We start from the raw sequence: 72,089 nt of genomic DNA on the forward strand, positions 1-72,089 counted from the left end.
GTTTTCCTTTCTCACTAAACAGATCAGTGAGATAGCCTTGCTTCAGTAGATATTCAACTTCTCCCTGAAAGAGCCTGCAATATGTCATTCTATGACCGTGATCGTGCACCAAAATTCCTTATTCCTTTTGATAGGATCTGACCTCATTTATTTCAGCCATCATACCTTATCTCCCATTCCTCTCAGAAAAAACACCAATTCGGATATACTAACGTTGAAGTTGTAATATCCTATTTTTGTATGAGAGCTTGAATCATCGCTTCTTGTGTCTCGTTTCCTTTTGAATCGAGAAGAGGAACTCATCTCCTTTTATCTTGATGTTGAATCAAACCATGCATTTTCTTATTTAGATTGGGAATCTCGTCCCGCGAGTCCCATGTAGTGCTTGTACCTGTTGTTCCTAGACATTTTTTTCCATTTCTGAACGTTTAGATCCTGACCTTTCTTCTACCTTGGTTGAGTAACCATGTCTTCTTTTATTCGCAGCTTTGTGCTGTATCGATTGTATACATCATTTCAAGTAGTTGCAGGAAACTCCCGCAAACTCTCTTTCAACCTCTTCGTGGCTTCTAAACTTTTCTCGTTCCAATTACTTGCGAACACCATAGCCGCCCAGTTATCAGGTACCCGTGGAAGCATCATTTTCTTACATTGGAATCTATCTACGAATTCCCTGATCAACTTTGTACTTCCCTGTTTAACTTTAAAGATATCTTCCATCCTTTTTTTCTACTTTTTGGGCCCCTAAATGTGACTTTATAAGTGAATCTGCAAGCTCAACAAAAGAGTTAATAGAGTTTTCAGGTAAGAGTGAGTACCATGTTAACGCCCGTTTCGTGAGAGTTTCGCCAAACTTTTTGACCAAGACTGATTCAATTTCTTGCTTGGTTAAATCATTGCCTTTGATCCCTGTGGTGAATGCAGTAACGTGATCTCGTGGGTTGGATGTCCCATCATATTTAGGGATATCAGACATTTTAAACTTTTTTGGAATTGGTAAAGGTATTGCACTTGGCTTCTAGGGTTATTGCCAATATTTGTCAATATCCACACCCTTGATTATTAGAGGTACGTCAGGTATTTGTTCTATACGCTCGTTTTGCTCCTTGGGTTGTTTCTGCAAAGTTAGTACTAAACTTTATAAATTAGAATTATTTGGTGTACCCGATCCTCCATCTCTGGATATTTTTGGCATTTCTCCACTTCTAGAATTGCCAAGCCTTGACCATGGATTTTCTAAGGTGGTATTCACCGATGGAGGAGTTTGTACAATGTTGTGCAACCCACTCATAAAAGCCCGTAGTGCTTCATTCACGTGTTGTGTAATCAACTGCTTCAAAGTATCTTGCTCGTTAGTTTGTTCACCTGCATGTTGCCCATCAGTGCGAGTAGCAGACCTTTCAGGTAAACTTTCTTATGAATATTGTGGAGTAGTTGTGGGTGTGTGATGTGGTAGAGATCCACATTGTTGATTCACCTGATCAATTTCATTAGCAGTAGACATGTTTTGTTGCTAAAACATGAAATTTGAAAAGTGAATAAATTATCAAATTCCCGGTAACGAAACCAATTTGCTTAATCCAAAAATAGTTTTTATGGTTAAAGCTAATATTAAGGAAAATCGTGTCACTGATAACCAAATTACTTCACTTTCTTAGTAATATAAAAATAAAGTAAACAATTAAAATAATAGGAAAAGGAAAGAAAACTTATTGTTGATTGCTAATATCCCCGAGAATTATGGATTGAAATCTTGAATAAAATAAAATAAAAAACTGATTGTATATCTATACTATATTAAAAGCACGAAGGCCTTTAGCAAAATGTCGTTCGCCTTTTTTACCATTTTAAAATAGAGTTCACACTGGACAAAATAGTCTTTTAATATATAACCTAATATTTAGGAATATTAATTAAATTATTTCTCTAATATTTAGGAATAGTCATAATTATTTTCCTAATATTTAGAATTACAAAATCAATTAAAGTTTATTGATTAAAATTTTCCATATTCGAACTATGTACAAACTTATATAATTAAAATTTTGAAATCGAGTAAGAGTTTAGTTATATAATTTATTTCCTTCTAGAATTTATTACTTCAACATCAAATATTTAACCAATAATTGTAATTCAATAGTAAAGCACGCTTTTGACTTAGATGTTTTCTTACCAAATAGTAGAACTTTTCACTCTTATTCGCAAGTGTCATATCAATTTGAAATTTAAAGACTAAAACAAATTTAAAATAAATTTCATTTAAAGAGTTTATTTGATGACACGTAAAAGAAAGAAGGACATTACTTTGAAACGGGAGGGAACACATTTTTGTCCAAAATAGCATGAAGATTCATGTTTCTTTTTCTTAACATAATATTTTCTCTCTTATATTTTGATTAAATTAAGTAACATCATATCTTATTTACTATGGAAGATGTGTTATTTTCAATTTCTTAATAGCTATACAAAGTTAAATCAGGATATTATCAGTTGGAAAGCATTTATAGTGAAATTTAGTTTATTTTAAACTATTTTGTTATTTACATATCTATCTATATCTATACCTATAATTATATCTATACTTATATATACCTATACTATATTAAAAACACAAAGCCCCTTAGTGAAATATCGTTTTCTTTTTTTATTCTTCGTAAGTGCATTTTAAGTTGGACAAAATTGTAAATACAAATAAAATTTATTTTTACACAATTCAAAATTGCGTATGGCAAAAAAGGAGAGAACAAGTGAGAAACTCATTTTTCAATTAATATATCCCAAACAAACATGATTGTCATTGGTTTAAAAGGGAAAAAAGAACCGAAAATTTAATATTTAATTTTCCTATTAAAGCCAAGCCAAATTATCATAGGTTCAAACAGAAAAAGAAGAAGAGATAATAAGCAGGAAACTATTATTTAATATCATTCATCAACCGAATTCGTTTTTGGGTGAAATTCTTAAATTAGAATTTTAAAACTAAAATTATCAATCTCTTAAATTGTATGTTTGAATATTGAAACCGGGAAGGAAGAATGATAATTTTTGAATTTGGAGTGATGAAATTATAAAACTAAAATATGTTTATAATTGAATATATTAACATAATCAACATTTATCATTTTTAGAAGCATATACTTTTATTTTATAAATTAAATATAATATTTTAATATTTTTTTTATTGAGATAGTGTACACGCGCAACGCGCGTATCATAAGACTAGTATTTAGAAATATTCAGATGATCCTACAAAATGAGGTATGAGTCCTTATATAAGGATACACAGTTGTAACGGTTTTCTTACTTAATTCTGGCTCGTTAATGGCATTAATTGCCTTGATTGTCTGTTACCGTATTTACTTGTAACGGATATGGCAATAATAAAGGATCGCACGTAATCAAAGCTAATGTTGATTTCCCTTCCATATTTACAACTGATTCATGAATTTTTCCCGTTTATGGTTTGCATACATCTCGTGCCTATTTTCTCTTTTCTAGTTGTTAGATCCGGTACCTTCTATGATAAATACCGTGGGTATTTTATCCGCGTCTTTCTTTATTGAGCCAATTATAAATGTCACCTGTCACCTCGTTGCTGGCTCACATGCGTGCCTTTTTTCCACCAATACATGGATATAGCTTATTGCTCCCTCTTACCCATGGCACCATTTCCCCAACTTCAAATGCCAAGCGCCAATAGACAATTTCGTCTTGAATAGACCCATTGAGTGTCATAGGTATAACTGCAAGCAAAACCATTGTCAGCTATTGAAAATGGTTGCTCTAATCAAGTAGTTCCATGCTTAAAAAGCACCGGGGAGTCGTTGGAAGATGCAAGAAAACTGTTTGATGAAATGCCTGAGAGAACTTTACCTTTGTACACTGCTTTAATAGGTTCTTGCTCTAAGTCTGACCAGTGGATAGACAAGGGCTTAATGCCAGATAATTATGTGGTCCCTATATTACTCAAGGCTTGCGCGGGGATGATATTATTTAAATCCGGGCAAATGGTTCATGCATTTGTAGTGAGAAAGGGTATAATTAAAGATGCTTTTGTCAGCGCTTATTCATATGTATGCAAATTGTGGAGAATTGGAGTCATCGGAGGGTTTATTTAACTCAATGGAAGAAAAAGATGTGGTTTCTTGGACTGCTTTATCATCTGCTTATATGAATGCAGGGCTCGTGGAGGAAGCAGAACGTCGATGGAGGATAATAGGGTAAAGCCCGATTTGATATGTTGGAATGCACTTGTGTCTGGGATATGCTAAGAATGGAAAGGTTGATCTAACTATAAGGTGCTTAAATGAGATGCAAAAGAATGGAATGAAACCTAAAGTTACTTCTTGGAATGGTGTAATTTCGGGATGTGTGCAGAATGGTTATTTTGAAAATGGCCTGAATGTGTTTAATGAGATGTTGCGGTCTTATGACCAACCTAATGTTGTGACAATTGTTAGTATTTTACCAGCATGTGTAGACTTGGGTGATCTGAAGATTGGGCAAGCAATTCATGCTTATGCGATTAAAAATGAATTTTGTGGTAATATTCACTTATTAATATGTATTCAAAATGTGGAAGAATTGATCTTGCAGAGTGTGTGTTTGTGAAGATAAAGGAGAAAACCACTGCTGTGTTGAACGAGGTGTTCGCTGCTTATGTTGATGAACATAAAATGGATGCTGCACATAGTACTCTTAAGTCAATGCAAGATTATGGCTTAAAACCTGATGAAGTTTTATTGAATACTCTTCTAGCCGGACACGCGAAATGGGGAAAAGAAAGAGGCTTATGAGTTACTATATATCTGAAATGGTCATTTGGGGTCTAAAGCCGAATCTTGCGTCTTTTAATGTACTCTGTATCTGGTTTCCAACAATCTGGGCTTAGTTATGAAGCTTTAAAAATATTCCAAATCATTCAATCATCTTCCAGCAAATATATAGCTGAGAAAGTGCCAGTTCCTTCAGTAAAGCCAAATCCTGTTAACATGCAGCTGGTGCTGATCTTACCTTACTGACGCAAGGAAAAGAAATCCATGGTATTGAGGACAATATCTTTATATCTAGTGCTTTAATTGACATGTATGCAAAATGCCATGATATAGCTTCTGCAATATGGAGGATAGAAACACAGTTATATGGATTTCTTTGATAGATGGCTTCACTAAAAATGGGCAGCCAAAAGAGGCCCTCATCCAAACTCAATGACATATCTCATACTTCTACCAGCATGTGGTGATAGGGGGGCTCTACATTGGTGAGAGGAGTATGTATAATATATATATATATATTATCAATTACTTCTCAATCCAAACTAGTTAAAGTCCACTATATGTATCCTCTATATCTATTCCAATCTATTCAGGCACATGTCCAAACATGAATTATTGATTATGCCTAACTACGAGTTCTCTAAAACAACAAGCTCTTTAATCTTTATGCCTATACAGAAATATCTTCAAACCGATATCTTTCTGTGCAATCTCTGAAAACATGATTCGCTTAGCCAAATGGTTTTTTCATATTAATACAAAAGAGAGTTCACAAGCCTTTTGACCAACAGCAAACAAGCACATTTTCTGTCAACAACCGGATTGAATTTCTTAAGATTAAAAGGAAGTATTCCCCTCTTTCTCAATTGTGTGATAGAAACAAAAAAGAAAAAGAATTAGGCGTAAATGATCGTATACTACCACTGAGGATAGCCTAGACTGAAGAGGATTCAAATCCTCTATATGAATGGAGGTGGTCTTCGCTCTTTAAAAGAATTGAATGTATCCCTGTGAAATTGAACTTAGTTATCATCAACTCCGGTAGTTGCTGCTGCGGATTTCTGTGCGACTGAAGAGGGTATCCTTTTGCCCGGTCCTGCTGAAACCTTAACCATTGCAGGCCTTAGCAGGCGGTCTCCAAGTAAAAACCCACGGCGGAATTCTTCTATTATTATTCCATCATTAAACTCCTGAGATTCCTCACGAGCAACAGCCTCATGTAGCTGTATCAAGAAAAGAAACCCATACTCCAAAGGTTAGTATTAACCAAGACATAACCAAATATATAACAACCCCCCCCCCCCCCCAACAAAAAAAAAACCCGCCCGAAAACAATATAAAACTAAATAAACAATGTCAAGTCAATGAATGTGCCAAAAGAAATGGAGTATAAGGGAGAGGAGGCATTGCATGAGGTAGATGTCACAGTCAAGGTTATTCTCAGAACAGAAGACACAGTCGACTTTGCAGCCAAATCTGCAGTTGAACATATTGTATGTATACATTGCTTTCGGTATCATCATCAAGCCATGTTGAATTAGCTCTTCATTGACCACTAGGCGTCTAGGCCACACCCTTAGGTGAAAGGATACTCTATTAAATTCATAAGTTGTAGCTTCAAAACTATATCAATCAATACATTTCAATTCCAAATTAGTGAGGTAGCCTACATAAATCTTCTACATCCATTACTCTAAACATGCACATTTCATTCCAATACTAAATCATTTGCTTTTTAAAGCATATTAGGGGTAAATCTCACCTTCATCTTACATGGTTAACTAGTTTAGTCCCAATTAGTGGTACCACTTTTTTTTAGAATGAAATTAGTTGGTACCACTTATATGGATTCTTTGTTTCTGTAGTGTTTTGATTTTTAGTTAAAAAACATTAACACAACTTCATAATATGATTTTACCATGTACTCTTTAGGTATCTTTAATCATCATATTGCCACACCTATGGCCTAGTACATCCGGAGGTCTACGTAAGGATTGGTGCATCTGGAGATGTACATACAACATGGCAATCTTCATAAACTATGATTCAATTAGTTCAGCGTCTCAATAAAAATTAGAACAGCTACTACTACCCCTAAATCCAGACAAGTTATGGTCCGCTATATGAATCCTTACTAACCATGTTTCACAATAAAAATTAGAAAAAGTATCTAAATAGTTCAAGTTTCTTAAGCAAATGTAAAACATGTACTAACATTTTAAATTAGTAGAGAAATCTTAATGTTGCCTTTTGAATTGAAACTTAATTTATTGATTAGGTCGAAACGGAATAAGATATAGAAAGAGTGCCACTATAAGGACTTATGGATTTTAATTTCAAGGATGTAAGGGCAGCCATAAATTATACATCCATTTTCCAATTAATATTTATTTAGTCAATGCTTTAAAAGATTCTTTCATAGTTCTGATGGAGCCAGTTATTCTAGCAAGACTGAGTTTTGAACAATTGAATCCCGGAGGAAAGAAGAAATATAGGTAGTAATGACTCATAGGTGTCAATAGGGTGACACATTTTGCCCACATGAGTGACATAGGTTTCCAAATTTAGGACATTTAAAGAAACTGGGCAGTGTATTTGACATGTGGTGATGGGCATGTCATACTAGAGTACCATGGATCCACAGCCATATTTTTGTTGGTATGCCTCCCTAGAATGTAATGTTAGCAGAAGTAAAGAGACTGGCTGCTCCCCCATAAAAGGGGAGAAATAATGACTTCATAGAGAGGGAGAGAAGGGATAACAGAGAGTCAGTAATTTCTTACCGCAGGATCAAATGGTTTGCCAACAGTTGGAACAACAGCGACACGCAAGCTCTTCATTATCTCCACGAATTGTTTGTATATTCCCTGGTAACTTGCATCAATTTTCTTTTCCATCTCAGTTTCTAGTTTGATCTGTCGCTTAGCTCTCTCAAAGTTATCAACCATGGGCAAGAGGCTCTCAATTATTTCCCCTTGAGCATTTGTCCTGATTGTTAGTCTCTCTTTCTCAGATCTTTTCCTAAAATTATCAAAATCTGCTTGCAAGCGGATATATTTTTCCTTCCCAGAATTGATCTCTGCTGATAGAGCTGAGACTTTTTGGGCCAAGTCATCTCTCTCCTTTTCCACCGAGGATATGGCTGCCTCAATTTCATATATAGCCTTTACATCTCCTACTAGGATGGCCTCCTTGTAAACTTGCATGAGGGACTTCAATCTAAATGAATATTCCTCATCTACTTCATCTTTTGACACTTCCAATTCACTGAGGCTATCCTCGTCATCACTCGTCTACAACAAAATTATTTTGTGTCATCATCAGTTTCACAATATTCTGAAAAGTAAAATCCTTTGATGAAGGAATATTAGAATTGTTGAGTTAGATTAGGTAACCAAGCGGATATCAACCATATAAAAGAACATAATCAACAAACATGAATATAGCTGTAATGAATGCAGCTCTTCAAAAAGATATCTAGGTAATCAATTTAAAACTCTAAATTTCAAAGTATAGTTTGTGAAAGTGAGAGTCGAAGTTTTTTCAAATATTCTTTTATACAAACACTTCAAAAGTGACAGGAAGTGCTCCTCTGTATGTCGTTGGTTATATGAACATACGAAAAATGAAAGGAATTAAACTATAACCCACAGTTATCCACCAATAACACAGTTAAATCCACAAGCAACAAATCTGAGGGTCAGCTAGTTGTTCACGGGAGACAAGTAAAACCCTGCTCATGAAGTGAACAGCTACAAAGGAGCTACTTGCGTACCACTTTTTCTGTCAAAGTAGCATTAGTCCTCCTACAATATTCATCCCCTACTCAATAACCAGGCCAACATCAACAACAACAGCATACCCAATGTATTCCGACAAGTGGGGTCTGGGGAGGGTATTATGTACGCAAGCCTTACCCTTACCTTGTAAAGGTAGAGAGGTTACTTCCGGTATACCCTCGGCCCAAGGAAAGCATTAAAAAAGAACCAATGTATATCAATAACCGATCATTACAGATGTAGTTCGCTCAGTAATGCCGTCAACTGAAACCCTCACCCTTTATATAACTGCCAATTGTCAACAGTATTTATCTCACAAAGCAACCAACATAAAACAATTAGGCACAATTTTTAGGTCATGTGATAGGAATATTTACATTATTTGCACCCCATAGTTAAGGAAATCAGCACCGTCTAGCATACACTGGAAGGAAAACACCAACCAACATTTAAATCAACAGAAACCAACACTTCAAATAAATTGGAACCGAAGACTAGGTCAAGTCATCAATTGCCACTTGTGCTTACTACTGAAGACAGATAACTTGGCTCTAGGACTAATTATCCTATTATCAAAAGCATTTAAGGGATAACAGTAAGTATGTTTTTATCAACAAAAAAAGAAGAAGAAAGTCTTAATCTTTCCCAGCGAATGCAACTATGCACAAAAGGGAGGTGAGGAAAAGTTGCTAATTTCCTATACTTGGCAAATTGATTCTCATTAAGACTACAAGCAGTTAATAAAAGATGAGATAAATTTTCTATAGCAACCCAATTATTAAACAACAAAAGCAAAGATAACTAAGAGGAAGTGAGTACTTGAGGAGCAGAGTCTTGGAACGAGAGAGAGGTTTTGAACAAGGAACGTCTGCTACGGTTGATAATTACAGAGTCCCATTTAGAGAGAGCAAATTTAGTGCTTTCAGAATGTTTGTTGAGGGGAAATTGGTGATGAGCGCATTGAAAACATTGAGCAAAAGGCTGAATTAAGGTTGTTGGGGCTTTAGAAACCGTAGAAGATGAAAAGCCAAGTGTGTAGAAAGTGTGAGAAAGAGGAGCCGAAGCTGCCATTTCAAACAGATAGAGATTCAGGTTTCTTTCGTTATAAAAAATACTTGGCTAAAACCCAAAGGGATTGGATCTTCTCCTCACACTGTGTTTGCTGTTTGGAAATTAGGGAAAATAGAGCAATTATTTGAATTGAAGTTGGAGTTGGAAAGTAACTTTTTTAAGGTGTGGTTAAAAATAAAAAGGTTTGTACTCCCTCCGTCCACTTTTGACTTTTTACGCCCCTTAAAAAATAATAAATAAAGTACTTAATTTACCATGACACTCATATTAATTGATGAATATTTTATTGGATTTGAGAAAATGATTTGAAATGGGTAATAAATACTATGGGTATAACAGGAATTTTTTTTGTCTTCTCTTGGTATGCGTAAAGTGACAAGTAAAAATAAAAATCTATTTTAGTATACATGCTAAGTAAAAGTGAACGGAGAGAGTAAAAGTTTAATACTCCATCCCGAACATAATAAGTAACTTTTTGATCTTTGGCACACCCTTAATAAAATACTAAATCCTAAAAAATAAATAAGTATTTTGACTAAGTTGCCCTTAATCAAAATTTGTATATTGTTAACTTAACAATAAGGGTGTTCGTAAAAATCCAAAAAAAAAAATCGAACCAAACCGATCAAAAAAACCGATACTTTTTAGGTTTGGGTTGGTTTTGGTTTTGTGTTTTAAAGACTTATCAAATATTATTTGGTTTTGGTTTTAATCAAAGAATAACAAAAAAACTGAACCAAACTGACTATAGAAGTAGATATTTAAATTTATTATTACATCTATGTATTTTTATATAAAGTTTTTAAAATTTTATGATACATATTAGTTGTTTGTATTTTTAGTCTAGTTCTTTGCTATTATAATAATCTAATTTTTTGCTTTTACATCTAGTTTGATTGGTAGTTTTCTTTCGCTAAGTACAAGAATTTATTTCATGTTAAAAATAATCGATTTTTAATTGATACTTAAATTAATCATTACTATTTAATTCAATTATCATCAATATATCTTGGTAAATGATAGATTTCTCAAAGAGCAATCGATTTGATAGTGTTACGTTGAAAATGTAGTCGCCGGAATATGTGTTTGATAATGTGTGTCTCATATTTAAGAAAAAACTTGATAAATAACCAAAAAACCGACAAAAATCGAATCGATAAAAAATCAACTTAATATTGGAAGAACCGACTTATTTCGCTTGGTTTTCTTATAAGGAAAAGCCAAACCATGAACACCCCTACTTAACACATTGAGATATGTAAATAAGGTCAAATTTAAAAAATTAAAGTTAATTCTTTTTTGATTATGTGAAAAGGACACTTATTTTGAACTAAAATAAAATAGCCAACAGGTTAGTTATTATGGATAGGAGGGAGTACTACGAGTAGTATATTTATCACATTAATTTCACTTGCAAAAAATATATAGTTACAAAAACTGAATAGTTCACTGAAAGTTAAAATGCACTTTCAAACACTCTTTCAGTATTTTACTTGAAATTTTAATATACGATGTTCATTATTTGCTAATATACATGACTAAACTAATATTCTTTGCAAATGCACATAGATGGCTTTTAAAATTTGTGGCAAAATATATTATTGTACTTTTGTGGATATAAATTATCTCATTAAAAATAAAATGAGCCATTCAAACTTAAGTTATTTTTAAATATAAAACATGTCATTTATTTTGAATACGATTTTTAAATAATTTGTGACAGATGCCTCCAATATTTGATATTATTGAAATAATATTTCACAGACATCGGGTGTGTTTGGTATGAACGAAAAAAAAATTCATAAAAAATATTTTCCCGAAAAATGAGTAATTTTATCACTTATTTTTCCTTGTTTGGCCGGTTAAGTGAAAAACTTTTTGCGAAAAATATTTTATAGTGTTTGGTTAGAGTATAAAATAATTTTAGAAAAATAATTTTTTATGCTACTCTACTCAACCACCTTACCCAAAATCCCATGTTTTTTGTACTCCCCCCTCCCCCCAAAACCCCCAACCCTCCGGACTCTATTTTCTTTAAGAATTTAATTATTCTTTTCAAAATTCACACAAACCCAAAGGAACTAATGTGATACTTTACTTTTTCACACAAAAATAACATTGAAATTTAGCTCTTTAACTAAAAAAATACTTTATTTTGTTGAAAAGGAAAGTATCTTTTCTACACATAAAAAGAAATTACTCATTTTGTTGAATAAAAGAAAATACTTTTTCTCCATCATGGAAAGAATATAGTCGTTCTATTAAAATGAAAGAAAATATTTTTTTTGCATCAAGAAAAGAATATACTTAGTTTTGAAATGAAAGAAAATACTCTTTCTACGTCATGAAAAAAATACTTTTTTTGTTGAAATGAAAGAAAATATTTTTTTCTACATCATGAAAAGAAAATGTTTATTTTGTTGGAAAAAAAATACTTTTTGTATTTCAGGAAAAGAAAATGCTTAGTTTATTGAAATGAAAGGAAATAATTTTTCTACATCATAAAAAGAAAGTACCCAGTTTATTGAATTAAACTTTTTCTACATCATGAAAAGAAAGTACTCATTTTGTTAATTTATTTTTCTATTTCAGGAAAAGAAAATACTTAGTTTGTTGAAATGAAAAAAATACTTTTTTATATCATGAAAAAAAAGTATTTGTTTTGTTGAAATGAAAGAAAATACGTTTTTTATATCATGAAAAAAATATCCATTTTGTTGAAATGAAAAAAATACTTTTGCATTTTGCTTCATCAGGTCCCACCCTCTTTTACAAAACTAATTATGTCATGTATTACAACTAGTACAACTTCAATTTTGATTAATAGTAATCCTACAGACTACTTTATACCCACCTGAGGTATTAGACAGGGAGACTCATTATCACCTTATTTATTTATTCTATGCTTAGAAATGCTCTCAAGAAAAATTAATACATTAGTTGACTATCATGCTTGGATACCAGTCTCAATAGGTAGTCAAGGACCTTAGTTATCTCACTTATTTTTTGCTGATGATATTATTCTTACATCAAAAATTACAGATAAATCTTGTCAAGCTATTTTCAGTGTTGTTACTCATTTTACTTATCATTCAGGCCAAACTATTAATTTTGATAAATCAAAAATATTTTCCTCCAAAAATTGCTCACCTAATATAAGAACTACTATACTACAAATCTTCCACATGAATGAGGGAAAAAGCTTTGGGAAATACTTAGGATTCCCAATTTTTATTGATAAGCCTTCTAAAAGGGATTACCAATTCCTAATAGAAAATTTTAAAAATAAATTAGCAGAATGGAAAACAAATTTTTTAACAAAAGCAGGAAAGACTACTCTAATCCGTTCAACTTTAAATACTCTTCCTAACCATATTATGCAGTATATTAAAATACCTTCTTATATACTTACTTATCTCAATCGTTATCAACGTATTTTTCTATGGGGCACAACTCCTACTAAGAAAAGATTACATTTAATCAAATGGACTACCATCACACAGCCACTTGATAAAGGAGGGTTAGGAATATCTTGCTTTAAAAAATCAAGCTTTGCATGCAAGTCTTGCATGGAGACTATTTCAAAATCCTAATTAACTATGGGCACAAGTTTTATTATATGCTTACTTACGATTATCTCGACTGATCAAAAAACAAGTCTCAACAACTTGGCGTAATATTATGTTAGGATGATCCGACTACAAATTAGGGATTAAATGAAATATAACAACAGAAAAACATGTAAAATTCTGGACGGATCCTTGGATTAGTCACAATTATCTATTACGTAATTGCATATATGGACCACTTCCAAACCATGGGAAAAATAAAACTGTTTCGAATTACTATTACAACCACACTTGGCATTTCAATATGTTACCTTTCAATTTACCAACTCATTTACACACTCTTATTAATAATATTTATATGCCTCTTGCACCTTCAACATATGACCAAATATACTGGGGTTTCACACAAAATGACATATTTCGATTAAATCAATGTACAATTCTTTCACAAATAGCATAAATTCTACAACAACTACTCCACAGATAGCTACAGCTGGATTTGGAAACTTCATATTCCTCCAAAGATATCATATTTCATATGGTTACTTTCCAATGATAGGCTTCCGACGCTGCTTATCTCACAAAATGAGGTCTGCTTAATTCTTTTATCTGTTCTCAGTATCATATGACCCCTGGAACATTACAACATATATTTCTAGAATGTCCACTTGCTAAACACCTCTGGACTACGCTCAAAATATTCACTATCAATACCAGTTCTCTACAATGCCATAATACTACTCTAAACTGGTTTTACCTTTTCATACATCAACAACTACTATTCACTCAATATAATATTCCAGATACCACTCTTATACCGTATGCATTATGGAAATTATGGCTTATACGTAATAAAAATACTCTGGATCATAAAAAATGTTGTTTACAGATTTCTTCCATCTTTACAAAAGTTGCAGAATTTTACTACCTTACTAATCACAGATCAAAGAATTCTTCTTCAATACCGTTATATATAAAATGGCACCCCCCAAATATACATACTTATAAGCTTAATATAGATGGATCTTGCTCACTTAACCAAACTAATAATGGTATAGGAGGTCTTTTTCGTAATCCACAGGGACATTGAATCATAGGTTTTGCAGGAACATCAATACCTGGGACAACTATTCAAACTGAACTTCTAGCCTTGCTCATGCGACTGACAATTGCTGTCCAAAAGCATCTCAAATCACTCATCATTGAAACAGATGCACAGGCCATACTAGGTATGTTAAACTCCACTATAATGTAATACACTAATATTATTAATGACTGCAGGTTATTACTACAACAGCTGGATAGCCCGCCTCTCCAAAGTATCTACAGGGAGCAAAATAGTGTTGCGGATAGTCTAGCTACCTATGGAGCCATACATGCAAAGGCAAGCTGTCTACTGTTTGGAAGTCCACCACCTTTTGTGTCATACTTATACCAACAAGATCAATATGGACTACTAAGAAGAAGGATGATTAAAACTAAGTCTAATTTATGTAATAGTAGTAGTTTAACTAGTAATGTACCTAGTACTTCTAATAGTTTTTTTGGCTAGTTCTACTTTTGCTCCTAGTAATGGTACCTCTACGGGGGCCCTAGGTACTACTTCTAGTATTGTAAATTTGATGCCTGTAATGCATCTCCTTAACTGCTCTCCTATAAGATCTTGATTTTATATATATCCATCTTTTCAACAAGAACAAAAAAATTATATATTTATTTGCTATATCTACAACATGAAAAGAAAGTACTTAGTGTGTGTTTGGTAAGAAGGAAAATATTTTCCTAGAAAATGAGTAGTTTTATGACTTATTTTTCCTTGTTTGGTTGGTGAGTGAAAACCTTTTTCCGAAAAATATTTTTTAGTATTTGGTTAGAGAGTATAAAATATTTTTAGAAAATAAATTTTTATGCTACACTCCTCAAACCACCTTCCCCAAAAACCCCATGTTTCCTATACTCATCTTTAAGAATTTTATTATTCTTTTCAGAATTCACACAAAAACCAAAGAAACTAATGTGTTATTTTACTTTTTCCACACAAGAACAACATTGAGATTTGAGCTCGATAACTAAAAAAATACTTTATTTTGTTGAAAATAAAGTATCATTTCTACAACATAAAAAGAAAGTACTCAATTTGTTGAAATGAAAGAAAATAAAATACTTTTTCTACATCATAAAAAGAAAGTACTTAATTTGTCGAAATGAAAGAAAATAAAATACTTTTTCTACATCATGAAAAGAAAGTACTTATTTTTGTTGAAATGAAAGAAAATATTCTTTTCTACATCGTGAAAAGAAAGTACCCATTTTGTTGAAATGAAAGAAAATGACGTTTCTACATCATGAAAAAGAAAGTACTCATTTTGTTAAAAGAAAATTATTTTTCTATTTCACGAAAAGAAAATAATTAGTTTGTTGAAATGAAAGAAAAAACTTTTTCTACATCATGAAAATAAAGTACTCGTTTTGTTAAAATGAAAGAAAATACTTTTACTACATCATAAAAAATATATACTCATTTTGTAGAAAAAATATTCTTAATAATAGTTCTATTTTAGGTTGGGTGGTGGACGAGGTTGGGGTGGATGGGTAGGGGTGGTTTGAAGGTGAGGTGGGTGGGGGTGGATTGGGGATAGGATGGAGAAGGTTAAAAACAAGTTTTGAAATATGCTTTTTGTTCTTTTGATAAGGAAAATATTTTCCCCTAGTTGGAGGAAAATATTTTCCAAAACATTTAAGTCAACCAAACATGAAAAAATTGGAAAATATTTTTCTTCATACCAAACACACCTTTAATAATATTTTTATTTAGGGTGGGTGGTGGGCGAGATTGGGGTGGGTGAGTCGGGGTGGTTTGGGGGTAGAGTGGGATGGGGAATATGGTTAATACCATTGAAAAAAGAGTTTTGGAAAATATTTTCCTTCAATTGAAGGATGAGTTCACGAGGAAAATATTTTCTAATACATTTAAACCAATCAAACATGAAAAAATTAGAAAATATTTTCCGAAAAATATTTCCTTTGTATCAAACACACCCTTAGTTCATTTGCTTTTTTCCCGTAAGTAGAATTAATTTTATTATTTAGCTGGAGCCTAGTTTCTTTTTTCTTCTTTTAAATTGTTATAAGTGACTTGAGTCCAAGCTTCCATTTGACTATAGACTTTAGCTACTTTCTCTTAAAAAAAATTAAAAATATTATTTGTTAATGAAATATGATTAATTTTTAAAATATTCAAATGCTGCTTTAGGACATTTTTTGGATGAAAACATTTTATCCATTACAAAACTTTAATTTTCTTCAAATAAATATATGCTTAAAAACAACTTTAATTTTCAAAAATATGTTTTTGTTATAAATATATTATATTATGGATGTTCATTTAGTACTTCGTTGTAAATAAGTTTTCTGAAGAAGCTTATTCATATGGGACTCCGCCGTAAATATGTTTATCTATTTAGTACTCTATTGAAAATAAGCCTCCTGAAGAAGCTTATCACTTCGGTACCTGATTATGGATAAACATTACCCCCGATAGAAGATTATTCATGTCAGGTATAATAAGCTTATTTTTCGATATTCGGTTATGGATAAACATTACCTCCGGTAAAAGATTATCCATACCGGGTACAATGAGTTTATCCTTTCAGTACTCCGTTATGGATAAACATTATCCCCAGTAGAAGATTATCTATACCTGGTACAATGAGCTTATCCTTTTGGTACTTCGTTATGGATAAACATTACCCTCAGTAGAAGATTATCTATACCTGGTACAATGAGCTTATCCTTTCAGTACTCCGTTATAGATAAACATTACTCTCAGTAGAAGATTATCCATATCTGGTGTAGTAGCAGCTTGCAGTAGCAGCTTTCTTTCTTCTATAAATAGAAGAGATTTCAGTTCATTATGTACGTCAGTTTGAATTCGAATAATATATCAGTTTTTCTCTATACTTGTCTTTATTTTACAGTCTTTATTTTATAACACGTTATCAGCACGAGACTCTGTCATCTCGAGCAAATACTTTGAAAGTATTAGAGGTACGAACTTTCTTTTCCTAAATAATGTCAAATCTTTCTAAACTTGAATTTGTAGCCCTGGATATATCGGGCAAAAGCTACATGTCTTGGGTACTTGATACTGAAATTCATCTTGATGTGATGGGTTTGGAAGATACCATCAAAGATAAAAATCAGGCATCAAACCAAGACCGTGCCAAAGCAATGATATTCCTATGTCATCACCTTGATGAGGTCCTGAAAATGGAATATCTCGCTATTAAAGATCCAGTGTGAAATAATTTGAAAGATAGATATGACCACCTGAAGATGGTTGTTCTTCCACAGGCATATTATGATTAGACTCATCTAAGGCTACAAGATTTTAAATCTATAAGTGAGTATAATTCTGCTATGTTCAGAATTGTTTCCCAATTAAAATTATGTGGTGATAATATTACTGATCATGATATGTTGGAGAAAAATTTCACCACTTTTCACACCTCAAATATGCTCCTGCAGCAGCAACATCGAGAGATAGGATTTAAAAAGTATTCTGAACTTACCTCACATCTTCTTGTAGCCGAGCAACATAATGGGCTATTAATGAAAACCATGAAAGTCGACCTACTGGTTCTTGTCCATTCTCTGAAGTGAATGAGACGAACTTCCACCAAGCTAAACGTGGAAGAGGTCGTGGCCCCAGTCGTGGTCATGGTCGTGGTCGGGGAAGAAACTCTAATCATGGTAATAATAATGCACCAAAGAACCCTCCTCACCACCAGTAGTGGAAAAAGAAGGAACAAAAGCATGAAGCGGTGCAAGCACCAAATGCAGAAAATGCATGCTACATATGTGGAGGAAAAGGGCACTGGTCATGTACCTGTCGTATGCCAAAGCACCTGGTTGAGCTTTATCAAGCCTCCCAGAAGAAGATTGAGAAAAATGCTGAAGCAAATTTTATTTCTGAAGATAATTTAGACTTCATGCATTTGGATGTAACCGATTACTTTGCACTCCCAGAAGGAGAAACAAGTCATGTAATCAGTGGTGAATCTATAGAAATATAAATATTTTAAATTTTGTTATTTGTAATAGATAGTATGATTATGTAATTGTTGTACATAAATAAAAGTTATGCTTTGATAATGATGTTTTACTATAATATATTTTATTTATGTCATTTTGAAGAATATGGATAATCCTCAAATTATGTTTGGATCAAAGACAAATCATGAAGATATTTGTGTTATTGATAGTGGAACAACTCATGCCATATTCAAGGATCAGAAATACTTTTCTTATTTGCATAAGGAAAAAGCAAATGTTTCAACAATTTCTGGTAATATAAGTTTGATTGAAGGCTCCGGAAGAGCCGTTATATTTCTGTCTAAAGGAACAAAAATTATTATAGATAATGCATTGTTCTCCTCCAAGTCCCGAAGAAACTTGTTGAATTTTATAAATATCCGCCAAAATGGGTATCATGTTGAGACAATAGATGAAATGAACATGGAATATCTTTGTATTACAAAGAATATTTCTGGCCAGAAATGCATTGTAGAAAAGTTACCGACTTTTTCTTCTAGCTTATACTATTCAAAAATTAGTACAATTGAAGCACATTCTATCGTAAACCAGAAGTTTACGGATTCAAATACTTTTTTACTTTGGGATGGCCGTTTGGGCCATCCTGGATCAATAATGATGAGACGAATTACTGAAAATTCGAGTGGGCATCCATTAAAGAACCTGAAGATTCTTACAAATGACGAATTTTCTTGTGATGCTTGTTATCAGGGCAAAATGGTCACTAGACCATCACCAATGAAGGTTGGCATTGAATCCCCTGTCTTTTTTAGAGCGTATACATGGGGATATATGTGGACCTATTCACCCACCAAGTGGGTTGTTGTCACGACCCTAATCCCCGAACCCGGTCGTGATGGCGCCTCTCGTGAAGACAAGGCCAGCCAGTCCAACACAGTACACTTCTTTAAGTAGTTAATTACCATAAAATCGTTTAAAGCATGATTCAATAGCAATAATTCACGGAAATATAAATAACAATAGAAGGAACCATCCCGATACAGCCCAAACCGGGGTGTCACAAGTCATGAGCAACTAATGATCCTGATACGAGTCTACTAGGTACGATGTCTGGTACAATAGTTTGAAAAACATAGAATTAATAAGATAAATGGAGGCACGGGGGCTGCGGACGCCAACAACTACCTCGTAGTCTCCGAAATACCGCCTGGACTGGGAGGATCGGCACTCAGGAGCGGGATCTGCTATGCCTGAATCTGCACACAAGGGTGCAGGGAGTAAAGTGAGTACTCCAACTCAGTGAGTAACAAATATGAATAATGGCTGAAAGCATGAAAACACGTAAAGGCACAAGGCAGTTCTATATCAAAGCAGTAAAATCACTTAAACCAGTAAATCCGTGAAGAAATCAAGTTAAATCCCTTTTTAAACAAGTAAAACAGGTAGTTTGGCAGGTAAATAACAAGTAGAAATCTGCCCCTCTGGCACAGTATCAATCACTCAAGATAGTATCAGCCCCTCGGGCTCACTCTCAGTACAATATCAGCCCCTCGAGCTCACTCTCAGTACAATATCAGCCCTTCGGGCTCACTCTCATATCATGATGGGTACCCGCACTCATTGTGGGTGTGCAGACTCCGGAGGGGCCCCTTACGGCCCAAACGCTATATCAAGCCACCTCGTGGCATCATCTCTCGGCACACGGCCTCACATCACTCGGCACTCATCCTCACATCACTGAAGCCACCTCGTGGCATATAAAGTATCTCAGGCCCTCGGTCTCATATCACTCAGTGTATCCTCACATCTGGCCCTCGGCCGCACTTAGTCAGAAAATCATCACAAGCCCCTCAGGCATTTGTAAAACAGTAGTGCTCAACCGAAAACATCGTTTAGAAATATCATTTAAGTCTCAAAACTGAGTAAGAATGGCTGAGTTGTAAAACAGTGGAAAACAACAGGACTGAGTTCAGGTAATAAATCAATACCATGAGAAAATAGTGATAAAAATCCCTGGAGGGTTCAAATAGTTTGCACGAAGCCCAAATATGGCAATCATCCCAAACCATATGATAACAAACAAGTTTCAGTCAAATACATGGTAAAATCATCAATCGGGACGGACCCAGTCACAATCCCCAATAGTAAACGATCCACGCTCATCATCAAGCGCGTGTCTCACCTCAATATAGCACTACGATGTGCAATCCGGGGTTTCAAACCCTCAAGGCATCATTTACAATTATTACTCACCTCGAACCGGCTAAATCTCTAGCTTGCGATGTCTTTGCCCCTCGAATTGGCCTCCACGCACGTCGAATTTATCCAAAATCAGAACGAATACGTCACAATATGCTAAGGGAACAAAGCCCAAGCGAAAACAATCAACAAAGGGCGCGATTCCTGAAATTACCAAAACTCGAGCCTCGGGCCCATGTCTCGGAATTTGACAAAATTCACAAAACTAGAATCCTTATACTCTCACGAGTCTAACCATATAAAAATTATCCAATTCCGGTATCATTTGGTCCTTCAAATCATCATTTTATATTTTTGGAAGATTCCACAAATTTTCTTCCCAAATTCCATCCCAAATCATGAATTAAATGATGAATTCAATGATAGATTCATGTACTCTAGCCAAATCTGAGTTAGAATCACTTATCCCGATGAATTTCTTGAAAACCCTTCGAAAAATCGCCAAAATCCGAGCTCTGTAGGTCAAAATATTAAATAAAACCCAAAACCTCGTATTTATAGAGTACCTTATAGATCTCCACCTCCGCGGGCCGCACAAAAGCGACCGCGGTCCGCACAAAACCAGTGCGGTCCGCACAAAAATGACCGCGTCCGCACAACTTTCCTCTACAGTGATAGGATTTATTATTTTGGCCATAACTTTCTCTACAGATGTCCATATTGCGATATCTTTAACTTTATGAAAACTAGACACGAAGGGCTACAACTTTTGTTTTTGAATCATTTCAAAATTCCTTGTAGATCAAAAGATATGAGCTTCCGAAGTAGGACGAGTGAAAAGTTTCCTACCGCGGCCGCACTTCTTTTTGTGCGGACCACGCAGGTGAGTTCCGAGGCCAGCAACCCTTCTGAACCTACTACAACTATGATTTTCGGCCTAAAACATCCCGGAACCTACCCAGAATCCACCCGGAACTCCCGGAACTTCAAACCAATTGTACCAACACATCCTATGACATCGTTCAAACTTGTTCAAAACTTCAAAATGCTCACAACAACATCAAATCACCAATTTAACATAAGATTCAAGCCTAAGAACTCCAAGAACTCTTAAATTATGCTTTCGATCAAAAAGTCTTTCAAATCTCGCCCGAATGACCTGAAATTTTGTACACACATGCCAAATGACACAACGAAGCTACTGCGACTCTCAGAATTCCATTCCGACCGCTATATCAGAATCTCGCCTATCAATCGGAAACGCCGAAATCTCAATTTCGCCAATTCAAGCCTAAACCTTCCACGGACCTCCAAAATGCATTCCGATCACGCTCCTAACTCCCAAATCACCTAACAGAGCTAACCCAACCATAAAAATTCTGATCCGAGATCATATACAAACAAGTCAAATCTTGGTCAAACCTTTCGAATTTCAAGCTTCAACTGAGAACTGTTTTCTTCCAAATTTCATTCTGATTACCCTGAAAACCAAAACCAACGATTTACATAAGTCATAATACATCACACGGGGCAAGTCATACCCAAAAACTGGCAGCGAAATGCAAAAGCTCAAAACGACCGATCGGGTTGTTACAGTTGTTTAGATATTTTATGGTTCTAATAGATGCATCTTCAAGATGGTCTCATGTGTGCCTACTATCATCTCGCAACCTGGCGTTTGCAAAGCTATTAGCCCAAATAATTTGATTAAGGGCACAATTCCCAAATTATCCTATAAAGACTATTCACCTTGATAATGCTGGAGAATTTTCATCTCGAGCTTTTGATGATTATTGTCTATCAGTTGGGATAAAAGTTGAACATCCAGTAGCTTATGTTCATACTCAAAATGGCCTTGCAGAGTCATTTATTAAATGCCTGCAATTGATAGCAAGACCACTACTTATGAAAACAAAATTGCCCACTACTGTTTGGGGCCATGCTATCCTGCATGCAACATCACTTATCCATCTCAGACCGACACATTATAATAAATATTTTCCGTCACAATTAGTTTTTAGTCATGAACCAAATATTACCCATCTACGAATTTTCGGATGTGCTGTATATGTGCCAGTAGTACTACCACAACGCAGTAAGATGGGACCACAAAGAAGGATAGGAATATATGTTGGGTTTGAATTGCCCTCTATTATTCGCTATCTTAAACCATTGACAAGAGATTTATTTACTGCTCGATTTGCAGATTGTCGATTTGATGAAACAAATTTCCCATAATTAGGGGGAGAGAAAAAGAAAATCAAAAGAGAAATTGTGTGAAAAGTTTCATCATTATCTCACTTTGATCCACGTACCCCTATATGTAATCAGAAGATCCAGAAGATCATTCATTTACAGAATATAGCAAATCAAGTGCTAGACGCATTTATTGATTTGAAAAGGATAACTAAGTCACATATCCCTGCAGAGAATATGCTTATCCGAATTGATATTCCAGTAGGACCATCTACTATCATGAGAGCTAGTGAACCTAAAGCTCGCCTGAAGCATGGTAGGCCTTTGGGTTCTAAGGATCGAAATCCTCAAAAAAAGAAAATCGACAAATGATCAAAACGATACTATGAAGGGATCTCTTGAAGAGACCCAGGATCTAATTAGTTCTGAGATTCCTGAAGAAATCAATTAACCCGAAGCTCATGTAAGTGAGGAACTTTTAATAAGTTCTACCGGTGATGGGATTAATTTAAATCAATCTGAAATAGTGGTGGATAATATTTATACATATAATGTTGCACTTAATATTATGCAAGATAGTAAGGACCTTGAATCTCGATCTGTCGAAAAATGTCGACAAAGATCTAATTGGCCAAAATGGCAAGAGGCAATTTAATCGGAATTAAAGTTACTTGCTAAAAGAGAGGTCTTTGGAGTTTGGACAGTAGTCCAAACATCTGCTAGTATAAAACCAGTTGGTCATAAATGGAGTTTTGTGCGAAAAAGGAATGATAAAAATGAAGTTGAAAGATACAAAGCTCGCCTTGTTGCACAAGGATTCTCACAACGACCTGGAGTCGATTTTGATGAAACATATTCACCTGTTATGGATGCCATAACATTTCGATATCTCATCAGTTTAGCACTACATGAAAAGCATGAAATACATATAATGGATGTAGTTACAACTTATCTTACGGTTCACTTGATAATGAAATTTATATGAAAATCTCTGAATGATTTAAAATGCCTGAAGCGAATTCAAAATCTCAAGAAATGTATTCAATCAGATTACAAAGATCTTTGTACGGTTTAAAGCAATCTGGGCACATGTGGTATAATCGCCTTAGTGAATATTTGCTTGAAGAAGGTTATATAAACGATGTTATTTGTCCATGTATTTTTATAAAGAAAATGACATCAGAATTTGCTATACTTGCTGTTTATGTTGATGACATAAATCTTGTTGGAACTTCAGAAGAGCTCCAAAAGGCAATTGAATATCTTAAGAAAGAATTTGAGATGAAAGATCTTGGAAAGACAAAACTTTGTCTTGGTCTGCAAATTGAACATTTAGCAAATGGGATCTTTATCCATCAATCTGGCTATACAAAAATGGTCTTAAAATGCTTTTACATGGACAAAGCGCACCCATTGAGTACACCAATGATTGTTCGATCACCTGAAGTGTATAAGGATTTGTTTCGACCTCCAGAAGAGGACGAGGAACTCCTTGGTCCTGAAGTACCCTATCTCAGTGCAATTGGTGCACTAATGTATCTTGCTAATGCTACAAGGCTTAACATAGCATTTTCTATTAATTTACTAGCAAGATATAGTTCTTCTCCTACACGGAGACATTGGAACGGGATTAAGCATATATTGCGATATTTAAAGGGAACTCTTGATATGAGTTTGTTTTATGCTAACAAAGATAGTGCATACCTTGTTGGTTATGCAGATGCATGTTATTTATCTGATCCCCATAAAGCTCGATCTCAAATTGGGTACGTGTTTACATATGGCGGTACTGTCATATCATGGCGCTCCACAATGCAATCTATTGTTGCTACTTCTTAAAATTATGTTGAGATAATAGCTATTCATGAAGCAAGTAGGGAATGCGTATGATTGAGATCAATAATTCATTTTATTCGAGAAAAATGTGGTTTGAAATGTGAGAAAAGACCCACAATTTTATACGAAAACAATGTTGCATGCATAGCCCAATTGAAGGGAGGATTTATAAAAGGAGATAGAACGAAGCACATTTCACCAAAATTATTCTACACACACGACCTTCAAAAAAATGGTGACATTGATGTGCAACAAATCCGTTCAAGTGATAATCCAGTAGATTTATTCACTAAATCTTTGCCAACGTCAACTTTTGAGAAGATGGTATACAAGATTGGAATGCGGAGACTCAAATATTTGAAACAATATTTTCATCAGGGGGAGTAAAATACGCGATGCACTCTTTTTCCTTACTAAGGTTTTTTTCCCACAGGGTTTTCCTTATAAGGTTTTTTTAATGAGGCACCCCGCAATGCGCATTACCAAATATGTGTACTATTTTTCCTTAACTAGGATTTTTTCCCACGTGGTTTTTCCTAGTAAGGTTTTAATGAGGCACATTATCTTTTAATGAACATCCAAGTGGGAGTGTTATAAATATATTATATTATGGATGTTCATTTAGTACTCCGTTGTAAATAAGCTTCCTGAAGAAGCTTATCCATATGGAACTGCGCCGTAAATATGTTTGAGGGTGTTTGACCAAGTTTATAAGCTGGTCAAACTGGCTTATAAATACTTTTTGACTTATTTGCGCATTTGGTAAAATTAAAGTGCTTATAAGTTAAGTGCTTATAAGCCAAAAGCCATAAGTTAGTCTCCCCAACTTATCAAATTTCAGCTTATAAGCACTTTAAGTTTGACCAAAATATTTACTATTCTATCCCTAAAATACTTCTTTTTAAAACAAAACTCTTCGTATACCCAGTTCTTCAGCTGCATATTATTAATTTCAGCACTTTTATCTAAACACGTAACTATTTATTTTTTAAATCAGCTTCAGCACTTAAAAGTGCTTTTCAGCACCTAATGCTTATCAATTACTCTAAATCAGCTAAGCCAAACGAGTTCTTAATCTATTTAGTACTCCATTGAAAATAAGCCTACTGAAGAAGCTTATCACTTCGGTACCCGATTATGGATAAACATTACTCCTGGTAGAAGATTATCCGTACCGGGTATAATAAGCTTATTCTTTCGATACTCGGTTATGGATAAATATTATCCCTGGTAGAAGATTATCCATACCGGGTATAATGAGCTTATCCTTTCAGTACTCCGTTATGGATAAACACTACCCCTAGTAGAAGATTATCTATACCTGATACAATGAGCTTATCCTTTCAGTACTCCGTCGTGGATAAATATTACCCCCAGTAGAAGATTATCTATACTTGGTACAATGAGCTTATCCTTTCACTACTCCATTATGGATAAATATTACTCTCCATAGAAGATTATCCATATCTGGTGTAGTAGCAGCTTATACAACAACTTCCTTTCTTCTATAAATAGAAGAGATTTCAGTTCATTATGTATCAGTTTGAATTCGAATAATATATCAGGACACCTCTGATCGTTCACCTCTAATGTGACACGTTCCCTCCCAGTTATATGATTAACGGGATCAGTCGGCTAGAGAGCGGGGCTATTCTTCTTCCGTGGAGACAAAGTCGTCCCTTCTACTGACCGAACCCTCAGTTCGGGGTCTTGTTTTGTTCTTCGGTTGAAAAAAGATGTCTTACGCAATCGGAGAAGCACTTTGATAAATAGATTTGATCTTGACCGATTCAATTAAGATATTAATGTTTGTTCTATTATACAACAACAACAACAACAACAACAACAACAACAACAACAACAACAACAACAACAACAACAACAACAACAACAACCCAGTATAATCCCACAAGTGGGGTCTGGGGAGGGTAATATGTACGCAAACCTTACCCCTACCCCGAAGGGTAGAGAGGCTGTTTCCAGGAGACCCTCGGCTCAAAAAAAGCAACAGGAGCCGATATATTAGTACCATAAAAATGCATAATAAAATAACAGCAATATAAGAGATATGAAATACAGAATACGAAATACGAAATAGATGGCTGGTATAGTAAAACTAGCAGGTAAAGCCCTGCATCAATAGACGACCAATGACATTCTTAGTCTAACTCCTAACTGGCTAGTCTCACTCTATTGTGCTGTAGAAATATTCACAAGTTTCCCCTAACCTACAACCTTAATGCTCGACCTCCATAATTTCCTGTCAAGGGCCATGTCCTCAGTAATCCTAAGTCGCGCCATGTCCTGTCTGATCACCTCTCCCCAATACTTCTTAGGTCGCCCTCTACCTCTCCGCGTGCTCACTACAACCAGTCACTCACACCTCCTCACCGGTGCATCAGTGCTCCTCCTCTGAATGTGCCCGAACCATCTGAGTCTTACTTCCCGCATCTTGTCCTCCATGGGGGCCACGCCCACCTTCTCTCGAATATCTTCATTCCTAATCTTATCCATCCTTGTATGCCCGCACATCCACCTCAACATCCTCATCTCTGCTACTTTCATCTTCTGGATGTGTGAGTTCTTTACCGGCCAACATTCAGTTCCATATAACATGGCAGACCTAACCACTGCTCTATAAAACTTACCTTTTAGTAACGGTGGCACTTTCTTGTCACACAAGACTCCCGACGCTAACCTCCACTTCATCCACCCCACCCCTATACAGTGTGTGACATCCTCGTCAATCTCCCCGATCCCCTGAATAACCGATCCAAGGTACTTGAAACTACCCCTCTTGGGAATGACTTGAGAGTCAAGCCTCACTTCAACTCCCGCTTCCGTCGGCTCAACTCCAAATTTGCACTCGAGGTATTACGTCTTCGTCCTGCTCAAATTGAAACCTTTAGACTCAAGAGCATGTCTCCAAATCTCTAGCCTCTCGTTGACGCCGCCTCGTGTCTCATCAATTAGAATAATGTCATCAGCAAATAGCATGCACCATGGCACCTCCCCTTGAATATGATGAGTCAGTGCATCCATCACCAGGGCAAATAGGAATGGGCTGAGCGCAGACCCTTGGTGCAACCCCATAACAACTGGAAAGTGTTCAGAGTCGTCTCCTACTGTCCTAACCCGAGTCTTAGCTCCAGCATACATGTCTTTAATCACCCTAATATAGTCAACCGGGACCCCTTTATCCTCTATCAGCTCCATAAGACCTCCCTAGGAACCTTATCATACGCTTTCTCCAGATCAATAAACACCATGTGGAGATCCTTCTTCCTATCCCTGTACTGTTACACCATCCTCCTAATAAGGTGGATAGCTTCTGTGGTAGATCGCCCCGGCATGAACCCGAACTGGTTGTCTGAAATAGACACCGTCCTTCACACTCTCATTTCTACCACTCTCTCCCAAACTTTCATAGTATGACTTAGTAATTTGATGCCCCTATAGTTGTTACAGCTTTGGACATCACCTTTGTTCTTATACAACGGGACTGTTGTACTCCACCTCCACTTTTCAGGCATCCTATTAGTCTTGAATATAACACTAAACAATGCAGTAAGCCATTCCAAGTTTGCTCTACCCACACACCTCCACAGTTCAACCGGAATTTCGTCTGGCCCGGTAGCTCTGCCCCTTCTCATCTTACGCATTGCCTCCATGACTTCATCGATCTCAATGTCCCTACAATTACTTAATTCATGGTGACTGTCGGAATTCCTCAATTCCCCAAGTATAATACCCTGATCCCCTTCTTCACTTAGAAGTTTATGAAAGTAGGTCTGCCACCTCCTCTTAATCTGGTCATCTCCCATCAAAACTTTGCCGTCATCATCTTTTATGCAACTCACTTGGTCCAGATCCCGAGTTGTCCTCTCTCTCGCCTTAGCGAGTCGGAATAACTTCTTCTCTCCACCTTTGTTCCTTAGTTCCTCATACAGACGAGCAAAAGTTGTCGTCTTAGCCTCCGTCACTGCCATACTCGCCTCCTTCCTAGCTACCTTATACCTTTGATTGTTCTCTCTCTTCTCCTCCTCGTCAGTGCTCCCTACTAACTGCAGGTAAGCCGCCTTCTTTGCTTCCACTTTACCTTGGACAACTGCATTCCACCGCCAATCTCTCCTTTGTGGCTGCCTTCTTTATTCTATTATACAACAAAGATCGCATTTCTCTCTATATTCTCTTTATTTTTATTTTACCGACTTTGTTTTATAACAGTTTCGACACAATTCCAAAAATTACTTTTTTCAAGTTTAACCAAACTTATGTCCAAACCTAAAAGATGCTGATAAATTAACGGAAAAAGCAAACTCCGGCAGACAAACGCCAGGTTCTTTCTTCTTTTTTTCTCCGGCAACTTCCTCGGCGATTTCTTTCCGGCGACATCGAGTTGTTAGTTGTAGGTACCTTCTATATCTTTCTTCCTTCTCTCTGGATTTTTTATACTCAGTACAACCCTCCCCCCCCTCCCCCCAGAAAAAAAAAAGAAAAAAAAAGAAAAGAAAAGAAGAGGCCCTAATTCCTTACCCTAATGGCTAATGTGTAGTAGCAAACTAGCAATAGTGAATTAGTTAACAATATTTTGTGTTTGCTTCCCCTGCATAAAGAGTTTTTAAAAATATGCATTACTATTTGCTATAAACAACAACCATGACTCAATCTCAAGCAAGTTAGCGTCGGCTTCATGAATCCTCACTGCCCATGTTGCAATTTGCATTATCTTAATTTATTTTCAATCTATGTCTGTCTACCTGCATTAGATATCTTGTATTTGTTGTGTAGACAAAAGCTTAGCTAGTTTCCTTAATATTCCAGGTTATTTGGCTTCGGCAAAAGAAGCATTGATGAAGCCGCAGTCGGCATGGGGCTCACTAAAGAACCCGGTGAAGTTCAAGATGTAACACTCCTTATTCCTTATTATACAAATATGTTGTGATGGTATAAGACATGAATAATTCCTAGTGTTTAACAAAAAGTATATGCATATTTACAGTCCAACCGCGGAGAGTCTTGTTCCTATTCGTCTGGACATTGAAATTGATGGTCAAAGATTTAGAGATGCTTTTAGTTGGAATCCAAATGGTACGTTTTTATTATTATTTTTTTAGTTTTAACCACCATATAAACATTGATACAGCAATATGCACTCAATTTGATGCTTCTGTTTCAGACTGTAGGTTGCAACTGGCTGCTTTCTTGTATGCACAGTTGATGTTCTTAATTAGTAGTTGCTGCCAATAAATGCTGATATCTTTTATTCTAAATGTTGAATGCTACCACAGCTCATCTGTACCGTCAAAATGAAAATTTTAGTTTTTCACTACAATGATCAAGAATCATTAGTGAGCAAATTTGTGAAAAAGTGGAGTGGACATGCCCATTCCAGGTAAGGGATACATAATTAACTAAATTTTCATTTGTTTTTGTATCTGGGAGGCGCTACAATATTGAATGTGCATCTAAGCTGCTAAACATAAGTTTTTATGAAGGCATTCTCTGGAAAATAGCTGGCAAACAATGGAATTTCGGTACATGACTTTTTTATTTTAGTTTAGACATTACCAAACCATTTCCTTAATTTTGTGGGGTTGACTTTATAGTGCTCTGAAGATCTTTTTAGCACATGAAGATCCTTATAAGGGATTCTCTGTTGTGATAAAGATTGGATCTTATTAGGTTGCCTGATCCTTCAACATGGCTTTATGAAGTAAATGAACTTCGCGGAGTGCTATTATGAAAAGCAGAGTATAACATTATAGAGCTTATGTCCTGGCAAAAGATAGCTTGAAAACGACTGCACACTCTGATTTTTGATAGTTCTGGTACTTATTTGCTTTTTCCTATGTGATGCTTCATATACAAAGCCATTTGTATTGTCTCCAGTGAACGGTTCTGCTGATCACCTTTAAAGAAAGAAAATTTGTAGTTGAGTTTTCCTAATATCATTTTGAACTGACCTGGTTATTGTCCCTCTCTGAACTTATTAACTGCAGATCCTGACTCAGAAGTGGTGGTTTTCGCGAAAAGAACTGTTAAGGACTTGAAGCTTCCTCCTGGGTTTATCACTCAGATTGCTCAATCCATTCAAGTAATTTATAAGTCATAAACCAGTACATGTTGTATGCACCATTTCATCATCTTTCTTCATGCTTAGTGGTATAAATAGTATTCATGGTGTATTGCTCGAAAGAACAGGATGTATGACTCTAATTGCTGCTTGCATACTTGGGTTTAGTTTACATAGGATTCATGGTGGGAGATTGGGGTTTAATTTTAAACATGCCTCTGACTATCTCTTCTAAAAGCTTAAGTTGTTGGAAAGAGCACACTTTATTTACTTAATTATTATCTTAACAACCCCCCCCCCCCCCCCCCCGCGCGCGCGTGACCGCACATGTGAGCTTGATTTTTTTTTTTAATGAGTCAAGCACGTGAAAATTCTTTTGATAATGGGTGGCGGAGAGACTCAACTCAGGACCTCTGCATGCTCTGAAGCCATATTGAATGTGTGTGACCAACTCATCTAAAACCTAATCCGTTAGAAAGAGCACACTTTTATCTATTTTATTATTATCTTAATACTATCCTCCCCAGACCCCATGATGTGGGATAATACTGGGTATGTTGTTGTTGTTGTTGTTGTTGTTGTTATTGTACTAGCTATAGGATGAAGTAATATGAAATAGAAGTTAACTATATATCAAACAATGAACTATGCCGTAGTTCCCAAATTAGTTGGGTTGGATATATGATTTTTTGTATCATATCTGTTATCTTCAGGTCAAATGTCATTCCAATACTGAATAATAGGTCTTCTACGCACGCCAGAGTTCTCTAAAATACAACTTCTTGAAATCTCACAGGTATCCCGTACAAGTTTTTGTAGGAAAAGAAAGGAGTGGAATGAACTTATATTTTTCTGCTTCTTTGCTGGAACGCTGCAAGTTTTGATAGACGCTGAAGCTTATATAAGCGTAGAGCAACAACTAATTCTTAATTCCGCCTTGTTGGTATCGTTGATACCGTTGTGTTCAGTCCTTAGCTAAGTCCACATTGATTACTCAGATAATTCCACATTGTGTTCGTCATCAACCCTTTTAATCATCGTATTATTGCACCTATGTACTAGTACAACTGAGATCTATGCAGAATATGCCTAAACCAGCTCAGACAATATCTCCTAATAAATCGACGGAGATTCGTTGGAGAATTAGAAGTCAAAAATTCCGACACAGTTTTTGATGAGATTACCCAAAAAAGGGGAGGGGCCACTGTTGTAGCTATTGTCAAATATTGATAGACGTCATATTAGGCTTTATATGTAGTATTTTGTTTGGCGGTGGTTTGTTTTGTTTTTCTGGGCTTGGACAAACAATATCGAAGTACTTCGTCAGAGAATGTAGGCTCTCTCCCTATTTCTTTTGGGTTAATGTTGTGTATATTGAAGGAAAGGTTACAAGTTTCAATTCTTGAACCATAATCATACAATCCATTCTTCACTTTGTCAGCGTGCTTTATTGATGCTGTGCTGATCATTGTCGGGTGGTACAAGTTTGATTAATTTGAGAAATTTACCCCAAAAGAAAAAAAATACTAAATCATTAAATGTTTTGGTCTCTTGTTTTAGTATTGCCCATGCTATGCATGACTTTGCTAAGGCATTCGTGCTAATTCTGATGAAAAATGTATATCTAATTGGTTGACTAACTAACAACTGATCTTTGTAGTAAAGGACACTAGGCTGTTCATAAGATGTTAAAATTAGTCGTTAAAGTATCACAAAACAGTATAATTTGGAGAAACCTCATCCAGATATCTTCCGTTGATGTAGGAACTTTTATCTAAACCAGCCTGTGTTTCAGCATGTAGGTCCTTTGGCTATAAATATTATTCAACAATATATTCCTTCTTTTTTATAAGGCATTCAACAATATATTCCTTTATGTACTTATCCAAAAAAAAAAACCTTTGTGTCTGCTAGTCCTTTTCCTGAACAAAAACTTGTTAGTTCTCTAGTGACTGAGGACCTCTGTTGCGAAATGGCTGCTTAGTGTACATACTTCTTTTTCTCTTGTTTCTGGCAAATTATTTCTTATTGGCTTCTCATGCTACTTCCAATTTTGCAGTCACAATTAACAGAATTTCGGTCATATGAAGGACAAGATATGTACACTGGCGAGAGAGTTGTTCCTATCAAGGTTTAGCACAATTGTCTATGTCGATATTAATAACATTATGATGAAAGATAATTTATTCCAAAAGAAATGAAAGATACCTATCTTTCTGACTTTGATGGTCACAACTGTTGTGGTATCATTAATGAGGTACTTGTATTTTTCTCTTTCCTTTTCTTTTCCGGGCTCATTCAGCTTGATCTCCGAGTAAATCATACAGTTATCAAGGACCATTTTTTCTGGGTAAGTTTGACTAAAAGGTTATGTCTCATTCTTGAAATATCTTGATATATGTATAAGAACTGTGATCAAACTTGCAATTACTCTGCTTCATATGTTGCTAATACAAAGAGAAATCAAAATAATTTCAGGACTTGAACAATTTCGAGAGTGATCCTGAAGAATTTGCACGGACTTTTTGTAAAGATATGGAAATTGAAGACCCAGAAGTTGGAGTAAGCTCTATTTTATTTTATTTTGCTTTCCTTTGGTTGTGGTAAAATAAAATTTCCCCCCTTTTCATTGCATATTCTTGTAAATTTGATGGTCATCATCATGTGATATAGTTTTGTGTGATGGGGTTGATGAAGTTAAAGGGTTTTGGGGGGGGGGGGGGGTGTTCCTTACGCTACTTTTTCTTCCCATTTTTGTTTGTTTATTTTTTGGAGTTAACTGGAGTGTATATCAGCTGGAGACGACTTAGCCCTGTGCCCTTAAGATTCTACCTTCAAATTCCATGGTACTTCCACATCTCTGATGCGTGATATTGAATATTTTTGGTTCAGTGTTTGCAGCTTTTAAACTTATGCAGATAAAACTAACCTCCCTCCTATTTTGCTACAATTAGAATGATCTTCTGTAATTTGTAAAAGGAAAAAGCTGTTCAAGGGGAATCGTAAAGTCAAAATGCTACTAGGTCTCATTTCTTGAAAATCTTGTGAGGGAAATTTTAGCAAAATGCTCAGTTCCTTTATCAAGAATTTGGCCTAGTTGTCTTTGATGTTGGATGTATCTGGCATAAATATGCCATCATATAATTCCAACTCTCTTTAACCACTGATAGAGTTATGAGGATATGGATTTTGGTTAATTGTTTTTAACTAAAGGAAACAGTTATGTTTGCTGGAAGTATAATAAAATATCAACTCTTTGTTTTCTTGTTTTCACCACAAGCAAGAAGTGAGACTAATAAATATATTTTTTCTGTTTTCTTTCAAGTTGAATATTGGAAGGTAATGAATAATGTAGAAAAAGAGGTCTTTAAAAAAAAATTATGGACACACATATTGGGCTGTGCTCAAAAGAATAGTCTAGAGATTGTGTTGCACATAAGAAACAAGTAATTTATAAGGTAATTGTCTTGGTATTGCCATATTACATCCTTCTTTTCCCCGGTCTCTTTTTTGTTATACTGGTTATAAGAAAAGATTGCTTATTTTGATTCAGCTGTGTGAATCCCAGCTAGAGCGATTTGTCTTGAACTTGCTTTCTTTTTTACATTTTTGTCAGAGAGTTAAGATCCAATCCGTAATTGGAATTGGACGAACAAGACTACAATAAAGAGCTTTTGTTAAAATTAAACAGAAAGATTGTAATTTCTATTTAAATAGTAATCATTCAACAGGGATGTTAAACCTCTAGGCATTGTAGGCCTTTGCATTAAATCTATGTTCATGTATAAGTAAACTTTCCTTATGTAGCTCAGTTTTTAAATGAGAACTTCATCCCATTGAGAGAGTATTTTATCTGTAGTTGTTTCTTCTCTGAAAGTATTAAATTCTAGTTGTGTTAGTAGTTTGTCTTTATCACTTTTTACTTATAGAAACTAATCACTGGATGATATTTCCTTTACAAAAACAGTTTTTTACTTTCCTCCCTAAAATCTTTTCAACTATGTGAGACTGTCCTTTTCAATATCCTTTTTATTTGAAAAACCGTCGATGCTTTCTTCTTGATAGTTGACTTCTTTCTTTGCAGCCTGCAATAGCCATATCAATTCGAGAACAACTTTATGAGGTGAGGATATATCATTCTTCATTTGGTGTATGTGACCTAATTGTTTCTACCTGTCTTTCAACCAGTTCATAGTTGAAAGCCAGCTACTTCAAGGTCTGTGACCATTTTTGCCATTTAATGTCTGCAGATTGCAATGCAAAGTGTTGCATCCGCAAGAGAAAGTAGGGCAAATAAGAAACGCAGAGTGACGGAACATATCTCAGCCAGGTTAGCATGATTGATCTCTGGCTTCTGCTGTATATACCCATCTTTGTTTAATCTAGTCATATGCCCTTGCACTATCCTTAGGACTTCTCTTTCCTAATAATTATCTTTTTGACAGTAAGACAGGTGTACCTGCATTGGACCTGGTGAAGTTATTTGGCATTAGATCAAGTGTTGTTCGGTACGACTCTTTCTTTTCTTCATACATTTCCACTCAATAAAATATGAAAGAGAAAAGGAAGTTGGATGTTCTGGAACGAGGATGTTTTATCTGTATTTCAATGCAATGGTATCTCATTAGCACATACTCGATATCAGTTAGTCAGAGACTCCATTTGGTCCGGGTTTTGAATTCATTCATTTCAAATGTGACTATTTCAGAAAAAGGAAGGACTGGGATGTATATGAACCAATTGTTGATCTCCTTTCAAATGAAGAGGTGGATGCCCTCGAGGCTAGAGAAGAGAAGATTACTCGATGATGCAGTCAATGCCCATTGAAGGAATACCAGCATTTGAAAGAGAAATCGTGTTAAGTTTTAGATGATACAATGAAACTAAATCCTAGTCTTAGTTCAGCCAAAATCCCATGGTAGTTATAGATAATGTTTAGATTTTAACATTGATTCGCAGATCGCTACATAGGTTTGTTGAAAGCAACACTTCAGTGTCCTGTGTTAATGTATCTTCACCGCGCTGAGAAACTAATGATAGCTAATTTAGTTGTGTTCTAAATCCTGCTATATTCGTAAGAGCAACCTACTTTGTATTTTTGGCATACAAAGGATGGAAACAAAGACTGTTGATGGACCTGGTTACGGCTGGGACCCTGTACTACGCTCATTTCTTAGTTGATGCCTCGTCATCAGTCGTAGACTACACACTACGGCATGTTGTACTTGTACATGACGAGACCCTCTTACATTTTTAAAAAATAAATTATTGTCACCATTATGGTAAGAGGTTAGACATAGAACATAGATTTGATTGAAACTTGAAAAAGAATTTTTGAAAATTGAAGTTGTGCTTGGACATGCATTTTATTTGAAGAAAAGTTTGAAGTTTTATGGGTGGAAGAAAAAACACCAAAAAACTGCCGTAAACCATTTTTTGGTAACTTGAAATTTTTTGAAACCCCCCTCCCCCTAACAAAAATATGTTCATATTTCATAAACAAATAATGTTTTCAAATTTGTTTTTGAAAAAATGAAACTAAAAATTTATGATCAAACGGGAGCTAATAATCACCCGGCAAATATAGGAAAGGGACAATAATTCTGTCCAGTTCCTGGTAACCAAAGATATGGCATCTAAGGGAAATATTACATTGGGGGTGGTGGGGAGGGTTAGCTTATAATACATGTTTGGGGGTACATACCAATGAGTGAACCATTTACCAAAAATTTTATACATTAAAAAGGTTCTTTTCAGTTTTGATCCTAAACAAAATCTTCAAGGCGTCTTTCGCCTTTCCAGGTAATGTGTCAACCTCAATGAAGATAGCTGAGGACCTTGCTTTGTATGCTCCTGTTAATTTGGAGTTCACTCAAACACGAGAAGGGGTTCATTTGTGTCTCGTCATTTTTACGATTTCGAAGAATCTGATTTTTTGAACTGACTATCCTGACACAAACAGAAAGTTAAATTGTAGAATTTAACTAACTTCAATGAACAGTTTTAGGTTACAACTCTATAACCAAGGAGACTACGATATTATTTTTTTTAAAAGATTAAGACGTGTGAATCTGAATATCAAGATGTGTATTAAGATTAAGACATTTGAATCTTAGTACACATCTGAATATTAAGATGTGTTTTAAGATTTGAATACTAAACGATTAAGACTTTTTTTTAAAGATCTGAATTTATAGAGTTTATCTTTATTTAAATATTAATAAACATAAATTCAACTACATTACTAATTAATCTAAAATATATACATACATATATATATATATATATATATATATATATATATATATATATATATATATATATATATATATATATATATATATATATGTATATATTTTGGTTGATGGTGGTGGTTCTAGGTAGTAGCTAGTGGTGATTGGTAGCGATTGCCATTATGGTTGAGGATGATAGTGATGAGTGGTGATAGTTAATAATGGTGAGTGGTGATGGTAGTTGTAGTTGTGATTGAGGAATGTAGTGGTGGGTGGTGGTAGTTTATAGAGGTGGCAAACGGGCAGGTCGGGTCGAAAACGAGTAATGCAAAAATGGAGAAATTATCTTACCCGACCCAACTTATATTTAATACGGATAAAAAATGGATTAACTAGCGGATAATATGGATATCCATATTATCTATAACTTCTTGAATATGATTACTCACAACTAGAAAATGGGCCTATGGCAACATTTATTTTTGCAACGGTTCTCAAACCGTTGTCGTAGACCACATATCGTAACAGTTGCAACCGTTACAATAGAATTTAGATGATATCGGCATTCGACACACTACAACTATAAAACCATTGCAATTGTATCAGAACCGTTGCCAAAACTATTTTTATCGCAACAGTATTATAAACCATTCCAATAGAACTATTTATGGCAACAGTTTTATAGGAAAAAAATCTATTGGAACGGTTTTTATCACAACAGTATTATAAACCGTTCCAATAGACCCCCCCTGAATTTCGCTAACCCACCAAAATAACCCCTCTTTTATTTTATTTTGACTATCTAATTTTAATAATATTAATATTAGGTTAAAGTTTTTATTTTGCCCTTGCCCCACTAAGCCGTCGATGCATCCAAAATCATATATCCAAAATCAAAACCTATCCTTTCACAAAATCCTCTTCTCTCACAAAATCCTCTTCTCTCTTTCACTCTAAACTTCCAAAATCCTTCCTCTTACAACAATCAAGGCAACATTGACCCAAGTCTCCATTTCCCCTTATGGATATTATTTGCATGATGGATAATTTATATTATTAATAGTTTCATTTTATGATTTATTTAAATTTTAGTGTTATTATAATTTATTATATAAATAAATATTTATTTATAACAGGGGCTATATTTTTATTTTAACTGAACTGTTACATAGCCTACCAGAACCGTTGCAATAGGACACAAATGACGTTCCATTAGACAATATAAACCATTGCAATATGTCCTATAAACCGTTCTAAAATGATCTATAAACCGTTCCAATACAAATAAAATTGTTATGATAGCTTAAAGAAACCATTGTTATATCCATTCATAATCGTAACAATAGCTTACACAAGTATTGCATTAAATAATATGGTAACGGTTAAGAACCGTTACATACACAATATAGTAACGGTTTTAAACCATTCCAATTGGAAAAAATAATCGTTCAAATAGAGAAAGGGAAAACAGTTGCGATAGACGTATCTAGAGCCACGACGATGCAAACCGTTGCAAGAACTGTTCCTATAGACCTATTGTCACTGTTGATACCCAATTTTTCCTCAAATTATTTTTAAATTTGCATATATACCTTCAAAATCACTTTTTATAATAATTGATATTTTTCCATATTATTATCAATTTATTTTTCTAATTTATTCAGTACTTTATATCTAATAATTATTCATAAGTTACATTACAAGTAATTTCAAAGTATTTCTTAGCTCAATATATTATTTTTAATACTATTAGGATTTAATTATTTTACAAATTAGCCAATTCGGTATTGTTTGGCTATAATTACAATAATTTTGCAATTATAGCCTAAATGTACACTTTATGCTATTTTAATTCAATAATCAGTCATTTTATATTTTAAATATTAGTTAATTACCTTAATTTTACCTATTTAGATTTAATTTCATTTTATCTAATTATTATCTATTTTTATTAATTATTTATCTAATTTTAATAGGTATTTAACAATTAGCCATTCTTATTTAAATTACATCCTAATTAAATATGGTCCAAATTAAATAACCCACCAAACCCCAAGCCCAATACCCTATCCTACTCAGCCCAATACCCATTCCATCTGAGTCGTTGATTATTTTGAATCAACGGTCCAGATCAACCCCTTCCTAATTTAACCCCCTAATGACTACCCCCAAGTCTCATTCCCCCCTTCATTCTCTCTCAACCGGTCTCTCTATCTCCCTCTCTCATCTCTGGTTCTCTCTAGAACCTTCTCTTCTCCCCTCCTCTCCGATGGACCCTGTCCACCTTTTCCGGCCACCTCCCTCGCCGGAAACCATAACCTCTCATCATCTCCTGGCCTCTGTTTCACCCCACATAAGTTTGACACTACCCTGAGGTCCTCAGGTGAACCTGGAGCGGTTCAAATCCTACACATGGTCCTTCATGCCATTTTCCGGCCATCTCCGGCCATGACTCTTCCGGCTAAAACCGATAATATTTTAAGGTTTTCTCATATTCTCTAGGTTCTCTTAAACCCCAACTCTTAAGATTTTCCGATTTCTTTTAGATATGTATTAGATCTGTGTATATTATGAGCTTTTTGTTGTTTTCCTCAAAGGTTCTTCCGATTTTTCTAAAGTAATTCTTCATCTGCAACTAGGGTTTTAACCCTTTTTTCAAAAAAAGCGCTTTTCTTCTGATTTTTTTGGTATTAATCTACGACTATCACTGTGTTTAAACGTTTGTTTGAGCCTTCTCCTTTATCCGAGTTATTCTATTGAAAACCCTAATATTTTCTTAAGTTTCTGAGTTCGTCTTGGGTGTTATGTTCAATTAATCTGTGTATTTCTTATGAACGTTCTGTAAATTCTTGATTTGTATGGTTTTTACCCTATGTGTGCTTGTTAGAGTTGCTGATTTTAGTCTATTATGAGTTTAATCTGTTTATCTCATGAGCTTATGCTAATTTCTCCTAAATTAGTATTGTTCTCTATTTGTAGGTCTTGGAATCCCTGTGATTGGTTCTTCATCTATCTTGCATGATATTCTCTACTGATTCTTGAGATATCCCTTTAATTAAGGTTGGTTTCGTGTTTATCCTTGCCTATAGCATGTTACTCCGCTCGTGTGTGATATTTTCCTTTGATAAATATTGATTCCCTGTAATTAGAACCTCACTCGAGGATCTCCTTACTGATTTCCGGAATTTGAAATATCTCTTGCCTTATTTCTCTGGTTGATTCCGCTGTCAAACTAATTTGTATATATTTTCCTTAAATAGGATTTTGAACTAGACCTTAATTGCATGCTTTATACCTATATTACACTTGTGCTACTTCCTTATTGTGTTATAAGCAACTTTACTTGATTCCTTTCCTTATTTTGCCACTGCTTCTTACCGTTTGAGTATGATTCCTTAATTAAAGGAAGTCTATATACTAAATGGATTCTAATTAATGTTTATTCCTATAATTACTGTTGAACTATTATTTTTACCATATTCTTCTGCCCACTTTCAAACTATATATACTCTATTCATTCATTAGCATAAGGACGAAAAGAATCTGTTCAACTCTCTCTCACACAACTAAAACTCTCTATTCTCTCTTTTGTGCTACTTGCTACTGTTCTAAGCTAGCCGGCTGCAAGCAAAGGATAACTACTGCGCCTCTCTTATTTCTGCTTTGTGTTTTTGCTTTCTTCACTTCACTGGTATGTTCTAATTCAGATTTCAGTCCTCAATCCAACATGTTTCTATTACTGTTACAATTTCTTGTATTTCTGATATGCTTTTATTTACTATTTTTGCTGTTCAATATGTAATTAGGATCCTGAATTCCCTCTAAATGTTAAGTTATGTTTTACTTGTTAATGACCAGCATGTTTCTGTATACTTAGTACATGTTTCTTATGTGAATCCTCATGAATGATACGTTAGTTTGATCATGGTCTTAGTTGTTTGGTGTTGATATGTTAATCTAATCCAATACCCTACTGTCCCCCCCTGATCTTCTGAACATGTAGGAGTTTCTGATTGTGTGCTCGTATATGTTCCTGCCTGCTACATGTTTGCCCTCATATGCTCCATATTTATCCCTTCAATCCCATTCCCTTGCTTGTGTTTCCTGGACTATTCTTGGTCCTTTGTGTGATGCTGACTTTGTTTTGGTTCTGAGATTGGTATGCATGCTCCTTCAAATTGTTTTCATCAGTTAAACTTTATCATAAAACTATTCCAATTAAGTCCCTCTTTTCAAAACTGTTTCTTACTTACCCTTTTTCAAATCTGTTTTCTTATTTAAACTCTTCAAAACTATGTCAAGTACTCTCACTCTACTCTTAGACCACTAAGTTCTGCCCCTTTTGTGTGAGCATTGCCTTGGGACCCTTGAGCTCCTTCTGAACTTTGACACATAAAAGCTGGTCTTTCCCCACTGCACTTACTCTATCTTGGCTATGAAATCTGGGTGTGAGCACTGCCCGGGAGCCCTTGAGGTCCTTAGGGAACTCTGACACACCCGGATTATGAGAAAGGTTGTGAAACAATACTTAGCATTGAGGACCTGGAGACTTGGGCCTATTCTGTAGGCTCCCTATAATTAACTTCTTCTTTTTTTCTTTATTTTGAGTTATGTAATTCCTATTCAGAGGACTGTAATAATTATTTGTAAACGACTCTGGGGTTGGATAGTGAAAATGGGTGGGTAATATGTATGATGTAGTATAATCCAGGGTAGAAATCATGTTCATATGTTTACTTTCTCTATGCGCAATAGCAGCCATGTTTAGGTACAACATGCCAAACATGTTGTGCATTAGATATCATGCTATTTAGAATTTATATGTATTGTTTCCAGCATCTCATCCACACTTAGAAATCCTGTATATAGTGTAGATAATAACAATTAAATAAGCTGCTATTATGTGATTCTGCCCATGTAAATATGTTCTGAAATTTCATTTAGAAATCCTGCCTTAGGGTAAATGTGTTAACACAATTTGTTATTCATGCACTCATCATATTGTAACCATGCTCGGCACTTAGAAATCCTGCTTTAGGTAAACAACATCAAAACTGTCACTCCCGCCTATTTTGAAGCTGTGCATTTAGAAATCCTGTTTAAGTTATTATGCATCATGCTGCATTAGACATCATGTTATAGGATCGCACTTATTCAATCACACTAGTGTAAATACATATGTATAAACAATCCTCCTGTTCTATACAAACTGGTAATTAGTCTCTGGATGTTTGCAACATTTAGAATTGCATGCTATTAGGTATAACAACCTGGGATTATTAATAAATCTGAATAATTGCTACATATTATTTTACGCCTAGGCAAGCCTTAGGTAATCAACTTTAAAATAAAATCAGAACCGTCTTTGTGATTAGTGTTTAACTGTCAGCATGTTAAAATTAGTAGGCAAGCCTGATTAGGACTTCCTCTCTCAGTTATGTAATAAATCTGACTCTACTATTATCACTTAGATACCATGCTTAGGATCTGAATTTAGACCTTAATTGTGTATGAGTCATGTTGTTTATGTGTACTATGTATGGAGGTATATCTGATCCTTTTATTTGTCTTCCATGCTCCATTTTAATTGAAGTCCCACCTGTTTATTATGTGTCACCTTAGTATTTTACCTTTAAACTTGAGGGTCTTCCTAGAACCCCTTTTTTTATAGGATAGGAGTCCTAAATTTCTTCGGGACTGATAGGAAGAGACGGGTAACAGCATGCAATAGGGGTCGAGACCAACCCTCGCTTTAATTACCTTCATGGGGTGGAAAAGGGTAGATATGGATATGATGATCGGTGCGTTAATACCACGTGTAGCCCCTCTTTGAGGAGTGTCATACCGGGTATTGCATTGATGTGATCCATATTATAAAACAAACCTAAGATACCCCTTTACATTCACAAATATGTTTTGATTGTAATTTATTTCAAAATCTAGCTTTTCATTAACTATTTTTCGAACATCTGTGTACTTAAACTTAAATCCCCTATTATTTGAGACATACTTGTTTATTTGCTAAATTGTACAAATCCACAAAAGTTGTTTGGCCGGGAACCACACTGGTGGATCCTGAGGGGTGCCTAACACTTTCCCTTAGGACAATTTCAAGCCCTTACCCTGTCTCTGGTTACCAAGCGTAGTTATAAATGAACCCTCTAGGTGCTCTAACGCACTTTAAATCGTTAGGTGACGACTCTTCAAAATGCAAACCCTTTTCCCAAAACGAACGGGTTGTCTCAACCAAAATGTCATAAATCCGATTTTGCGAGAAAAAGGGGGCGCGACAACATGACGACTCTGCTGGGGATTTTTAGGCTTTTACCATTTCAGATTGTTTTTGTGAATTTGTACCCCCCTATGTGCAATTATTTGTTTAATTTCTTTAAGCGTTTAATTTCTTCTTCAAAAGCAAACTGACGTATCTTTCTCGTTTCCTTACTTTGTAACCGTTTTAAATTATAAAACTGCTGTATTTATTGCTTTCTTAACATGCAAATACATGACAACATGCTTTTAATTATTGCATAATCATGCTCAACATCATACTCCACTCGTGCCAAACAAAATAATATAGCAACGCTTGATGAGTGGTTGCGCCTTTCCTATATCATTACCCCCTAAATTCGAAAAGGCTTATTTGCGGTAAAACTAGTCGATCAGCGGTGCAATCGACGGTTCCATGCCTTCCCCCTTGAGTTGTCTGCTCAAGGGTACCAGTCTAAAACCCCATAGAAACCTTACTCTGTTATTGTTATTGCATGCATCATGGTCAAACCTAGCCAGGCTAAAAGTGTTGTCCGCACAATAGCTTTTAAGATAGCCTTGTCCAAAAGTCCACTGGGTTTCCTTAAACCCAAAAGGACATCATCACATTCTATGCATTTATTTGGAGAACTAAATGTTTCATGCTAATTGTTGATGTTAAATAGTCGAGTCCGGTGGGGGTATGGTCTTAACCCTTTTGTTTTGCAGAAAATGAAGAACGAGGTCCCCAACTTCGGTATGGTTAGTACACCCTCACTCTTGCTAGACTAGTGGAGGAATCTTCTGTCAAATGACCAAATCAACGAATGGAAAGAGAGGGCCGCCAAATCCAACGAAAAGCTGGAATATCTGGAATACAGCCTGTTAGAATTGGAAGGAAAAGTGAGGAAGAGAGTCACCAATTGCTAGAATGCTGAGGGAAATGAAGGAGAACATTTGGCAAAGGCATTTTTACTAGTGAACCTATGTGAACTGGAGGATTTGATCAACGAGAACATTCAACCTGAGGAATGTCCTTCTGGGACCAAATAGATAGGAATTTACTTTTTTGCTTTATGAATGTAATAAGGCGAATGACCATTAGTGACCTTTATTTCTTGCTTATTTAGAGTCGTTTTGGGATTCGTCTATTTTTATCAATAAAATGAGGCATTTAGCATTCTAAGTTCTCCAAATCAATTTGTTTCTAGGCCTACCTCGGGCACAAAGAGGTTCCCAAATTAGGACACGCTTTACATTCCAGCACTATGTGTTTAAATATTGCAATACTTTTTATAATCCTCACTGACTTGATTACCTCTTGTTTTTGTTTTGTTTTCTTTCTTTTTATTCCCCTCCCCGAAGGTTAGTTTGTGCACTCTGGCATCATCATCTTATTTCACAAGATCTAGAGGCCCTTTACCCACTCCTCATCATAGTCCCTCTAAAGGCAAGAATAAAATGGAAAACAACAACAGGAAGGAGAACACAACTGAACGGGTAGAGGCCACTAATGGCCAGGGTATTCGGGTTCCTAATGAGAATATGTCACAGCTTGAACAGAAACTGTTGAAATTCCAGGAAGAGCTCGATCAGGTTCGAAATATAGCAAGCCTGTCATTTTCCCTCAATGCCCCAGACATCAACTTCCCCAACGCTCAAAACCCTACACCTCCTCAAAATATCCCAAAACAACAGAATCATCCCTTACCTCACCATCACGTTACTCCACCAAAGAACCAATGTAACACCTGCCATACCCTAAACAACACTCCACTACTTATCTCAGAACCTCAGAACTCCACAAACGACCATTTCCATACCCATACACCAGGCCACCATAACAATTCTATCTACGTGGAAACCATGCCACACTCCACCCAACCTATCTCATACACACCCGAGTCTAATGAAAAGGATCTGCTTATCAGGAACTTAGCTGAGGAACTTAAGAAACTAACCAATCGGATTAAGGGCATCGAGGGAAGCAAAAGGATCGAGGGGCTGAACTATAAGGACCTTTGCATATAGCCTGATGTCGAACTGCCTGAGGGGTACAAACCTCCTAAGTTCGAAATGTTTGATGGTACAGGTGATCCAAGGGTCCATCTGAGGACCTATTGCGACAAGCTGGTTGGAGTAGGGAAAGATGAAAGGATCCACATGAAGCTGTTCATGAGGAGTTTGAAAGGATATGCATTGTCTTGGTACATCAACCAAGATCCCAAGAAATGGTCAAGCTAGGTGAGCATGGCATCTGACTTTATGGACAAATTCATATTTAATATAGAGAACGCACTAGACGTGTCCTATATCTAGAATTTGAAGAAGAAGCCCATGGAGACATTTCGCGAGTATGCTACTCACTGAAGGTCCAAAGCCGCTAAGGTTAGGCTCGCCTTAGAAGAGGAGCAAATGAACAAGTTCTTTGTCAGGGCTCAGGACCCCCAGTACTATGAACGGTTGATGATGATTGAGAACCACAAGTTCTCCGACATTATCAAATTAGGTAAAAGGATTGAAGAGGATATTAAATGTGGTACGGTCACAAATTTTGAAACCTTGCAAGCTACGAATAAAGCTTTACAGTCCGGTGGTGTGTCTAAGAAAAGGGTTGTGGGGGCCGTGATGGTTGCACAAAGGACCAAGTCTCCCCTCAAATACCAAACTTACCCAACACCTCCACTCACATATCAGCCAACCCCAAATTACCAAGCACCCTCACCCTCGTACCAAGCTCCGCTACCAACTTATCAATCATCTCCACCTCCTACATATCAACCTACTTCACCTGGATACTCACAACCCGCTCATGTATACCACACTTATAATTCTCAACCATCCCATTATCAATCACCCCCCGCACGACAAAACTTCCTAGACCTCGACTTAATTTTGATCGCAGACCTCCAAAACAATATACCGTCATCACTGAACCCATCGACCAGCTGTATGAGAAGCTCAAAGTTGTTGGTTATGTCACCCCCATCCCTGCTGCAACCCTTGAGAATCCTTCTCAATGGGTTAACCCAAACAAGTCCTGTGCATACCACTCCGGCATGAAAGGGCACACCATTGATGAATGTCGCTCTTTGAAAGACAAGATACAGTCTTTGATTGATAACAAGATCATTGTGGCAAAAGAACCGCTCCAAACGTCCGCAACAATCATCTGCCAGACCATAAGGGTGGAGGTATCCACATGATTGAAGTAGAAGATGACTGGGATCCCGAGGGATCAATTGGGTTGATCGCAGAAGGTGATGACCCAAAGAAACCGGCAATTACTCTCAATCCAATCATAGTCCAGATCCAACCGTCTGAGGACGCTGAGGTAAATATGTCTATACCTCTTTAGTTTGAAGCAGCGCCACCCGCAAAGACACCAGTACCAATTGAGGTTGAATTCGTGTCTCCGGCAAATGCACCCGCACCATTTGAGGTTGCAGTCTTGCCGCCCAAGGAATATGTTCCATTCGAAGTAAGGATAGCCGCGCCGATCCCAGTGGCGATGTCAACCACGCCACCCTTCTATACAAATGTTGTACTCTGGGACTATACAACCGAGGCGAGAAGGAAGGGCAAGGTCAGGACTGAAGAAACTATCGCAGCACAAGGTATGATAAGAACTGGTAGAGTCTATACCTCTGAACATCTAGCTGAATCAAGCAAGCAAGCTTCCAATCGGCCACCCCTCATTAAGACAGGTCCGGGCGACCTTTGGAAGAAAGTACAAGCCAAGGAGTATTTGGTCATCGACTAGTTGAACAAGACGCCAACACAAATATCCATTCTCTCTTTGCTGCAAAAATCTGAGACGCACAGGAATGCTTTGTTGAGGGTGCTGAATGAAGTGTATGTACCAAATAACATCACTAGCGGGAAAATGGCTAATATGGTAGGATAAGTGCTGAAAATCCATAAGATCACCTTTCATGAGGACGAGCTGCCACCTGAAGGGCTGGGGCACAACAAAGCACTGCACATCACCGTGCAATGGGAAGATTATTTCATCACAAGAATCCTGATCGATGGAGGGTCCAGTCTTAACATTTGTCCGCTGATAACGCTCAAGAAGTTGGGTAAAGGGCTGCATGATATAAAGGATGGAGCAATCAATGTGAAAGCTTTTGATGGTTCTCAGAGGTCCACCATTGGTGAATTAGTCTATACCTGCAGATAGGACTAACCTGGTTCGAGGTCAATTTCCAGGTAATAGATGTACTAGCGTCTTACAACTTGCTGCTGGGACGACCATGGATCCATGCTGTTGGGGCCGTGGCGTCAATGCTACATCAAACAGTAAAGTTCGAATGGAATCACCAGGAAGTGATCATTCACGACGAAGGTAGCAACCTTATATACAGACGTTATACTATTCCGACGATCGAGGGAAGAAGGAAGCTGGGTGGAGAAGCTTACCACCACATTGAACGAGTCAATGCTATCGAGAAAGACAAATGGTGGGATATCAAAATCGAGAGTATACTGAGTTGGAGTGGGTAGGTACCTGGCAAAGGGCTCGGCAAGAACCTCCAAGGAATCTCTAAACCCATAAAACTCAAGATCATGACACTGCCTTTGGTTTGGGATATGAATACACCTGGGAAGAATTCAATATCTGGTCGCCATCATGGCGCGGTCCTTACTACCCACTAGAGCAGCCAATACCGCATCTAGAGCAGACCTTCTAACATGCTGACATTATTTATGGGTGAGATGAAGAAGAAGCACTTGTAGCAATGAGGAACTTGTTTCTAGAGGACGGTGATATGGACTGTTGCGTTATTCTCGAGGAGGAGGGGGAAGAAGGACCTTCTATACAGGTTATGAGCAGAGGGGCACATCTTAAAAACTGGGCCATCAGGACAACCAAAGCCCGACGAGCCTCGGGGTAGCAAGGCTAAAACAAGCATTATTCACTGTTTTATTTATTAAATGATTTTCTTTTCACACTTTTCAATTCTCGCAATAAGATCTTCGATATTCAAAACAATTATTCAATTTATCAAAAGCATTTTTGATTTTTCTTATGAATCAATATTTATTGCTATCGTTTTCTCTCATTACTTTACATATACAACATTACTATTACTTGTCTTGATGAACCAATGACTGTGACATGCAATGAGACAACACAACAAACGGACATTGATTTAGAGAAAGATGACATACCTGGCGAGATTGTCAAAGAAGTTGAGAATTTTCAGAACAGACCTGAGTCCAACCTAGACGAGACCGAAATTGTCAACCTGGGAGATTCAGAAAACGTCAAGGAAACATGAATCAACATTCACTTGTTACCATCAGAAAAGAAAGAATACACAGAATTTCTAAAGAAGTATGAGGATATATTTGCCTGGTCGTATAATGACATGACCGGTCTAAGTACGTCTATTGTGGCTCACAAACTGCCAACCAATCCAATATGTCCGCCGATAAAGCAAAAGCTCAGAAAGTTCAAGCCTGATATGAGCTTGAAAATCAAGAAAGAAGTCACCAAGCATATCAACGCTAAGGTTCTCAAGGTAGTAAAATACCCGATGTGGTTAGCCAACATTGTACCAGTGCCAAAGAAGGATGGGAAAGTTAGAGTCTGTGTCGACTACCGGAATCTCAACCGGGCCAGTCCGAAAGACGACTTCAATTTGCCAAATATACATATCCTGATTGACAATTGTGTCAAGCATGAGCTACAGTCATTCGTAGATTGCTTCGCTAGTTATCATCAGATCTGGATGGATGAGAAAGATGTTGAGAAAACGACTTTCATTACACCGTGGGGAGTGTACTATTACAAGATGATGTCATTCGGCCTGAAGAATGCAGGAGCCACCTACATGAGGGCCATGACTACCATCTTCCATGATATGATACACAAGGAGATCGAGGTATATGTGAACGATGTTATTATCAAGTCCAAGAAGGACACTGACCACATAGAATATCTGAGGAAGTTCTTCAATACTGCAGAAATACAACCTGAAATTAAACACCGCGAAGTATGCATTTGGGGTTCCTGCTGAGAAATTGCTTAGGTTTATTGTGAGCCGCCGAGTAATAGAACTGGATTCATCGAAGGTCAAAGCCATTCAAGAACTACCACCGCCAAGGAACAAGAAAGATGTGATGAGTTTATTGGGAAGGCTTAACTACATCAGCCGATTCATAGCATAGTCTATAGTTATCTGTGAGCCGATCTTCAAGATGTTAAAGAAGGCCGCCGCCACCAAATGGACCAATGATTGCCAAAAGGCCTTCGACAAAATCAAGGAGTAACTGTCAACACCACCAGTCTTAGTCCCGCCTAAGCCAGGTAGACCTTTATTACTCTACCTTGCAGTGTTAGATGGAGTTTTTGGCTGCATTCTGGGGCAGCACGACAAAACAGGAAAGAATGAGCAAGCCATTTATTATCTTAGCAAGAAGTTCACCCCGTACGAGGCCCAGTATTCTCTATTGGAATGCACCTGTTGTGCTTTGACTTGGGTAGCTCAGAAGTTGAGATATTACTTTTGTGCCTATACTATATATCTCATAGCGAGAATGGATCCCTTAAAGTATATCTTTCAGAAGCCTATGCCCACTGGCAAGCTAGCCAAGTGGCAAATCCTGTTGAGTGAGTTCGACGTTGTTTACGTAACTTAGAAAGCAGTCAAGGGACAGGCACTGGCAGACCACCTTACCGAAAACCCTGTGGATGGAGAATACAAACCCCTGAAAACGTATTTTTCCGATGAAGAGGTATCATTCATAGGAGAAGACATTGCGGAATCCTATGACGGTTGGAGAATGTTCTTCGATGGAGTAACGAACTTCAAAGGAGTTGGCATTGGAGAAGTCCTAATATCGGAAACCGGTCAGCATTATCCGGTGTCTGCCAAACTCAAGTTCCCTTGCACCAACAATATGGCCGAGTATGAAGCCTGCATCTTAGGACTCAAAATGGCCATTGACATGAACGTTCAAGAGCTGCTAGTGATTGGAGATTCAGACTTACTTATACTTCAGGTACGAGGAGAATGGGAAACCAAGAATTCCAAGATACTCCCGTATCTGCACCACATACAGGAATTGAGAAAGAGGTCTACGAAGACGAAATTCCAACATGTTCTCAGAATCCAGAATGAGTTCGTCGATGCATTGGCTACCCTATCATCTATGATACAGTATCCAGACAAGAATTTCATTGATCCTATTCCGGTGAAAATCCATAATCGGCCAGCTTACTATGCCCATGTTGAATAAGAAGCAGACAAAAAGCCTTGGTTTCATGATATCAAGGAATATTTGGCAAAAGGAGAGTACCCAGAGCTTGCAAATACTACTAAAAATGCACACTTCGGAGATTTTCCAACAACTTCTTTCACAATGGAGGAATCCTGTATAGGAGGACTCCCGATTTAGGATTATTAAGATGTGTCGACGCAAAGGAAGCATCCAAGCTACTTGAGGAAATTCATGCTGGGACCTGTGGTCCACATATGAACGGTTTTGTCTTAGCAAAGAAGATAATTCAGGGCGGTTACTTTTGAATGACAATGGAAATGGACTGCATCCAGTATGTCCGGAAATACTACCGTTGTTAGATACATGCAGACATGATAAAGGTACCTCCTACCGAGCTTAACGCAACAAGCTCACTATGGTCGTTCGCCGCCTAGGGAATGGACGTTATTGGACCAATCGAGCTTGCCGCTTCCAACGGACACAGGTTCATCCTAGTAGCCATCGAATATTTCACCAAATGGGTCGAAGCAACATCTTACAAAGCAGTGACTAAGAAAGTCGCGACAGACTTTGTCCGCGACCGCATTGTTTGTCGATTTGGAATTCCAGAGTCAATCATTACTGATAATGGCTCTAACCTCAACAACGACTTGGTGAAATCTATGTGCGAAACTTTCAAAATCAAACACAAGAATTCCACAGCCTACAGACCTCAGATGAATGGAGCTGTAGAAGTCGCCAACAAGAAGATCAAGAAGATATTGAGGAAAATGATAGAGAAGCATAGACAGTGGCATGAGAAGTTATCATTTGCTCTACAGGGGTATCGCACCACAGTCCACACATCAACCGGGGCAACCCCCTATATGTTGGTTTACGGTACAGAGGCTGTCATTCCCACTGAGGTAGAAATTCCTTCCCTAATGATCATACAAAAAGCTGAGCTCGACGACGCAGAGTGGGTAAAAAGTTGTTATGATCAACTAGCCCTTATAGACGAAAAGAGAATGAACACAGTCTGCCATGGTCAACTCTATCAGAACATAATGTCCAAAGACTTCAACAAAAGAGTCAAGCCAAGACAGTTTACACCGGGGCAGCTAGTGTTGAAGAAAATTTTTCTGTATCAAGATGAAGCCAAAGGGAAGTTCTCTCCCAACTGGTAGGGTCCATACATGGTTCACCGAGTATTGACAGGAGGAGCCCTCATACTTGCAGAAATGGACGGAGAAGTCTGGCCAAAGTCGATCACTTCAGATGTAGTCAAGCGTTACTATGTGTAATCTTTATGCTTTCCTTATATGATGTAAATTGAACTACGCCTGACATGATTCTCGTTTAAGAGGGGATACGTAGGCATCCCTATGGGTTCAATCACAATTCAATAAAAAATTCATTTCCCCCGTAATTGGAAACCGGGGTAGAATTTTGAGGAGGACCCTCAAAATTCCGAAGTAATTTTAGCCGATCGCCGCACGAGCAACAGTCAGAAATGTCAACCCATCAAACTGGGGAAGAATTTTAAGAAGGACCCTCAAAATTTCGTAGCAGGATAGGTTGCAATGTCCTGAACTATGTCACAGTTGTCGGGTCATCTAAAAGTTATTTTTAATTATACATTTATGTCATAATTTTACAAAATCATGCATGTTTATTATTGAAAATGCTTTGTTTAGCAACGCTACCCCAATGATACAGACGGTATCACCAGATCAAAGCCGAATGAGTCAAGCAAAGCCAGCGGGGATACAAACTAATCTGCCCCTTACAAAACTCATGATTTTTCTTTGGATGCAGGCACTAGGATTGCGAAATCCTTAAATACACTGTACGCCCAGAGGACAAACAATGTTCAAAAATACGATTCTCAAAACCGTTTCACTTGCCAACATTTGCTATCAACACACACAAGTAATTCTCCGTAGTCACAATGCTCCTAGTAATCACAATGCCGCAATCTGCTATCAGCTAAGAAAACTCTATTGTCATTTGTTATTTTATTTTTTGCATAAGGCTACTATTCTGCCTTCCGAGACTAAACATTGTCTCCATCTGTATTTGCATTGCATAAGGCTACTATTCTGCCTTCCAATTTGCATAAGGCTACTATTCTGCCTTCCGAGACTAAATGTTGTCTCCATTTGCATTTGCATTGCATAAGGCTACTATTCTGCTTTTCGACTTGCATAAGGCTACCATTCTGCCTTCTGAGACTAAGCATTGTCTCCATTTGCATTCTTGTATAAGGCTACCATTATGCCTTCCGAGGTTAAGCTCTACCTCCGTCTGCATTTGCATCTTTGCATAAAGCTACTTTTTTGCCTTTCGAGGCTAAGCTTTGCCTCCAATTTTCTTCGAAACTAAGCACTATCTCAAGCACTATTTATCTCGCTTTTCTTACGGGCTAAGCTCTGCCCTTCAATTCGCAAGACTGAGCTCTGTCTTGTCCGCATCATACTACTGCATCCTTCATGGGTTGAAATATCACCAACTCGTCCAAAGGCGTCATCGTTCAGAGGGACGTTCTTCATGGCCCGAGAACACCATGTCATGGCCTGGGGATCTCTTTCAATCTTTTGCATATCATTATTCAAAGGTGTCATGGTTCAGAAGCATCATCCTCATAGCCTGAGAACATCATTTCATGGCCTACGAATCATGTATCAAATAACCCATGGCCCAGGACATCATGGTCTAAGGACGTCATTCCTAACCGTCCAAAGACAACATTCATGGTCCGATGAGAATTTGCATCATGTTTAAATTACGCAATATACGCTTGTATCGTTTATTTGCAGGTAATCTGGCGAGCAACAATCATCCTGGCAGAAGCGGTCCCGCTCCAGTTCTCTTAACCATTCCCGTAAGTCATTTGTTCACCCAACCCCATATGTTGCGTCCGTTCTTGTAAAACTTCATCGATATACTTTGCTGATGACTCCTGAACTACATACAACCTGTTCCTGTAAAACCAGGGATATGTAGGCAACTCAGAAACTAGGGTGCGGCCTAAATCTCTTCAAACCATTTCTCTCGGTCAAAATTGACCATCATATCTTTACCCGACAACTCTTTCATCCTTTCTGGGTAAAGAGGGGTAGCTGTTGATACCCAATTTTTCCTCAAACTATTTTTAAATTTGCATATATACCTTCAAAATCATATTTTATAATAATTGGTATTTTTCCATAATTTTTCATATTATTATCAATTTATTTTTCTAATTTATTCAGTACTTTATATCTAATAATTATTCATAAATTACATTACAAGTAATTTCAAAGTATTTTTTAGCTCAATATATCATTTTTAATCCTATTAGGATTTAATTATTTCACAAATTAGCCAATTTGGCATTGTTTGGCTATAATTACAATAATTTTGCAATTATAGCCTAATTGTACACTTTATGCTATTTTAATTCAATAATCAGTTATTTTATATTTTAAATATTATTTAATTACCTTAATTTCACCTATTTAGATTAATTTTATTTTATCTAATTATTAGCTATTTTTATTAATTATTTATCTAATTTTAATGGGTATTTAACAATTAGCAATTCTTATTTAAATTACAACCTAATTAAATCTGGTCCAAATTAAATAACCTACCAGACCCCAAGCCCAATAACCTATCCTACCCGGCCCAATCCCCATTCCATCTAAGTTGTTGATTATTTTGAATCAACGGTCCAGATCAGCCCCTTCCTAATTTAACCCCCCAATGACTACCCACGTCTCTCACTTCTCCCCCCTATCGTTCTCTCTCAACCGGTCTCTCTATCTCCCTCTCTCTATCTCTGGTTCTTTTTAGAACCTTCTTTTCTCCCCTCCTCTCCGATGGACCCTGTCCACCTTCTCTGGCCACCTCCCTCACCGGAAACCATGGCCTTTCATCATCTCCTGGCCTCTGCTTCACCCCACACCAGTTTGACACTACTCTGAGGTCCTCAGGTGAACCTGGAGCGGTTCAACTCCTACCCATGGTCCTTCATGCCATTTTTCGGCCACCTCCGACCTTTCTAGTAAGATATATGATTCTTCCGGCTAAAACCGGTAACATTTTAAGGTTTTCTCATCTTCTCTGGGTTCTCTGAACCCCTAACTCTTAAGATTTTCCGATTTCTTTTAGATCTGTCTTAGATCTGTGTATATTATGAGATTTTGTTGTTTTCCTCAAAGGTTTTTTCCGGTTTTTCTAAAGTAACTCTTCATCTGCAACTAGGGTTTTAACCCCTTTTTTAAAAAAACGATTTTCTTCTGATTTTTTATGTATTAATCTACGACTGTCACTGTGTTTAAATGTTTGTTTGAGCCTTCTCCTTTATCCGAGTTATTCTGTTGAAAACCCTAATGTTTTTTTAAGTTTCTGAGATCGTCTTGGGTGTTATGTTCAATTAATCTGTGTATTTCTTATGAACGTTCTGTGAATTCCTGATTTATATGGTTTTTACCCTATGCGTGCTTGTTAGAGTTGCTGATTTTCGTCTATTATGAGTTTAATTTGTTTATTCTCATGAGCTTATGCTAATTTCTCCTAAATTGGTATTGTTCTCTATTTGTGGGTCTTCGAATCCCTGTGATTGGTTCTTTATCGATCTTGCATGATATTCTCTACTGATTCTTGAGATATCCCTTTAATTAAGGCTGGTTTCGTGTTTATTCTTGCCTATAGCATGTTACTCCGCTCATGTGTGATATTTTCCTTTGATAAATATTGATTCCCTGTAATTAAAACCTCACTCGAGGATCTCCTTACTGATTTCCAGAATTTGAAATATCTCTTGCCTTATTTCTCTAGCTGATTCCGCTGTCAAACTAATTTGTATATATTTTCCTTAAATAGGATTCTGAACTTGACCTTAATTGCATGCTCTATACCTATATTACACTTGTACTACTTCCTTATTGTGTTATAAGCAGCTTTACTTGATTCCTTTTCTTATTTTGCTACTACTTCTTACCGTTTGAGTATGATTCCTTAATTAAAGGAAGTCTGTATACTAAATGGATTCTAATTAACGTTTATTCCTATAATTACTGGTGAACTATTATTTTTACCTTATTATTCTGCCCACTTTCAAACTATATATACTCTATTCATTCATTAGCATAAGGACAAAAAAAAATCTGTTCAACTCTCTCTCTCACAACTAAAACTCTCTATTCTCTCTTCTGTGCTACTTGCTAATGTTCTAAGCTAGCCGACTGCAAGCCAAGGTTAACTACTGCGCCTCTCTTATTTCTGCTTTGTGTTTTTGCTTTTTTTCACTTCACTGGTATGTTCTAATTCAGATTTCAGTCCTCAAACCAACATGTTTCTATTACTGTTACAATTCCTTGTATTTCTGATATACTTTTATTTACTATTTTTGCTGTTCAATATGTAATTAGGATCCTGAATTCCCTCTACATGTTAAGTTATGCTTTACTTGTCAATGACCAACATGTTTCTGTATACTTAGTACATGTTTCTTATGTGAATCCCCATGAATGGTACGTTAGTTGATCATGGTCTTAGTTGTTTGGTGTTGATATGTTAATCTAATCCAATACCCTACTGTCCCCCCCGATCCTCTGAACCTGTAGGAGTTTCTGATTGTGTGCTCGTATATGTTCCTGCCTGCTACATGTTTGCCCTCACAAGCTCCATATTTGTCCCTCCAACCCCATTCCCTTGCTTGTGTTTGCTGGGCTATTCTTGGTCCTTTGTGTGATGCTGACTTTATTTTGGTTCTGATATTGGTATGCATGCTCCTTCAAATTGTTTCATCAGTTAAACTTTGTCATAAAACTATTCTAATTAAGTCTCTCTTTTCAAAACTGTTTTCTTACTTAAACTCTTCAAAACTATGTCGAGCACTCTCATTATACTCTTAGACCACTAAGTTCTGCCCCTTTTGTGTGAGCATTGCCTTAGGACCCCTGAGCTCCCTCTGAACTTTGACACACAAAAGCTGGCCTTTCCACACTGCACTTACTCTATCTTGGCTATGAAATTTGGGTGTGAGCACTGCCCGAGAGCCCTTGAGGTCCTTAGGGAACTCTGACACACCCAAATTATGAGAAAAGTTGTGAAACAATACTTGGCATTGAGGACCTGGAGACTTGGGCCTATTCTGTAGGCTCCCTATAATTAACTTCTTATTTTTTCTTTATTTTCAGTTATGTAATTCCTATTCAAAGGACTGTAATAATTATTTGTAAATGACTCTAGGGTTGGATAGTGAAAAGGGGTGGGTAATATGCATGCTGTAGTATAATCCAGGGTGGAAATCATGTTCACAGGTTTACTTTCTCTATGCGCAATAGCAACCATGTTTAGGTACAACATGCCAAACATGTCGTGCATCAGATATCATGCTATTTAGGATTTATATGTACTGTTTTCAGCATCTCATCCACACTTAGAAATCCTGTGTATAGGGTAGATAATAACAATAAAATAAGCTGCTATTATGTGATTCTGCCCATGTAAATATGTTCTGAAATTTCATTTAGAAATCCCGCCTTAGGGTAAACGTGTTAACACAATTTGTTATTCATTCACTCACCATATTGCAACCATGCTCCGCACTTAGAAATTCTGCTTTAGGTAAACAATATCAAAATTGTCACTCCTGCCCATTTTGAAGCTGTGCATTTAGAAATCATGTTTAAGTTATTATGCATCATGGTGCATTAGACATCATGTTATATGATCGCACTTATTCAATCACACTAGTCTAAATACAAATGTATAAACAGTCCTCCTATTCTAAATAAACTGGTAATTAGTCTCTAAAAGCAATATTTAGAATTGCATGCTATTAGGTATAGCAACCTGGGATTATTAACAAATCTGAATAACTGCTACATATTATTTTACGCCTAGGCAAGACTTAGGTAATCAACTTTAAAATAAAACCATAACCGTCTTTGTGATTAGTGTTTAACTGTCAGCATGTTAAGATTAGTAGGCAAGCCTGATTAGGACTTCCTCTCTGAGTTATGTAATAAATTTGACTCTGTTGTTATAACTTAGATACCTATGTTTAGGATCTGAATTTAGACCTTAATTGTGTATGAGTCATGTTGTTTATGTGTACTATATGTGGAGGTATATCTGAGCCTTTTATTTGTCTTCCATGCTCCCCTTTAATTGAAGTCCTATCTGTTTATTATGTGTCACCTTAGTATTTTACCTTTAAACTTGAGGGTCTACCTAGAACCTCCTTTTATAGAATAGGAGTCCTAAATTCCTCCGGGACTGATAGGAAGGGACGGGTAACAGCATGCAATAGGGGTCGAGACCAACCCTCGCTTTAATTACCTTCATGGGGTGGGAAATGGTAGATATGGATATGATGACCGGTGCGTTAATACCATGTGTAGCCCCTCTTTGAGAAGTGTCATACTAGGTATTGCATCGATGTGATCCATATTATAAACATACCTAGGATACCCCTTTAAATTCACAAATATGCTTAGATTGTAATCCATTTCAAAATCTAGCTTTTCATTAACTGTTTTTCGAACATCTGTGTACTTAAACTTAAATCCCCTATTATTTGAACCATACTTGTTTATTTGCTAAATTGTACAAATCTACAAAAGCTGTTTGGCTGGGAATCACACTGGTGGATCCTGAGGGGTGCCTAATACCTCCCCCTTAGGATAATTTCAAGCCCTTACCTTGTCTCTAGTTACCAAACGTAGTTATAAATGAACCCTCTAGGTGCCCTAAGCACCTTAAATCATTAGGTGACGACTCTTCAAAATGCAAACCCCTTTCCCAAAAGGAACGAGCTGTCTCAACCAGAATGTCATAAACCCTATTTCGCGAGAAAAAAAGGGCCCGACAAGCACGCGGGCTGATGGAACGGCTGTAAACCGTTCTAATATCTCTATGGCAACGGTTTAACAGTCTGTGGAAACGGTTATGGGGAGAGAAAGAAGGACTTGCATATAATGTTCATCAACTTAGAAAAGGCGTACGATAAAGTTCCAATAGAGGTTTTGTGGAGATGTTTGGAGGCTAGATGTGTACATGCTTCTTACGTTATGTTGATTAAGGACATGTATGATAGAGTAGAGACCCGAGTGAGGACGGTGGGTGGGGACTCGGACCATTTTCTGGTTATGATGGGGTTGCATCAAGGGTTTGCACTCAGCCCTTTTTTTGTTTGCTCTGACGATGGACGCACTGACGCACCACATCCAGTGGGAGGTGCCATGTTGCATGCTATTTGCAGATAATATTGTATTGATTGACGAGACGCGAGGCGATGTCAACGTGCAATTAAAGGTATGAAGGCAGACCCTAAAATCTAAAGGATTCAACTTGAGCAAAACCAAAACAGAATACTTGGAGTGTAAGTTCAGTGGCGAGACTCAAGGAGGGGAAGGGGAGGTAAGGCTGGACTCGCAGGTCATCCCTAGGAGAGGAAGTTTTAAGTACTGTGGGTCAATTATTCAGGGGGGGTAAGGAGATTGATGGCAGTGTTACACATCGTACTGGGGCAGGATGGATGAAATGGAGACTCGCTTTCAGTATTTTGTGTGACAAGAAGGTGCTACCGAAACTAAAAGGTAAGTTCTACAGAGTGATGGTCAGACCAACGATGTTGTATAGGGCTGAGTGTTGGCCAGTCAAGATTGCATGTCCAGAAGATGAAGGTAGTAGAGATGAGGATGTTGAGATGGGTGCATGAGCACACCAGGTTAGATATGATCAGAAATGAGGTTATTCGCGACAATGTGGGTGTGTCCCCTATTGAGGACAAGATGCGGGAAACGCGACTTAGGTGGTTTGGTCATACGAGGAAGAGGAGCATAGACGCCCGGTGAAGAGGTGTGGGAGGTTGACATTGAAGGGCCTACGAAGAGGTAGAGGTAGGCCAAAAAAGAGGTGGGGAGAGGTGATTCGGTAATATATGGTGCAAATTCAGCTGGCCGAAGACATGACACTTGATAGGAAGGTATGAAGGTCGAGGATTAGGACAATAGAGTAGTTAGTATAGAGTGTTCATAACAGTAGTATTGGCACGCAGTCTCGCTTTCTGTTGGTAGTAGGTTTTTATGACTCACCGTTGTTTCTTTCATTGTTGATCACCTTACTATCCTCTTGTTTTTATTATGCTTTTATATGGCTTTTTGGTACTGTCCCTTCTTGTCTATATTTTCATTAATGTGGTGCTAATATTTTTCTGAGCTTAGGGTTTATTGGAAACAACCTCTCATCCTCACAAGGTAGGGTTAAGGTCTGCGAACATACTACCTTCCCCAGACCCTATGATATGAGATAATACTGGATATGTTGTTATTGTTGTTGTTGTACTTACTTGTGTAAGAGGTTGAACAAAAATAAAAGACAACCTTGTTTAAAACTTTAGTCTAAAGTTTTCAAAGAAAATTATGATAGTATCAGTGAAAGATTTAGATTATGGTCTATAATTGTCTACAAAGTAGCTAAAAGTTTTGATCGATCTAAATAGTGGTTATATTGGGGAGGGTATGTTTGGTACGAACGAAATATTTTTTAAAACATTAAAAAACCCAAAAATATATTACTCCATAGCGCGCACACCCAAAATCTGAACAGTGACCTCAGAAAGGGCTATTTGTGTAAAACCGCCAAATTTAGCTAGAGAGAAAAACCAACTCATGTAAAGGCAAAATCACGGCCCAAGTCTCCTCTCAATCTTTTGCCCTCTTACGCAAAAAACCCTAGCAACACTACCCCTACCGTTCACTCCCTCTTTGGCCTCTCTACAGTCCTTCCATTCTTCCCTCTGAATAACAATGGCGTCCAGTGATCACACGATATTGCAATTCTCACCATCTTCAACCAGCTTATCGGCTAAGGTTCACCCTTTAGTCATATTCAACATATGTGACTGCTACGTTAGGCGTCCCGATCAAGCTGGCCGGGTCATCGGCACTCTTCTCGGCTCTGTATTACCTGATGGTACTGTTGACATTCGAAATTCCTATGCCGTTCCTCACAGCGAGTCACAAGATCAGGTTCTATTCTCAATATTCTTTCTGATAATTAATTATACTGTAATTGGACAAAGAAAAATTTCAGCTATCTTATTTAAGGTCAATTTGGCCGATTCTTAGATTTATAATGAGTATAGATAACTTAGCTCAATAATTTTTGTTTTTAATTTCAAAATGATGAGATGAAGGGACAAATTGTGTAAATTTTCAGTAAATTTAGGGCATAAAGGGCAATTTTGGATAACTCTAGATGAGTTGCCTACTTGCGATTTAATTGCTAGTGCAGAGAATGTGAATGATTTGTTGTACAATTTGTGTTCTGTATGCATAAACCAGTGGTTAACTATGCAGATAATGTGAATGTGAATCCATAAACCAGTTGTACGCAATTGCTGATTTGCACAACCTGTAATTACCCCTGTTGCACTGGCTTAGTGCAAATATTTATATAATATGTATTTTTTACCCATCAAAAAATTAAAAAAAACTATGTATGGGAAATACTAAACAAAACAATTTCATATAGATAATGTACAATACAAAATAAAATTTTCTTTCTTTATTTTTGTTCTCAACTTTGCATACCACATTTCTATTATGGACTGTATTTCTTTCTAGATGTTTTTTTATGATTATATATTTTTGGGCATTTTGTCCATATTAGGTTGCATTGGATATTGATTACCATCACAATATGTTATCATCTCATCAGAAGGTGAATCCAAAGGAAGTCATTGTCGGATGGTAATCCACCTTTCCTTTTTTCTTTTGGTTAAAGTTTCTTTGTGTTGCTAAATTGTTTCTATGGTGGAGAAGTCTTTAGCTCCAATTATTTCCAGAATTGGAGACTCTTATATAGTGCTGCAACATGAAATCTTTGGTGTTCATTAACCTTATAATATGAGTAGTATACATTGTGATTAAAATTGGAATATGATATCCGGAGCATGCCATGTTTAACCATTCATGTAAAAGATGTCTGAAATGGGAACATTTATATATATATATATATACACACACACACACACAATTTCTACTTCCATATACATATTAAGAAAAAAGTTGGGACTTGTTTGGGGGAGACTACCCTAGACGACCATAGGTGGCTAAAATCTCACGAGGCTACTGCAATGTGGAAATGCTTTAAGCTTGGTATTCCCTGTCCTTTATCTTTCACCATTTTCTTTTTAAATTGTTATTAAAGTATTTGACTTTAATATATATATATATGTGTGTGTGTGTGTTGGTGCTATGTTATACATTTAAAAAGATTTGGTGACTTACAATATTCTTGTGTACGCATATGATTTTATGCCAGTAAAGTTAAATTTTTCGTCCCTTTTTTTGGTTTGGTGTACATTTTAATGCATTGATGTACTCCCTCCGGTTCACAATATGTGTCCAATTTGCTTTTTCATTTTGGTTCAAAATAAGTGTCCAGTTATGTAATCAAGAAAGAATTCAATTTTTTACAAAATAACCCCTATGTACATATCCCTAAAAAGTTTTCTTACTCCTCACATTAAATGTTTAATTAGGGGTAGTTTAGTCATAGTAGGTATTTTTGTATAGAATTTAGTATTTTGTTAATGGGCGTGCTAAAAGCAAATTGGACATTTGTTGTGAACCGGAGGGAGTAGTTTTTCTTCATTTATGTTTGAAGTACAAAATTCTTGGGCTTGGTGCCCCTATCCTTGGGACTAATGAAGATATGGTTGTGACATTCTTTTTGGGTAGATGGCTTAACAGGCTACACTTGATTACTCTTGCTGACTTCAATATTTTAGTTCGTTCTTGGCATCACATTTTGTTATCTGGAAATACTTTTAATTTACCGTATGCAGTTGAAAGATGTTGAAAAGAATGACTATGATGTATGAAAGCAGGAAGAAGGAAATAGAGAATCCATTAAATGTAACCTGAATTCAGTGTACAAAGTATTCAATTAACAGAATGCACCTACTTATTGGTCCTTAGAACTTATGAGTACTGGCAACTATATGTTCATATCACATACTTGAATTCTTGGTGTTATCTGCCTATGAACATACTTCATAATTCCTTTTAAGTTTTATGTTGAATATTTAACTGCATATAAATCGATCATTGGCCTGTGAACTTCCTGCTTTATGTAGTAGTGAACAAGTAATACTAGAGCTGATGAAACTGTGACTATCTGATACTTGGACTTCACAGGGTTTCTACTGGTTTTGGAGTTAACAGAATGCACCTACTTATTGGTCCTCAGAACTTATTAGTACTGGCTACTATATGTTGCATATCACATACTTGAATTCTTGTATCTGTCTATCAACATACTTCATAACTCCTTTTAAGTTCCAGTTATCTTGAATATTTAACTGCATCCAAAGTCGATGATTAGCCTGTGAACTTCCCGCTTTATGTAGTCAAAGCTTGTAATACTAGAGCTGATGAAAGTGTGACTATCTGATACTTGGACTTCACAGGTTTTCTACTGGTTTTGGAGTCACAGGTGGTAGTGCTTTGATCCATGACTTCTATTCCAGAGAAACTACAAATCCTATACATTTGACCGTTGACACTGGATTCACAAATGGAGAGGCTTCTGTAAAAGGTTTTGTTTCTGTGCATTTGTCTATTGGAGACCAGCCGCTTGCTGCACAATTTCAGGAAGTTCCATTGGACCTGCGCATGGTTGAAGCTGAAAGGGTTGGATGTATGTCTCCACTTACCCCCATACCATATAGGATGGGCTAATTTTCTTTACATTTCTTTGTTCTTTTTTATTTTTTCCATACTGTAACTGATGCCAGTGAATAGGGGTTGATGAATCTCCAGTACACTGTGATTGAGTTCATTATAATATCTTTGATGATCAAGTTATCATCCATCCAAAGTATAGATGCAAAAAGTAGCTATAGTGTAATGTGTTCTGATAGAAAGGGTAAGAAGTGGTATCTTATTTATTTTTGTTTGGAGAAAGAGGTAAAGAGCATAAGTCATGTTAATTTCCTTTGCACAATAAAGTTTCTCACTGGAGTTTCCTTATGTTCCATTACTTCAGTTGATATACTTAAGACGACTACAGTAGACAAACTTCCAAACGATCTTGAAGGAATGGAAGCCTCAATGCAACGATTACTTTCTCTGATTGATGACATCTACAAATATGTTGATGATGTTGTGGTAACTGAACTTTGCAGCACTCAAATTTTGCACTTGCTCTGCTCTTTTGTTAAGTCATTTACCATATTGATATTCCTTTGCAGGAAGGACGTGTGCCACAAGATAATAAAATCGGAAGGTTCATATCTGATACTGTGGCTTCCCTTCCCAAGCTCTCATCTCAAGACTTTGATAAGCTCATTAATGATGGTCTCCAGGTAGTTATTTTTACCTTTAAATTGGATTGCTAATTTCCATTGTTTCCTTCCTATTCCCTCTCTACCCTCCCTAACCAACTGGAAAAGAAAGCAAGACTTGTAGACATATTATTTTACTTCTCCCTAGCTCCTACACACTGTAGTTAGAAATTTCAGGAATTACCTTTTGGTGGTTATTTATGGAAGGAGAAGTACTTCAGTGAACATCCAATTAGCTTTGTGGCAATTTCTGCTTTGAGCTAATCCTTATAGCAAGTTCTGCTTCAACTTCTAATATAATAACATTTCTCATTCTGTTTAAACACTTTTAGTTAGGAGAACAAACTGATAGATTCTTCTATTTTCTTCTTGTCCATGTTTTCTCCAATCCATGCACACTTGCCTTGGCAGCTGGCTCTTCCACCCCTGCATGTTTTTACCCTTACCCTAAGCATCTATATCCCTTTCCTCTTCTTTTTCCCTTCTTCCCAGTTAAAAATAACCCACTTGAACCTAAAACACCACACTTCTGTTTTCTAATTGACTAACTGCAGCTTGAGATCCTACTAAAATGGCAACCATGTTATCACTTCATTGTCATAAAATGGCAACCATGTTATCACTTCATTGTCATACATCTTTTACTGTGTCTTTAATGATAAAAGCTTGAGATGTATCGATCTTGGGGAAGAGAGCCTGGATGTAGTCTTATGGGAGTTTTAACTAGTCTATTCGCTCTATAGTGCTTTCCATTCCCTACCATTTCTTCTCCTTGTAAAACTCCAGTCTTGGTTCTTTTTTTTTTTTTACAACTTCCCTCTCACCCTGGACCACCAGGCCTATCCCCTCTCTCATAAGCCCTTCCTCTTTATTTTCCTTTTCTTTTCAATTTTAAGTTCTGTACCATAAACTTCCATATAATCTTTCATATTAAGCACATGTAAAATGTTGGGACAAAATTCGTGATTCATCATGTTAATTGAATGTAGCATAAGGGTCAAGATGATCATTAAGGGGTCATTTGGTTTAGAAACAAGTTTTACATATTGTAATACAAAGATTAATAATGTAGGGGTATAACTTGTACAAGGATTAATATGCATAAATTTGAAAATTGCTACCAAACATTAGAATAACAATGCATTTGTTTTATACCGTGATTGATTTTGTCTAATACCTCTAACCAAATGTGTCCAAAGTGTTTATGTGCCACTAGGGCCGTAGTTGCCTCGCAGCAAAAAGTTGAAGCGGCTCTGTGATTGTTTGTAGAATTATTATGTGGCTGTGTTGCCCCCCTTAAGTTTCTTGCTTTTTAAAAATTAAAATGCAATATAAATGCTAATAAGTGTGTCAGTTACCATCAATATGAATGAAGCTGAAACCAGATCAGGTTGCCTGACCCTAAGTTGAACTTTCCTTGCAGGACCAATTGCTCTTGCTCTATTTGGCAAGCCTCACAAGGACACAACTGAGCTTCGCAGAAAAACTTAACACTGCTGCTCAAATCCTGTGATGATGATTAATTCATTCTCGTGTTGTAGTGCAACATCAGAATTTTCTCTAGGTAACTGATTTTTGTTCTGAACAATGATGAAGTCGGTCCTTACGAGAGGGGGAGAATTGTATTTTATAGTTTGTTATTAGTTTGCATGTTTTCATTTCGGTTTTGTACAAGACAAACAACATATATGGTGAAGACGGAGGTAGACTTAGCTAGCGTGATTCATTTGAAAATTCCCTTGAGGACGAATTTTAATCCTTTTTGGAGGTGCCAAATATTGAGGTATTTTTCTTTGATTAGTTTCTTGTATTTTTTAATCTTATTTGGGCGTCGGCAGTAGTTTCTTTGTAACTGTTTCGGTTTGATGGATCGGCTGTTTTGATCCTTATTTTGTCACTCTTAAAAAGTGTTTGTCCGTTCCGTATGAAGAATTATTGGAACGGTAAACATGATATCTATCTTTTTTACTACACAATTTTAACAAGTATTTATTTAATAGACAACACAGCACGATGCTAAACTGCTAAAGAGCAAACTATAGTAACTAACCTTTGTCGAAAAACATGATATCATTTGAACGATGTAATTCTCAGATCTCACTGTTTCCTTATATTGCCTCGTAGGGGAAGTAATACAAAATGTTGGGGCTATCTTTGTCTAGTAGAGTGGATAAGAAACCACTGAAGCTTACATTTTACTGGAGTAGACAAGTGTTGCGGAGAGCTTTACATTTTACTTTACTAGTACCTTTTTTCTACCCTTTGTTACAAAATAAATAAATAAAATATGCTATGTTGAGTTTTGACGAGGTCGCGTAAAAAGGAATTGCCAAAGCAAGAATCTGTCATGACTGAGTAATAATGGATGTTTGAACGGATTATTAATTTATAATATTACTTGTGTGGTTATAAAAGCTTCTTATTAAGGGTAGAATTGTAAGTTTAAGCTAAATTGTTTCCAAATTTAGAAAGGGGTCATTCTTTTTGGAACGGACAAAAAAGAAAATAGGTTCACAGAGGGAGTATTAACAAAAGAAAGAACAAAAAGCTAAACTAACGTGTACGTATCACTCAAAAGGTGCATCGTCATATGGATAAATATGCTTTCGAATTGATAATTGATTTTGAGGACTAAAACATAGGCTGTTTTTACCCTGTGGATCATGCACGGAAAAGTTTATGAAATACTATTTATATTCAAAAAACTATTCCTTTTGTTATTTAAAGAGTATCGATTGAAAATAATGACAAATAATTCTTAAGTAGTAATAATATTAAAATCAATTTCTGTGCAACAATAAGTATATCTCAATCCCAAATAAGTTGGCATAAGCCGTGTGGATATATTTAGGACATTGTAAATTCTCATTCCCTAATAAAATGGGATGAATATTTTTTATACGAATATTTACATATACTATATGCTAAATAATAAACCTAATTATCACTGAAAATAAAGATACAACGTTTATTCCTCTATCAAAGGTAGATTAATGCTAGAATGCAAAACTCCATTTCATTGACAACCATTAAAAAAATTTGAATTCGAAAATCAAGTTTTAGGAAATTATTATTTATTTAAATTGAGTGTTATTACAAATGATTTGGAATATCCTTTGGAGTAATATCTCAATTTTGAGGGAGTTCAGTGAAGATTAAATTGGTTTTGGTTGGAATTTTAGAATAAATGCGAAGAGGACAATATAAATAAATTGTATATATTTTATAGACAAACAACATACAAAATACATACAACCAACATAATTGAATTGAATTAACCGGATTCTACACATAAAAAATTGCATGCAAATTGTATGTTTTGACCGGATTCTGTACAACAAAAAGTTGTATGTAAATTGTATATTTTGGCCGAATATATATATTATATATATAAATATATTAAAAAACTCTAGCTAGTTTTTAAAAATCTAACTAATTAAATCAGGTAAATATTATTCTAATTTTGGTAAATTAGTATAATTTGGTATAAACACCCGATGCACGTACGTTTTAATGTGATCTTAAAATTCACTACCCTTTTTTGTCAACTTTTATATCTACAATAGAATAGACAAAATAATAAAAAATGAAAATAGCATAAAAGATGTGAAAAACAAAGAAAACGGAGTAAAACATTCTCGTTCGTTCTTCACTATCTTTTCTTTCAATTTTATTTGTTTTATCATTAACTAAAAGTTTTCTGGGAATGTTAATAGTAATACTTACACATATATGACAATTATACTAAAGTGACAAACAATGTGACAGAGTGCGTCAAAGAACATAGAAAGCATGGTGCAAGCTAGGTGTGTACATATCGAACCGGAAAACCACACCAAACTGAAAAGTCAAACCAAACCGATTAAAAAATTCGACTAGGTTTGGTTTGATTTGGTTTGGTATTGAGTAAAAAATCCGAACCAAACTGACATATAAATATATAATTTTTATATATACTTTTAAGAATTTATATATAATTTTCTTTACAAAAATTCTAGAAATATTTGGGATTCTCTTATGGAATGTAATATTTAATAAAATATAAAGTACTCCATTTTTATTAACCTTAAATAATGGGTTATATGATCACTCTCTTATCAAGTGTTACTAAAATGTGTTAATTTTGTTCTTCCATATTCATATGTCAAGATTTAATTCTTATATCTTTTTCAAATTTGAAGTAGTATTTCTATAATCTAAAATTAAATATAACTTATCAATAATTAGATATCATATTGATTTTTATGTTTAATTATTAAATTCGTTTAACTTTGTAAGTATACATCAACAAAAAATTATTGTTAGACGACTAAAAAATAACTATCATGTGTTATTAACAAAATCCTACCATAAAAATATTTTACTAGATCATATGTTTGTCAATTTTTTAATTTTTACTAAAAATATATTTATTTATAAAAAAAGTTTAACAAAGTAAGATTGAAATAATATTCACGTAACAAAAAACCCGATAAAACCGAACCAATCCAACCCAATATAATTGGTTTGATTTGGTTTTAATAAAAATTGAACCAATCCGATCCATGTACACCCCTAGTGCAAGCTACACTTAGAATCAATATTTTACTTATTTATCTTTAAAGCATTAGCTGTGAAACATTCCATGTGGATGAATTAAATAAACAGCGACTTACCATCTAACGAGTAGATTAACATGTACTAGTAATGTATTATTTATCGTACATATAGCACAGTTATTGTGCTAGATTGTTGTGTTTCATGCGATTTATCGTACACATAATATTATCTTTTTAGTACTTGATTAACTATTTAAAATTCAAAAAACAGAAGGAAAAATAAATGAATTAAAGAACCCCCCAAGCCCCTCAAATTCTGGTGATTGTATTATATGGGTCAAGATTTTCTTGATCAGAAGACAGTTACAACCAAAGAAAAAAAACACAATCTTTTTATTCATTAATTTAAAACAACAAAATTAAAGAAAAAAAAATAAGTCATAGTAAAATCATAGAATTCTCAAAGTGATGACTAATGATTTATTCTAGACTAGACTAGTTGACCGGTCTAAGAGAATTTAATGAGGTTGACGCAGTCCAAAACCTATAGAAGACCATATATAAGCTATTGCTATTAACTACAGTAATTAATTACGCAGTTGGAAATGGTACTAATGCCTTTGGATGGATGGCTCTTCAATATCTTCCAACTAGTCTATACCTTCATTTCTATGTTGTACTCGTCAAACTTACGCGACCTTAGTAATTTTTCAGCCCCTCTCCGACTTCGCACAAAAGAAACTAGTTTAAATTTGTTGAAATCCAATTCCAAAACCTCTTTTAAGGGTGACATTAGGTTCAATGTAGTGACACTAGTTTAAAAGAATTTCACAATACTATCATACCTAAAAATTAATTAGATGTAATCATTTATAAATAATATTATAGAAGTAGTTGTGGCTCAACACCGAAATTTGTAAGCAAAAGATTTATGAGCTTTAGAGAGAGAAAGACCAAAATCTCTCTAATTCCAAATTAACCAAACAACCATTCAACAATGGCCATATCCCCACTCCCGGCTAGAGACCCAACTCCCCGAATACCACCGAAATCCCCCGATATTACTAATGGAGTCCCCCATACTAAAATTGTGATGACCCAAACGGTCATCTTATGTTTTAGAACTCGATTTCGTGTTCCGAGACCTTTAAAACCTTATTTTATCCCTCCTCGATTTCGTGCGCAGTCCGGCGTGTTTCCGGAAAAGCTTTTATGTTGAAAGTTGATAAAAATAATAATTTTTGCCTTAAAAAGTTAATTTAGTTGACTTCAGTTGTTGTTTTGAGTAAACGGACCAGACTCGTGCTTTGACAGTCCCGGTAGGTCCGTATCAAAATATGGGTCCTGGGCGTATGCCCAGAATCCGAGGTCCCTAGCTCGAGATATGAATTTTTAATGAAAATTGAAAGACTGAAAATTAAATGGTTTTAAGAATTTGGTTAATGTTTGATCTTGTTGGTATCAGACCCGTATTTTAGTTCCGGAACCCGGTACAGGTCCAAAATAATTATTTATACCTTATCTGTGAAATTTGATGAGAAACGCAACTGATTTGACGTGATTTGGACGTCCCGTTGTGAAAATAGGAATTTCAAGTGTTCTTAAAAATTTCATTCAAGTCCCTATAATATTTTTAGACTATGTGCACGGTTGGTTTGGAGCCCTGAGGGCTCAAGCGAGTTTCGGATAGGCTACGGGTAGTTTGAAACCTAGAAATATGGTGTGTTTTGCTGCTACTGGTGTGCTGATGCTTTGTGCTTCGTGATCGCGAAGCCATTCACGCGATCGCGAAGGGGAAACTGGGATGGGGAGGAATTTACTCTTCGCTAACGTAGAGACTGGGTCGCAAACGCGGAGCAATGTGGGCTTTACCCTTCGCGAACGCGACCAGCTCGACTTGAACGCGATGGCTTAGGGACCTGGGGGAGGGGTGAGTTGTTCTTCTACGTGAACACGATCATTGGGTCGCGAACGCGAAGGTAGAGGGGAGCATCCTTTCGCGAACGCGTAGTGAGACTCGCAAACACGTAGGCCTTTGGGCCGCTGTTTCTCGAGATCACGACAGGCCGTTCGCGAACGCGAAGAAGGCCTGTCCAGTGAATTAAAAACATACCAGAAACAAGAATTTTTCAAAATTTCACAACTTTTTCACTAGAACTCGACCTAGGGCGATTTTTGAAAAAGGAATTCAACACCAAATCATAGGTTGTACTCTTTAACTCGTTTCCTTCAATTTCCAACATCACCCATTAGATTTCTAGTCTTAAATTTTGTTCTTTCATGGTAGAAATTAGGGATTTGGGGGGAATCGGGGGGGGGGGGGGGGGTGCAAAATTGGGGATTTAGACCTCGATTTGGGGTAGGATTTCAGAATTAATTACATATTCGGTCTCGGGGGTGAATGGGTGAATGAGTTTTGGTTCGAACCTCGAGTTTTGACCAAGTGGGCCGGGGGTTGATTTTTGATTTTTTGGGGGAAATGTTGGGAAACCTAAATTTATGTATTGAAATTGATTCCTTTAGCAATATTTGATGTTATTAAGTTAATTGTGGTTAGATACGTGTAGTTTAGAGGTGGAATCTAGAGGAGAAGTGGTAATTGAGCAGTGAGTGGCCTGTAGACCGAAGTAAGTATCGTGTCTAACTTTGACTCGAGGGATTAGGAACCCTTGACTTATTTGCTATGTGAAAATCCATGTGAGTGGCGTATAGGTGAGGTGACGAATACCTATCCGCAACCAATTTATCTGTTTTGCCTATTTATTTCCCGTTCTTCTTATATTGTCTTTTGCTGCCTTAACTACTACATGCTTGACTGGTATTTCTATGCTTAATTGCTATTTGTCAAACATTAATCTTTATGGAGAGGCTATCTAGGATAATTGAGAATGCAGTACTTAGAAAATATTGATTCCCCTCAGCATCAACAGGGGTGGTCCTAAAATATCACACATATTCTTTGCTAATAACCCTACTTTGTGTGCTAGAGCCAATAGGAAAAATTGTGATACTATCTTGGCTTCCCTAGATCAGAGGAGTTAAATGCTGCTTTAGGATATAAGGTCAACTTCCTGAAATCCAAGGTTATCTTCTCAACCAACTGTAAGGATGATTGGGCCAATCCTATGTAGCTCCATGTTAAGAATTAAGAAAAGCACAAATTTTGGTAAATACTTGGGCTTTCCCATCTTCCACAAAAGATCCACAAATAATGGTTTCTAGTTCATTATCGACAACATGAACACAAAGCTTGCAGGTTAGAAAACTAAGTTCTTAAACATGACTGACCGTACAACATTGGCAAATTCAAGCCGGAAAAGTATTCCCAGCCATGTGATGCAATACATTAAACTGCCATCCCATATAACTAACCAAATAGACAGAATCTAAAGGAACTTTATTTGGGGCACCACTTCAGAAAAAAGGAAAGCTACATTTAGTTAAATGGGATACAATGACTAAGCCAAAAAATAGGGAGGGGGACTTGGTTTACAACAAGCCCATATGAAGAACAAGGCTAGTCATGCAAGCCTAGCCAGAGAATGTACCACAACACTGACACAATTTGGGCTAGATTCTCAATGAAAAAATATTGTAGTGGGAGGCAGAGCAGGCTAAGGTCAAAACTAAAACATGAAAATGCATTCAGGAGGGCTGAAAGGTATGCACAAAAGCTTCTACATGGATGGTTCATAAAGAGGATAAAGTGAATTTCTTAATTGGCATCTGGATCTCTGACTTGCAGCCATTCCACTTCATCCTTCAAGACCCCTATCAAGATAATGAAATTACTTTGAAATTTAATTCAATATACTCCAATGGGGAGTGGAACTTCAGTGTTGTACACTACCCCATTCCTCAGGCTATATCCAATGTTATTCAATACACCTTCATTGCCTATACTACCAGTACTGAAGACAAGCTAATCTGGAACCTCACAAGCAATATGATAT

The 72,089-nt window shown here is 36.3% G+C and overlaps 4 protein-coding genes and 1 non-coding gene across 9 annotated transcripts; 4 read left to right on the plus strand and 1 right to left on the minus strand.

Moving 5' to 3' along the window:
- Positions 1-4,047: 4,047 nt before the first annotated feature.
- Positions 4,048-4,796, plus strand: LOC142170266 (pentatricopeptide repeat-containing protein At3g22150, chloroplastic-like). Its single transcript, XM_075232135.1, has 3 exons — positions 4,048-4,220; positions 4,299-4,543; positions 4,597-4,796. Exons 1-3 carry the CDS (start codon positions 4,048-4,050, stop codon positions 4,794-4,796), a joined length of 618 nt encoding a protein of 205 aa, XP_075088236.1.
- A 678-nt stretch (positions 4,797-5,474) lies between these two features.
- LOC107765781 (uncharacterized) lies at positions 5,475-9,728 on the minus strand. Its single transcript, XM_016584469.2, has 3 exons — positions 9,374-9,728; positions 7,559-8,068; positions 5,475-5,998 (listed from the first exon to the last, which is right to left on the minus strand). Exons 1-3 carry the CDS (start codon positions 9,623-9,625, stop codon positions 5,798-5,800), a joined length of 963 nt encoding a protein of 320 aa, XP_016439955.2. The 5' UTR covers positions 9,626-9,728; the 3' UTR covers positions 5,475-5,797.
- Positions 9,729-28,705: 18,977 nt separating this feature from the next.
- LOC107765782 (chromatin structure-remodeling complex protein BSH) lies at positions 28,706-35,617 on the plus strand. Of its 5 annotated transcripts, none has more exons than XM_016584470.2 (11): positions 28,706-28,892; positions 29,305-29,386; positions 29,483-29,571; positions 30,483-30,577; positions 32,616-32,687; positions 32,859-32,906; positions 33,035-33,118; positions 34,641-34,679; positions 34,807-34,886; positions 35,002-35,064; positions 35,265-35,617. In XM_016584470.2, the coding sequence occupies exons 2-11, from the start codon at positions 29,334-29,336 to the stop codon at positions 35,362-35,364; spliced, it is 723 nt and encodes a 240-aa protein (XP_016439956.1). In that variant the 5' UTR covers positions 28,706-28,892; positions 29,305-29,333; the 3' UTR covers positions 35,365-35,617. The 5 variants fall into 5 exon arrangements, with proteins under 5 accessions (XP_016439956.1, XP_016439957.1, XP_016439959.1 ...); XM_016584471.2 differs by having other exon boundaries at positions 28,706-28,888; XM_016584475.2 differs by lacking the exon at positions 28,706-28,892 and adding an exon at positions 29,772-29,875 and having other exon boundaries at positions 29,370-29,386.
- On the plus strand, positions 31,950-32,042 carry LOC142170858 (small nucleolar RNA snoR99). Its single transcript, XR_012700470.1, has one exon. It is a non-coding gene; the product is annotated as a small nucleolar RNA snoR99 (small nucleolar RNA).
- A 24,229-nt stretch (positions 35,618-59,846) lies between the features above and the next one.
- LOC107765783 (eukaryotic translation initiation factor 3 subunit F-like) lies at positions 59,847-65,398 on the plus strand. The gene is made up of 6 exons (XM_016584476.2): positions 59,847-60,275; positions 60,919-60,998; positions 62,723-62,952; positions 63,301-63,422; positions 63,506-63,619; positions 65,022-65,398. The coding sequence occupies exons 1-6, from the start codon at positions 60,054-60,056 to the stop codon at positions 65,109-65,111; spliced, it is 858 nt and encodes a 285-aa protein (XP_016439962.1). The 5' UTR covers positions 59,847-60,053; the 3' UTR covers positions 65,112-65,398.
- Positions 65,399-72,089: the final 6,691 nt, after the last annotated feature.

The sequence above is a fragment of the Nicotiana tabacum genome, chromosome 16 (assembly GCF_000715075.1).
Source record: "Nicotiana tabacum cultivar K326 chromosome 16, ASM71507v2, whole genome shotgun sequence".
Classification (NCBI taxonomy): Eukaryota; Viridiplantae; Streptophyta; class Magnoliopsida; order Solanales; family Solanaceae; genus Nicotiana; species Nicotiana tabacum.

Coding starts and splice junctions, on each gene's coding strand:
- LOC142170266 (XM_075232135.1), top strand. CDS start 4,048: ATGCTTTTGTCAGCGCTTATTCATATGTATGCAAATTGTGGAGAATTG. Junction 4,221..4,298: donor CGTCGATGGAGGATAATAGG/GTAAAGCCCGAT, acceptor TCTAACTATAAG/GTGCTTAAATGAGATGCAAA. Junction 4,544..4,596: donor GATTAAAAATGAATTTTGTG/GTAATATTCACT, acceptor TTGATCTTGCAG/AGTGTGTGTTTGTGAAGATA.
- LOC107765783 (XM_016584476.2), top strand. CDS start 60,054: ATGGCGTCCAGTGATCACACGATATTGCAATTCTCACCATCTTCAACC. Junction 60,276..60,918: donor ACAGCGAGTCACAAGATCAG/GTTCTATTCTCA, acceptor TGTCCATATTAG/GTTGCATTGGATATTGATTA. Junction 62,953..63,300: donor TGAAGCTGAAAGGGTTGGAT/GTATGTCTCCAC, acceptor CCATTACTTCAG/TTGATATACTTAAGACGACT.
- LOC107765781 (XM_016584469.2), bottom strand. CDS start 9,625: ATGGCAGCTTCGGCTCCTCTTTCTCACACTTTCTACACACTTGGCTTT. Junction 8,069..9,373: donor TCCAAGACTCTGCTCCTCAA/GTACTCACTTCC, acceptor ATTTTGTTGTAG/ACGAGTGATGACGAGGATAG. Junction 5,999..7,558: donor GCAAACCATTTGATCCTGCG/GTAAGAAATTAC, acceptor TTCTTGATACAG/CTACATGAGGCTGTTGCTCG.
- LOC107765782 (XM_016584470.2), top strand. CDS start 29,334: ATGAAGCCGCAGTCGGCATGGGGCTCACTAAAGAACCCGGTGAAGTTC. Junction 32,907..33,034: donor TCAAGGACCATTTTTTCTGG/GTAAGTTTGACT, acceptor AAATAATTTCAG/GACTTGAACAATTTCGAGAG. Junction 34,887..35,001: donor ACGGAACATATCTCAGCCAG/GTTAGCATGATT, acceptor TCTTTTTGACAG/TAAGACAGGTGTACCTGCAT.